Below are 72,089 nucleotides of genomic sequence, written 5' to 3' on the forward strand. Positions count from 1 at the left end.
TGTATTGCTGTGATACCTCATGCCCTCTCTCCTTGCCTCCTCAAAACCCATTGGATGAGAAAGTGAAAAGGGCGGGACCACTGACCTTCTCATCGAAAGGGGTTTTAAGAAGAAGGTAAGGAGAGAGGATGCGAGGAATCAAGGAAATGCAATTGAGATTCTCCCCGTACGATATTATATTATATGTAATATATGTACTATGTACTGGGATAGACAGCAGTGATGAGGGAATGTAGCTCACTGTATCAACTATGCATAAAAACCATGGTACATAAAACTCAGCCTGGCCTAACAAACAATCTTAGGGATTTTAAAAAACATTTTATATTATACCACAGTGGTATTCTTTAGTGTTGTGGAGGCATGGAGCCACCTGTTGGGAGACAATGACAATAGAGTCACTAGCCTGGTCGCTAATCTCTATGTACCATAGCAAATCCTCAGAATGACAATGACAGTGAAACGACTTGGCTAAAGCACACATACAGATCTTTAAACAAGCAATGCTGCTATCCCAGCCTCATAATATAAACAATATGGTTTTATTGTAGTTGAATGGAAGGAAAAATGTAGGTTTCCTTCTCAGTAGCCTGAGTGCTGAAGATGGATGTAGACTATACAGTACATTTTTAACAAATTCCACATGTTTAACAAAAAACTAAATTCTGACTGTAAAATGCTGTATTTATGAAATAACACTTGACTGAAGTGAGAAATAATGTCGTATTATGAATCATGTGAATAACATGAACATCTGATGTGCCCTTAAATATCATTACACAATAATGAAAACTGTAAGACTGTACAGGACATGTACGAATGTTCAGCATATGGTCCCTATGTAGATGAGCGTGATGTAAATCCCTACATTTTTTTACGAGACCTCGATATGAAAATCCACATATGTATTTAATTGGGTCCATGTTCAGGGAAACCAAAGGGTGGATGGGTTTGCTAGCTTCAGCCACCAAGGAGAAATAAAAACCGACCAAAAAAACTATAGAAAGTCAACAGCACAATACAGAGGTTCTTCATTTCCTAAGACATAGATAAAAGTCATCCTGGGTGGCTTTATCTCTCTATCGCCGCATGATAGAGGGAGTGGAATTGGAATGTATTGTACTCTACCACTCCTCTCTCTTTCTCTCCTGCTTTCCCTCTCTCGCTCGTTGGCATTGCACCTCTCTTTAAAAAAAAAATTATACTTGGTCTAAATCTGTAACAGATTGTGTTTAGACTGGCTGGAGGTATGCTGCCACAACACCACATGCAGGGGGACCACATTATCCTCCCATTGAGCATTAAGCCCAGCATGGGCCTTCTTTTAAATACCTCAGAACAACTACCACCAATACTTAATCGCCATGATCATTATTTAACATGTACTGTAACGAGAGGGGGGAGGTGGATGGGGGACTGGAAAAGGCATTTGACATTTTCTGATGAAGGCCTGGCTGGCTGTGAGATCAAATCTGGAAGAGCTGTACTGTAGTCTACCATCTTGAAGACCCACGCTGCACATTCTGGTTGTTGAGGCTGGTAATGATCTTCTGTATACAAGATCTGTGTTAGTACACACTCTAAGCCAATATCATTTGTACGGCCCAGTGTACTAAATAATATCCATATAGCATGAGTTCCAGTCTGTTTGTGCTATCATGTCAACTCCCTGTCAGCAGCAATGGAATAGACAAGAGCACAAACAGATCTGTGACCAGGCTACTGTCTGTGCACATGGCCTATATTTCAAGGTTTGTTGATGACCTGTCCTATACCGCACAGTTAAAGTCATCATTACCATGCTTTGCTGAAATGGAGGCTCTCAGTGATACATATAGACAATGCCTTTTATTAACCAGTATAAATAGTAGCCTAACATCCCACCTACATGGCACTGACTGTCCCACTTTGGTTTGATTGCAATATAAATGCTTTGATTGAATTGCAACCCAATCAGCACAAGTTACATAGTAAAACTATTCTATTTATCTTCCTTTTCACCTTTGGCATGCTGTATCATTCACATTACCTATTGTCCCAAATTATACTTTTTCATCCTGGACTTTAAACTCTAATTATAAAACCATTTTACACAAAAAATAGGCCTCTGGTTAAAACATTTATACTGTTTCTTTCATCCATCAGCAGCATGAATATATTCCTGTCTGGCTGCCTTCATCAAATTGATAAGCTGAATTGAAGTGCGGGGGTGGGGTCAATCAACTAAATGTTTGGTAAGAGGATTTGAGAAGCCATTGTGGGGTCATCTTCATTCACTATAATAAATTAGGGGTGACAGTAATACTAGACAGCCCATATGGCCACATACTGTATCCGGGTGCACTACGGTGATGGGGGGGGGGGGGGGGGGGGGGCCTTAATGGATAATTAAATTACAATTTACACTCCCAAAGCCACATCCATTTGGATTGTCTTTCAATATTTCCGTTTTCCCTATACAGACAAACTCTGCTTTTATTGTTACACAATGAAGATGAACTGGCAGAGTGAATGTGAACAGGCAAGCATAAAGGCTCAGTCATTGGTTTGCTGCTGCAGCTACAGTATATCCTTAACCCAGTTAGGGTAAACTATAGCTAAAGCTATTCCACCACACACTTTGAAATGTGATATTGACAATAAACTCTAGGGTTTCTCCATGCATCGTCGAGATCGGACAGCGGACAAAAACAAAGGGGGAGGGGGGGTATGCCCCTCTTTGTAAACCCTAACCCTAATGCTAACCCTCAGGAGGTTGAAAAGATTTGGCACGGCCCCTCAGATCCTCAAAAAGTTCTACAGCTGCACCATTGAGAGCAACTGCATCGCCTTCAATCGCAAGGCCCTACAGAAGCAACTGCACCGCCTTCAATCGCAAGGCTCTACAGAGGCAACTGCACCGCCTTCAATCGCAAGGCTCTACAGAGGGTGGAGTAGAGGCACAGGCAATCATTTTGGCCGAGCCCCCTGCCATCCAAATTGTCAAAGACCACAGCCACAACAGCCGTAGACTGTTCACTCTGCTACCACATGGCAAACAGTACCGCAGCACCAAGTCTGGGACCGGAACAGCTTTTACCCCCAAGCCATAAGACTGCTGAACAGTTAATCAAATCACTACCAAGACTATTTACATTGACGCTTATTTGCAGTGAATCTTACACTCTCTGCACACTCACTGGACTCTACTCACACATTCACACATACTTACACTCCAACATACACATGCTCACGCTCACAAAACACACAAACATGCATATTGACACCACACACACACTCTTCACATACACTGCTGCTTCTCTGTTTATTATCTATCCTAATTGCGTTGTAATTTTTTACCCCTACCAACTGTACATGTACATACAGTATTCCCTCAACTACTTCCTACCGATGCACATTGACTCAGTACGCTTACTCCTTGTATATAGTCTCCTTATTTTTATTTATTGTGTTACTATTTTTCTACTTGCCAATTTCCTTACTTTTTAACTTTGCATTGTTGTTGAAGGGCTCGTAAGCATTTCACAGTAAAGTCTACACCTTTTGTATTCGGCGCATGTGACAAATACAATTTGATTTGATTTTGATTTTACAATAATGCTGACTTAAACTGTGGCATTAACCTCAAAGGCTTAAATCAAGTGTATAGGAGGAATCCAACACATTTCAAAACCTCTAACCGGTCTACGGTACAAAGATCTCCATCTTTAACTATTCTTCATACTGAATTGCAATCTGGAAAGAAATCTCTTGGTGAACCTCAAGTGCATGTGGTGAAACTGGGTCCCATTCTATAATGTATTTATCAAACTAAACATTAACTTAATGCCTTTGTGGCCCTCTGGTGTAACTTTAAGGCTGGTGCAACTTCAGCTATTTTGGAATAGCATCTGGAAAGTGTAATGATATAGTGTTATTTTGATTGAGCTTTACATCCTGTCACAGATCTATGCGGCAGGGCTTTCCCTCCATGGTCAAATACACTGCACTGACTGGAACCTCAACCAACAGCCCCAGAGCTGTTAAAATTCCAGGTCCCTGAAAAGCGAAAGTCGAGGCAAATCCAAGTGTCAACAGGGGGTTTGTAAACCACACGTTTCCTGGACCGCTCTGTCAGGAGCAGCTGTGCACATCAAAATCCTGACGGTGTATAGCCACCGGGAGACACACAGGACACGCACCCCGAGAGATGGACAGAGTGGGAGAACAGATAGAAAGGATCAGGGGAGAGACAGGCAGTGAGGGAGGGAAAGACAGAAAAGACTGTAGACAGGTATGGAGAAGGTTTGGACAGCCCAGGGAGGAGGGGGTAGTTAAAACAGTTGACCTGTCTCTTTAAAGTCTGGAACTGTTGGCCCTTCTCTGTTACAGTGTCAACACTTAACCCTCTCCAAACGCTCCCCAGGTTCACAGGTCAGAGGTTGGCAGGTGCCTGAGGGGACTGGGGTTGAGGGTCCAGGGGTCAGATTTCTGTGGAGAGTACAATATCCCCAGTGTCCAGACTAAAGCCATTGACAGGCAGGTCGTCAGAGTCTAGCAGTCCAGTCCAATCAGCCCCATAATGATTGATACACGCACACACACACACACACACACACACACACACACACACACACACACACACACACACACACACACACACACACACACACACACACACACACACACACACACACACACACACACACACACACACACACACCTAGAGCAGGTAACTGTACATCACATCAGCCTACAGGATGGCGGGCAGGGAGGCGAATTCTGGGCCTTTCTTCCATCACAGCAGCAGCTGAAACAGGTGCGTTTTGACTTAGGGCAGCGAGGGCACACAAGTGCAGTGCCATCCTCATATGGTTTTCATAGGACACACTGACTGACTACACACATAGCCACACGCTCACCTCACACCCCAGTTGCATATTCTTCCCTTAGCTGGAACACAAATTTTATGCAGAATATCCACACGTACACACAAGCTCGTGCAAGCACGCACATACACACACACACACACACACACACACACACAACGACACACTGTTAGATACCCAGGGTACACAAACACTCATTACAACCATCTCATGGCTACATAACACACAACGGACTAGGTCTCCTACTCAGGAAATAGAGGGTTCCTGTTAGTTCGCCAAGCTCTATTGTTACCCTGGCTGACTCTCTCCTATACTGTATATACCCTCAGCTCAGTGAGTCTCTCTCTCCCCTTCTCCTTGTTGCTCTTTGTGTTACTCAGAATTATATTCTGAGTTATATACTGTACGTCAATATTTATCAGTACAAAATGTTCAATATGTCCTCTGTTCTTTTAGACCACAATCTCTTATCTGAACCTCTCACTCGACTGATATTGACCTAACCACACACACATACAACATAAATCTCTAAAACAAAATGTTCAGCTTTATCTCACTCTCTGGAGTCATGAGTCACTTCTCCTCTTTCCTGACTTAATGATACAGCATCTTCTTTTTCAACTCAATCTTTCTTTCTCTCGGTACCTCTGTTCCTTCTATTCCCTCCAAGCTGTAACTTCACACTGTTGGAAGCAGGGTTTCTGTTTGCACGTGGGAGGTGGTTGGAGGTGTTGGGGGATTGAAGAAAAGTCTGGATGAGCATCTGGATTTAATACACCATTCAGGTCATCAATTGTTCAACCTGCACCTGCAAATTCCCTTCCTTTCAACCGCATCCCTTCTCAACCCCTCTCCTCTCCTCTCCTCTCCTCTCCTCTCCTCTCCTCTCCTCTCCTCTCCTCTCCACATCCCAGACTCAACCCCTCCTATTTTCTCTCCCACTTCATCCCCTCTCTTTCCCTTCCCCCCTCTCTTCCCACTGCCGCTCTCCCTCCCAATCTCTCTCTTTCACCTCTCTCCCCCCTGCCTCTCTCCCTCCCAGTCACTCCCCCATCTCTCCCCACTGCCTCTCCCTGTGCCGCTTCCCTCCCCCAGGCAGGCTGTTGTGCTGTGTCTGCCAGGCCCTCTCTGCTGGAGCACAGGTTTCCTGAGTACAGGAACAGGAGCTGGCAGAGAAACACACTGAGAAACGCCAGCACGGCCGTTCCCACTGAGACTCGCACACGCACACTGACGTAACATTGACAACTACACTACACTACACTACACAGAAACACAACACACATTCGTACACAAAGGCAGATACACGTAGGTAGGTAGATGCAGGCACATACTATTGCAAATGTATATGTAGAGGGATACTCACATTCACTGTATGTAATAAATACTATTTGACAATTGCAGTTATATATACTCAGGCTCAGTACTCAACATACAATCACAGTCAAATACGCACCAAATGTTTGTGTAGGGTAGGCCTATATAAGTAGCGTATGTGTGTGTTAAAAGACATACTATATTTTTGTGTATGTTAGAATATGTGTATCTTAAACTCGTACGCATGTGAAAACCCTGTATAAACAGAAAGAGCAACATGTGCCTCCCAACACACAAACACCAACGTCCCAAGAAGAACTCTCCATTTTCCTCAGTGAATGATGTTTATGTCTCAGTGGCTCTTCGCTGTCTCCCTTGCCCTCCCTAAGTGAATTATGTTGATGTCTCTCTGGCTCCTAAGTAGACACTAAAGAGGGCCGTGAATGAACAGATGTGACCCTTGGCACATCCCACCGTACCTTCTCTGCTATGCAATCTGGAATCAGAGCTGGTCATGGGTGCACCTCAGCCACACTCAAGGTCCTAAACGATATCATAACCGCCATCGGTAAAAGACAATACTGTGCAGCCGGATTCATCGACCTGTACAAGGTTTTCGACTCTGTCAATCACCACATTCTTATCGGCAGACTCAACAGCCTTGGTTTTTCAAATGACTGACTCACCTGGTTCACCAACTACTTCTCAGACAGAGTTCAGTGTGTCAAATTGGAGGGCCTGTTGTCCGGACCTCTGGCAGTCTCTATGGGGGTGCCACAGGGTTCAATTCTCGAGCCGACTCTTTTCTCTGTATACATCAATGATGTCGCTCTTGCTGCTGGTGATTCTCTGATCCACCTCTACGCAGACAACACCATTCTGTATACTTCTGGCCCTTCTTTGGACACTGTGTTAACTAACCTCCAGATGAGCTTCAATGCCATACTACTCTCCTTCCGTGGCCTCCAACTGCTTTTAAATGCAAGTAAAACTAAACGCATGCTCTTCAACCGATCGCTGCCCGCACCTGCCTGCCCGTCCGTCATCACTACTCCGGACGGTTCTGACTTAGAATATGTGGACAATTACAAATACCTAGGTGTCTGGTTAGACTGTAAACTCTCCTTCCAGACTCACATTATTAAGCATCTCCAATCCAAAATTAAATCTAGAATCGGCTTCCTATTTCGCAACAAAAGATTATTCACTCATGCTGCTAAACATACCCATGTAAAACTGACCATCCTACCGATCCTTGACTTTAGCGATGTCATTTACAAAATAGCCTCCAACACTCTACTCAGCAAATTAGATGCAGTCTATCACAGTGCCATCCGTTTTGTCACCAAAGCCCCATATACTGCCCACCACTGCGACCTGTATGCTCTCGTTGGCTGGCCCTCACTTCATATTTGTCGCCTAACCCACTGGCTCCAGGTCAATATATAAGTCGTTGCTAGGTAAAGCCCCCCCTTATCTCAGCTCACTGGTCAACCTTATCAGCACCCACCCATAGCACGCACTCCAGCAGGTATATTTCACTGGTCACCCCCAAAGCCTATCCCTCCTTTGACTGCCTTTCCTTCTAGTTCTTTGCTGCCACTGACTGGAACGAATTGCAAAAATCACTGAAGCTGAAGACTCATATCTCCCTCACTAACTTTAAACATCAGCTGTCAGAGCAGCTCACAGATCATTGCACCTGTACATAGCCCATCTGTAAATAGCCCATCCAACTACCCCATATTGTTATTTTATTTTTTTGCACCCCAGTATCTCTACTTGCACATTCATCTTCTGCACATCTATCACTCCAGTGTTTAATTGCTAAATTGTAATTACTTTGCCACTACGGCCTATTTATTGCCTTACCTCCCTAAACTTACCGCATTTGCATACACTGTATCTATTGTGTTATTGACAGCATGTTTGTTTGTTCCATGTGTAACTCTGTGTTGTTGTTTATGTCGCACTGCTTTGCTTTATCTTGGCCAGGTCACAGTTTTAAATGAGAACTTAACCACCTGGTTAAATAAAGGTGACATAAATAAAAAAAAATAAAAACATAAAGAGACATTGAATTAATGTGCCACTGAGCGCATGTAACCTTCGTTGGTCCGCTTTTAACTTGGTATATCATTACCATCACATGGGATGAGACCAAGGTTGTGAATGACAATATTTTAGAGCAGTGGACATATGAGCAGTGGACATATGTTTAAAGCAGTGGACATATGTTTGCTTAAAGAAACAATTAGAGGTACTTTGAGTAATCTGTTACCAATATGTTTTACATATCCTAGGACCATAAAAAACAGATTGTTTTTCATGTCTGAGTATTTCTAAAGAAATGTGTCACTTGTTGGACACAACTTGTAGTCCCTTCAATCTCTCTGACACAACATATCCCATAAGTCCCTATTTACTTATAACGTCATTTCTCTGCGCCTAGTGGTGAGTTGGCTTTAGGAAGAAGGTAAGAACACGTATTAATTTTTAACGATGTATATTTGTATTTTTAAGTCAATTTTCAAATGTATTTAGCTAGGTCAAGTACTACATGTACCGCAAATTCGACGTTGAATGCCTTTTTTGTCGCTAGTTTGTTGTGTAGCATTGGAACCTAAACTGGCTAACGTTAGCTACAGAGCTTGCTAGCTAAATACTCTGTTCTCTCTAATCTAGTAAAAACTCACATATCGCAAAATAGTCGTCATATAGGCCAACTAACTGAAGCTATTCCTCTTTTCATAGAGCTGCAGCTATATGATGTCGCCAGTATCTACTGTGACCTGTTGAGTTAGGGTAGCTTGTTAGCTACCTCATTTGTAGTCTTAGCAACGAATAGCCTAGCCTAGAACCAGTATCAGGGCAGAAGAACAGACGATGAATATGACGAGTCTTCTCCATTCATTGTCCGACTAGTCAGTCTGCAAGCGTTATAATTAAGCAATTAAGGCTCAAGGGTGTGTGGTACATGCCCAATATACCATGGCTAAGGGCTGTTCTTACACCCGACGTAACGCGGATTGCCTGCATATAGCTGTGGTATATTGGCAACATTGCTATTATAAACTGGTTACCAACGTAATTAGAGCAGTAAAAATAAATGTTTTGTCATTGGCTTTCAGCCAATCAGCATCCCGTTTTCGAACCACCAAGTTTATAATGTCAAAATACGTTCATTACCAAATATGGAGATTCCCCGAGCAACTATTGTCTGTATTTAACTAGGCAAGTCAGTTAAGAGCAAATTATTGTTTACAATGATGCCCTAACCCAGGCAAACCCGGATGACGCTTGGCCAATTGTGCGCCGGAACCAGGTACTGCACTGGGATGCAGTGTCTTAGACCACTGCGTCACTCAGGAGCCCGAATCTACTGATGTCCCGCCCAGTATGTACTTCAATAACAGTTCGAAATTAAACTGTATTGTCTGGAATTAATCTATACGCAACAAAAATATAAACGCAACAATTTCATAGATTTTTACTGAGTTACAGTTCATGAGGAAATCAGTCAATAGAGCTATGCATCTGTTGGTCACATACCTTTAAAAAAATGGGCCTCAAAATAGGCCTCAGTATCTCGTCATAGTATTTTGGTGCATTCAAATTGTCATTGATAAAATGCCATTGTGTTTGTCTAATTTATAGGGCACTCGGTACATCACTGACATCCAGGCCATAGACTGTTCTCTCTGCTACCGCATGGCAAGCGGTACCAGAGAGCCAAGTCTAGGACCAAAAGGCTCCTTAACAGCTTCTACCCCCAAGCCATAAGACCGCTGAACAATTAATCAAATGGCCACATGGACTATTTACGTTAACCCCCCCCTTTATTATTATCTAAGCTTAGTCACTTTACAAATTACCTTGACTAACCTGTACCCCTGCATATTGACTCGGTACCAGTACCCCCTGTATATAGCCTCATTATTGTTACTATTTTTTAAATTTATTTAGTAAATATTTTCTTAACTTTCTTGATCTGTTGGTTAAGGGCTTGGCATGTCACGGTAAGGTTTACACCAGTTGTATTCGGCGCATTTGATTTGAGTTGCCAACATTGACATCAACAAACCGTTCACCCACACAATGCCATACACGTGACCTCAACTTGTGAGGCCGGGCCGGTAGGACATGCTGCCAAATTTTCTAAAACGTCGTTGAAGGCGGGTTATGGTACATTCAATTCACTGGAAACAGCTCTGGTGGACATCCCTGCAGTCAGCATTCCAATTGCACGCTCCCTCAACTTGAGACATCTGTGGCATTGTGTTGTGACAAAACTGCACATTTTAGAGTGGCCTTGAAAACAGGAACAGATTGTCTTCAAATATTGAAATTAAGTCCGTTAGCTTTGTAAATAAATATATAGTTTTGTTTTGTATTCAGCAGATTTAATTTCGAAAACCCCCATTTTCACACACGAACCTGCAGCCACTAGTTAGCTCATCAGTTGACGTTCGAAGTTGGTGACGTTGTGCCGCGAAGCAGCGCCACAGAGTTCTGAGCAGTGACTACTTTTTGATCATGCCAATGACGACATTCTATTCACTCTAAATATGCTAAATTCTCAGAGTAAATCATCTAACTTTTGAACCATATATAGTAGGACATGGGGTTTGGACTGTTTTTATGACGCAATTCTCTATTGATTGGACATATTTGTATAAACTTTGAATGAATGAATCATTTTCTGGGTGAACACCCTACAATTGGTTAAAACATTTTTTTTAAACAATACATAGATGAGACACTTTTTCAGTTGCTTGTAAATCTTTTTTTTTTTTTACGTACCGAGCGGGACGGCAATAAATAACAATAGTTGCTCAGCAAAACTCCATATTCTGTGAGTAACAAATGTATTTTGACATTATAACGCTTGCAGAGCTGTCTAATGAGAAAATGTAATGGTAGCTAACTGGGCTAGAGAGGATATCATATTCATCCTCTCCGCCTTTGCTCAGATGCTTGTTCAGCCTAGCCCAGAGCATACACATCATTTTGGCTACAGTTGTTTTGTAACAGTGTTTTAGCAACACTGCTGAACGTGACTGTAGAAAATATCTAAAGATGTAGATAGCGAGGGAGAATTTGAGATTGATATGATTAAGATGCATGTATTTTTTTCTTGCTGATATATCCATTAAATCATGATAAGGGCAATCACTGGACTGAATTGAATAAATTAGTTAGTAAAAAGTTCAAGATCTGAGTTTTCTTTTCAACCCTAAGTTACTCTTTTCCTATCTCAGGCTTATTGGCATCTGGTCTCCTGGCCCTGAAGTTTCCCATCATCTTGCTCACCATGACCAAGCTACTGGAGTGGGTGTTTGGTGTCTCGGTAATAGGTGCAGCATGGGCTCTCGTGACTTTTGACCTTCTGAACTTGAGGCTCCCAGTGGCCTACAAGGAGGTGGCCTGGCCCATGCCTGTGTATCTGCTGGTGGTGTTCGGCTGCTACTCCCTGGCTACTGTGGGATACAGGGTGGCCACCTTCAACGACTGTGAGGAGGCATCCAAAGAACTACAGGATCAGATAAAGGAGGCCAAGGAGGACCTGAGGAAAAAAGGGTTGAAGATGTGAAAAGTACAGACTATAGAGACTATTGAGAGACTATGCAATAGACACCACAATGACAGACTTGAACTCATATACAACTCAAAGTTCTTATCATGGACCATGTTATTTCATTTTGTTCAATGTCCATAGTGGATAAAGTCTTAGTCAAAGCGGTTCTTGCTTAGTTACATACGCCATTGAATGCTGTTGTCCCTATTCTGTGTTCATGATTCACCAAATACAGATGCCTAGTCACTCGGCTGACTCATCCATCATCCAGTACCAGTTTCGACCAATAGCATCAAGGGAAACAGCACAACAACACGTCAACAACACATCAACTGTTTGTACTGTTACATCACTAATGCTTGTATTATTACGTCAACCCTATAAAGGGCACTTTGTGCACCGTTAAGGTAATAGACCAGACCCTTTAGGGAAGTCTGTAACATGCAGCACAGTCAAATCACTGTTGTGGCCAAATGTAGTTAATTGTGAAATGCCTACTAATAAAACTCGAGGGTCATGCTGATGCAGAACGGGACTAGGATTAGTTTCCGGCCAAGGATTGTCAAACACTTGTATACCCTCTAGCTAATTGAGTAGTGTGTCTGGAGATTCAGCTGTTGATTTCACCAGCTAGTGTTTTTGTGTTCAAGAAGTGCACATTCCATTGAGATGTTTCTGACTTGTGTCCTGAGGCAGTTGTGACTTAATAAAGACTGACACATTTTTCCCAAAGCTGTGTGTGTCTGTGGATCTCTCAACATATGGCCTTGGCTTAGGGGCTTCTTTACTTCAACCACAGAATGAATGCTCTGTACTGTTCTATGGAATGGTCTTATATAATATTTATATATTTGGCAACATAAAATATACATACTGTTGTTTCCCTTTAGACTCGGTTTCAGACAGTGCTTGATTTGGGCAGGACCTTGCCGGAGCTGAGTACCGGAACCTAAATACTTGCTACAAAGTATTGTGGATCTCCTGCACTTAAATACACTATATATACAAAAGTATTTAAGCTTGTAGCATGTAAAAATTGCCTGTCCTCGGCTGCAACATTTACTACCGAGTTCCAAACTGCCTCTGGAGGCAAGGGTCAGCACAAGAACTGTTCGTCAGGAGCTTCATGAAATGGTGGAGCAGCCGCAGACAAGCCTAAGATCACCATGCGCAATGCCAAGTGTCGGCTGGAGTGGTGTAAAGCTTGCCGCCATTGGACTCTGGAGCAGTGGAAATCCGTTCTCAGGAGTGATGAATCACACAGAACGTTACCTGCCCCAATGCGTAGTGCCAACTGTAAGGTTTGGTGGAGGAGGAATAATGTTCTGGGGCTGTTTTTCATGGTTTGGGCCAGGTCCCTTAGTTCCAGTGAAGGTATATCTTAATGCTACAGCATACAATGACATTCTAGACGATTCTGTGCTTCCAACTTTGTGGCAACAGTTTGGGGAAGGCCCTTTCCTGTTTCAGCATGACAATGCCCCCCGTGCACAAAGCGAGGTCCATACAGAAATGGTTGGTTGAGATCAGTGTGGAAGAACTTGGCTGGCCTGCACAATGCCCTGACAACCCCATTGAACACCTTTGTGATGAATTGGAATGCTGACTGCGAGCCAGGCCTAATCGCCCAACATCAGTGTACAACCTCACTGCTGCACTTGTGCTTGAATGGAAGCAAGTCCCCAGCAGCAATGTTCCAACATCTAGTGGAAAGCCTTCCCAGAAGAGTGGAGGCTGTTAAAGCAGCAAGGGGGGGGGACAAACTCCATATCAATGCCCATGATTTTGGAATGTGATGTTCGATGAACAGGTGTCCACATACTTTTGGTCATGTAGTGTATAAACAGTACCAGCACCCAAAATGAGTACCGGAACCTTTTTCAGTCCAAGTCAAGCACTGCTTTCAGCTGCCCAGCGACACAAGCCTACCTTACGGGCCAAACTACTTCTATGCTCGCTTCGAGGCAAATAACACTGAAACATGCATGAGAGCATCAGCAGTACCGGACGACTGTGTGATCACACACTCCACAGCCGATGTAAGACCTTTTAAACAGGTCAACATTCACAGGACCAAACGGATTACCAAGATGTGTACTCCGAGTGTGCGCTGACCAACTGGCAAGGGACTTCACTGACATTTTCAACCTCTCCTGTTCCGAGTCTGTAATACCAACATGTTTCAAGCAGACAACCATAGTCCCTGTGCCCAATAACACTAAGGTAACCTGCCTAAATGACTAGCGACATGTAGCAATCACGTATGTAGCCATGAAGTGCTCACATCAAAATCATTATCCCAGAAACCCTACACCCACCTAATTTGCATACCGCTCCAACAGATCCAATCTCTATTGCACTCAACACTGCCTTTTCCCACTTGGACAAAAGGAACCCTTATGTAAGAATACTATTCATTAACTACAACTCAGCGTTCAACACCATAGTGCCCTCAAAGCTCATCACTAAGCTGAGGACCCTGGGACTAAACACCTCCCTCTGCAACTGGATCCTGGACTTCCTGACGGGCTGCCCCCAGGTGGTAAGGGTAGGTAATAACACATCTGCCACGCTGATCCTTAACACGGGACCCCTCAGGGGTGCGTGCTCAGTCCTCTCCTGTACTCCCTGTTCCCTCATGACTGCACGGCCAGGCACGACTCCAACACCATCATTAAGTTTGCCGATGAAGAAACCGTGATAGGCCTGATCACAGACAGCGACGAGACCACCTACAGGGAGGAGGTCAGAGACCTGGCCGTGTGGTGCCAGGACAACAACCTCTCCCTCAATGTGATCAAGACAAATGAGATGATTGTGGACTACAGGAAAAAGAGGACTGAGCCTGCCCCCCATTTCTCATCGACAGGGCTGTAGTGGAGCAGGTTGAGAACTTCAAGTTCCTTTGCGTCCACATCACCAACAAACTAACATGGTCCAAGCACACCAAGACTGTCGTGAAGAGGGCACGACAAAACCTATTCCCCCCTAGGAGACTGAAAAGATTTGACATGGGTCCTCAGATCCTCAAAAGGTTCTACAGCTGCACCATTGAGCGCATCCTGATGGGTTGCATCACTGCCTAGTATGGCAACTGCTCGGCCTCCGACCGCAAGGCACTACTAAGGGTAATGCGTACGGCCTAGTACATCACTGGGGCCAAGCTTCCTGCCATCCAGGACCTCTATACCAGGCAGTGGCAGAGGAAGCCCCAAAAAATTGTCAAAGACTCCAGTCACCCTAGTCATAGACTGTTCTCTCTGCCACCTCACAGCAAGCGGTACCAGAGCACCAAGTCTAGTTCCAAGAGGCTTCTAAACAGCTTCTACCACCAAGCCATAAGACTCCTGAACATTTCATCAAATGGTTAACCAGACTACTTGCATTGCCACCCCCTTCTCCCCCTCTTTTATGCTGCTGCTACTCTGTTATTATTTATGTATAGCCACTTTGACACCTATATTACCTCAATTACCTTGACTAACCTGTGTCCTCGCACATTGACTGTACCGGTACCCACTGTATATTGCCTGGCTATTGTTATTGTACTGCTGCTCTTTAATTATTTGTTACTTTATTTCTTATTTTTTTAGATATTTTTCTTAAATCTTTATTGTTGGTTAAGAGCTTGTAAGTAAGCACCTGTTGCATTCGGCGCATGTGACATAAGATTTGACTTTAAATAAATAGGCGAAAATATATAGCTCTGAACTAATCGGATGATTTTGGCATCAAGTGTCTCTTTCTCGTCAGGCTAAAATGGCTGCCTATGCTCATTTTCAGTGACCCCTGCTGTGCACAAACAAAGCACAATCTGAGCAAAGGCATCATTAAAGGGTTTAAAGCCCTCTTATAACTTCAGAACGAATGCAAACGAACTGGCAGTTTTTCGGCCAACGTGTTCCATGTGCCTGATTTGGCACGGGATCAAGCTCTGCCTTGCCACCCCCCATGGATCTGTTGCAAGCTGTTGACTGAGCGCTGACTGGCTCAATGATGAAAAGGAACCTGTGATACACCACAGAAAAACAGACCTCTAGTCTGGCAGATTTGCACTTTCCACTCATAACCACATGCATGCGTAACTCTGACTTCATCTGTTTTCATCTGTTTGTCTTTATCTCCAAGATGATCCAATTTTGGTTGTTAGCTTGTATGCTGACACAAATAGTGTTGTAGTTGACCTTGGCCTAATACATAAAAAGATCCTTGTTGATGTCAATGTTTTGCATCAGACAATCAAAAAAGGGCAACAGAACTCTAGACTAAAGCACTAACTTCCATCTTGGCTTTAATACCAAATCTTCAAAAATGACATTGCCTTCAACACAGTTTGAGTATGTTTATGGTTTAGTGATAAATCTGCAATCTAATGTAACCTAGAGCCAGTAATACACAAAGCTCTCCCATTAGAAATGACCTTTCCACTACTAGAGCTCTTTGTTAAATCTCCTTGCATTTTGCTTACCATGCACGTGAGAGGATTACCATTAGTGTTATTGCTGTGTGTTGGGCAAAAGGCTATTCGCAAGAGGGAAGCTTTTGATTTAGTACAGTACTGTAACTTGAAACGCAGAGCCAAATCCATAATAATGATCGCATAATAATGCAAAGTCTCTACCAGCCGGCCCACTGATGAGGCTGACATGCTGTCCAGACCGCTCGCACACATGTTGATGTTGTCCACCCACACCAGACGCGATCAGGACAACGCAGGTTGAAATATCAAAATGAACTCTGAACCAACTAGACTCAGCAAAAAAAAAGAAACGTCCTCTCACTGTCAACTGCGTTTATTTTCAGAAAACTTGACATGTGTAATTATTTGTATGAACATAACAAGATTTAACAACTGAGACATAAACTGAACAAGTTCCACAGATATGTGACTAACAGAAATTGACTAATGTGTCCAAGAACAAAGGGGGGGGGGGGGGGGGGGGTTAAAATCAAAAGTAACAGTCAGGATCTGGTGTTGCCACCAGCTTCTTTAAGTACTGCAGTGCATCTCTTCATGGACTGCACCAGATTTGCCAGTTCTTGCTGTGAGATGTTACCCCATTCGTCCACCAAGGCACCTGCAAGTTCCGGGACATGGGGGGAATGGCCCTAGTCCTCACCCTTCGATCCAACAGGTCCCAAATGTGCTCAATGGGATTAAGATCCGGGCTCTTCGTTGGCCATGGCAGAACACTGACATTCCTGTCTTGCAGGAAATCACGCACAGAACGAGCATTATGGCTGGTGGCATTGTCATGCTGGAGGGTCATGTCAGGATCAGCCTGCAGGAAGGGTACCACATGAGAGAGGAGGATGTCTTCCCTGTAACGCACAGCATTGAGATTGCCTGCAATGACAACAATATCAGTCCGATGATGCTGTGACACACCGCCCCAGATCATGACGGACCCTCCACCTCCAAATCGATTCCGCTCCAGAGTACAGGCCTCGGTGTAACACTCATTCCTTCGACGATAAACGTGAATCCGACCATCACCCCTGGTGAGACAAAACCGCTACTCGTCAGTGAAGAGCACTTTTTGCCAGTCCTGTCTGGTCCAGCAACGGTGAGTTTGTGCCCATAGGGGATGTTGTTGCCGGTGATGTCTGGTGAGGACCTGCCTTACAACAGGCCTACAAGCCCTCAGTCCAGCCTCTCTCAGCCTATTGCGGACAGTCTGAGCACTGATGGAGGGATTGTGCGTTCCTGGTGTAATTCGGGCAGTACCTGTGCAGTACCTGTGTCATCCTGTACCTGTCCTGCAAGTGTGATCTTTGGATGTACCGGTCCTGTGCAGATGGTGTTGCACGTGGTCTGCCATTGTGAGGACGATCAGCTGTCCATCCTGTCTCCTTGTAGTGCTGTCTTAGGCGTCTCACAGTACGGACATTGCAATGTATTTCCCTGGCCACATCTGCAGTCCTCATGCCTCCTTGCAGCATGCCTAAGGCACATTCACGCAGATGAACAGGGACCCTGGGCATCTTTCTTTTGGTGTTTTTCAGAGTCAGTAGAAAGGCCTCTTTAGTGTCCTAATTTTTCATAACTGTGACCATAATTGCCTACCGTCTGTAAGCTGTTAGTGTCTTAACGACCGTTCCACGGGTGCATGTTCATTAATTGTTTATGGTTCATTGAACAAGCATGGGAAACAGTATTTAAACCCTTTACAATGAAGATCTGTGAAGTTATTTGGATTTTTATGAATTATCTTTGAAAGACAGGGTCCTGAAAATGGAACGTTTCTTTTTTTTTGCTGAGTTTATATTAATTTGGGTACAGGTCGAAAAGCATTAAACAGTTATGGCAATTTAGCTAGCTTGCTTGCTGTTGCTAGCTAATTTGTCCTGGCATATGAACATTGGGTAGTTATTTTACCTGAAATGAGGAGGAGATGGGAGAGGCGGGACTTGCAGCACTATGAGCTGTGATTCCAACAGCAAAGGCGGTGTAATGCTACCATTGCATTTCAATGTGCCACTGACAGATTCTGTGATATCAACTTTGAAGACTGTTACAACTCAATGTGGTGTTTGGAAGAGAGGCAGTTATGATAGACCTTGAGACCCAATTTTGTATGCCATATGGGCCCAAGCATTATGTCTTTGTTAGATGTGTTCTGTGATAAGCAATAAGCCAGAGAAGAAGAAGAATGTTAAAAAGTTAAATCGAAAATGTGTAATGTTTTGTTCCCCAAATAGTGTGACATTCAAATAGGTTAATTCATCTCATATTCTGAGAATCAGTCTAAACGTCTTCTCACTGCTGAAGGACGATCCTTTTATTTCACCAGGAAAGTAACATTGAGATTGACATCTCTTTTTCAAGTGAGCCCTGGCCAGGACAGACAAGTCAAACTCACAGCTTACCATCCATACAGTTTCTCAGGTGAAAAGCATGTGTTGACTTGCATTGTAGAGAGTATATTCATTCATGATGTGATACGTAAGATGGCGCCAGAGAAGAAGGCAGACGTTACGTGCCCCCAGCCAATTGTTTTTTTGTTAGTTTATTTGCAACTTTTTTTTAAACCTATTTTTAACTTATTTTGTACATAATGTTGCCGCTACCGTTTCTTATGTCTCTTATGTACAGAAGCACCAAGTCTAGGTCCAAGAGGCTCTAAACAGCTTCTACCCCCAAGCCATAAAACTCCTGAAAATCTCATCAAATGGCTACCCAGACCTCCTCCCCCTTTACACCACTGCTGCTCTCTGTTGTCATTTATGCATAGTCACTTTAATAACTCTACCTACATGTACGTACTACCTCAACTAACCGGTGCCCCTACACATTGACTCTGTATCGGTACCCCCCTGTATATAGTCTCGGTATTGTTATTTTACTGCTGCTCTTTAATTACTTGTTACTTTTATCACTTATTCTTATTTTTATTTTTTTTAACTGCATTGTTGGTTAGGGTTTCGAAAGTAAGCATTTCATTGTAAGGTCCTGTTATACCTGTTGTATTCGGCGCATGTGACTAATAAAATTTGATTTGATGTTGATGTTATGAATTAACCTTTGACCTCCAGGCCAATAGCTCCTGGTCCTATGGTATAGGCCTCAGTTGCCACTAGATTTAGTGTTATAAAGCACTTCATTTTGACAGTGTAGTTGGGAATGTTGGTAATGAAATAGTGTATAATCATAAATGACTGCTTCATTATTGTTATCAGATAATGCCTACCACTTATACTATTCAAGTATAGTCAACAGATTGAATTCTTTGTATAGAATATTCACCCGATTCAATCGACACTGTTACATTTAAAGAACGATTATTTTCATATTTTTGTCTGATTTCATGTGGAATTGTATGAATCTGTGTCATGAGTAGGTTGAGACATTATCTGATACCAAGATAGATCGATCAATTATCTGTTATTCACTTACACGTCCAACTATCAAATATTCCCCTTTCTCGGAACCATGAGCTGTTAGTCTGGAAGCCAAACGTTAACTCGTAACATCAACGTCAAATCGCGAATTACCTTGAACAAATGTTCTGAATAGATGTTTGTATGAGATATGCTCCTTGTGGTCCTCCGTGGCTCAGTTGATAGAGCAAGGCACTTGCAATGCCAGCTCAGTGGATTCGATTCCTGGGACCACCTGTACGTTAAATGTATGCATGTATGACTGTAAATTGCTTTGGATTAAAGCGTCTGCTAAATGGCATAAAATATGTTTGATAGATTTAGAGTTGACACACCATTGTTTCTACATTGCTGGTAAAAGGATGGTTCATTTTGAATGATTCCTTTGTTTTGAAACAGAATGTGATACGTTCGGTACAAGTCAAACTCATCTGAGTTCTCTCACAGAAAGACACGCTCAGTGTTACTTAACAATTATTTTTGTTGCAGACACTCCCTAGTGGTGTTGCGTGTTCTTTCTGTAGACTTTTTTTTGTTTTGAAATTTCGCCTAACAATTTCATGAGAGGACTGGTTTTGGCATGGGAGGATCTGACAGAGAGGCAGCAAGAGAGAGAAAGAGATGACTTATGCACGCAGAATGTTCCCCCTGTTTTTCGGCACTCCCTCTGCTTGCTGAGCTGGTGAGAGGCATAGGCTACAACAGTGTGAGAGGAGTGCCAAAAAACTGGGAACAAACAAACCAGAGATCGAGCAAGAAGGCAAGGATAGAGGGTCACACTTAGGTCCTCGCCAGTCCTACAGGGATCCAGAGACATTGACAGCACTAAGATTAGTGTCATCAACACAGACGAGTTTAAAGTATAGCTAATCCTTCTAGCGTACAGAAAAACCCTTTCCTCTCCTATACATTTCACAGTAAACCTAAGAAACTTCAAAAAGATAGGAATATGGCGAAGTCAGAGAGGTAGGAGGACAAAAAGACAGAAAGAAAGGGATGAACTGGGCTGAAAAGAGAGCAAGAGACAGGGTCAGGCAGAGAGAAAGAGAAAGCCTGGGTAAGTGACAAGGTCCGGAAAGCTGAGCTGGAGCTGGAAAACAAGATAGATGACCCTGGCAGAGGCATGATGGGTGAGAAGAGCGTGTGACAGGACTATTTGCTGGGAAGAGCAGACCACACCCAGGCCACGCTCCGATGGCAGGGTGCCAGGATGCTCTCTGATTGGAGAGAGAGCCTGAGCCGAGCTGCCTGGCTGTGTTGTTGACAGTGACCAGTCTGTGTTCCTTTCCTTCAGCCCTCTGTGACCCTGACCCGTAGACCTACTCTCTATCTGTCATTTCTAGCCAGTGGGCTAGGCAACCACTCAGGGGGCTCTCCTTCCGAACACTTTGGCAAGCTATGTTCTATTTGTGTTCATTTGATATTGATGCAAATGTAATCTGCACCCACCACTGCATAATAAATAACTACAATGAGATTATAAAGTCAGCCACAGGTCAGCCAATTGTGATCACACGGTTCCGTTTCCACGACCACAGTACCGCCCAGCAAGGTTACAGATGCTACAACATGGGTGCGCCACAAATGTCACCCTATTCCCTATATAGTGCACTACATTTGACCAGGGCACATAGGGCTGGTCAATAGTGGTGCACAAAAAAAAAAGATTTGTGTGCAATTTTGGACGCATACAATGACTACCATAACTTTAGATAACACCCCCCTAGGCTCTGGAAACTCCAGATTATTATATCCTCCCAACTCCGTGATTGGGTTAAACGTCCGCTTGCGACGACCCATGCTGTGTCTTGCTGATTGGTTGGTTGACTCGGTCCACAGGGCTAGACCAGCTGGCTGTGCCAAACCCCCTCTGTTGTAATCCTAATGTGGTCCTATCCCTGTGTCTCTGGCATCAGTCCTGCTTTTATGTTGTACATGCAGCTCTTGTTCAGTTCAACTATGCCTATGGATATGGACTGCTGATGTAAAATGCTGTTTGTCCTGACCTATGAGATTGGCTCACAGTTTTTGGAAATGGTTATGTCGTACAGTGCATTCGAAAGTATTCAGCGCCCTCAACTTTGTTACACAATTAGTTACGTTACAGCCTTATTCTAAAATGAATTAAATTGTATTTTTTCCTCATCAATCAACACCCCATAATAATAAAGCAAAAAATAAATAAAAAAATGTATTTGCAAAATTATGAAGAAAAAAAAACTATCACATTTACAAAAGTATTCAGACTTTTTACTCAGTACTTTGTTGAAGCCCCTTTGGCAGTGAGTACAGCCTCGAGTATGACGCTACAAGCTTGGAACACCTGTATTTGCGGAGTTTCTCCCATTCTTCTCCGCAGATCCTCTCAAGCTCTGTCAGGTTGGATGTGGAGCGTTGCTGCACAGCTATTTTCAGGTCTCTCCAGAGATGTTCGATGGGGTTCAAGTCCGGCCTCTGGCTGGCCCACTCAAGGACATTCAGAGACTTGTCCCGAAGCCACTTCTGCGTTGTGTGCTTAGGTTCATTGTCCTGTTGGAAGGTGAGGTTTCCACCAGACGTGCCGCTTGGATTCTCGCTCCTTTCTCGGAGCTCTACAGACAATTTCTTCAACCTCATGGCTTGGTTTTTGCACTGACGAACTGTCAACTGTGGGACCTTATATAGACAGGTGTGTTCCTTTCCAAATCATGTCCAATCAATGTGCAGAAACATCTCAAGGATGATCAATGGAAGCAGGATTCACCGGAGCTCAATTTCGAGTGTCTGAATACTTATGTAAATAAGGTAATTCTAAAAAACAGTTTTTGCTTTATGGGGTATTGTGTGTAGATTGATGAGGAAAACATGTAATTTAATCTTAGAATAAGGATGTAATATAACAAAATGTGGAAAAGGGGAAGGTGTTCTGAATACTTTCCTAATCCATTGTATATGGCTACATTTCTAACTGCACTGACGATTGATGTTTACAGCCGTTTTATTATTTACAGAAATGTGCACTACCGACCATGCCTTGCCCTTTTTTTTTTTAACAGTTGAAGACATTGTTCTCAGCCTGGCTTTTCTTGCCTTTGCTGTGTCTAGACTGCCCTTACGTTCAGTACGGGTGATAACGATTTTACACCTGTTACTCAACACTCTTCACGTTTACTGATGTCAGGGCAGTGGAGGAGCAAGTCAACAGAGGAGCAGTTCTCCTCAACAGGCTCCCATTATGTTCTCTCTCTCTCGCTCTGAAGGGTCAACCGTCTGCTGGACCTAATTTATGACAACCACTTTGAAAACACAGGGGAGTGCTGTGGCACCACACTTTGGTGCTACAGCTGTTTTTACTGTCACCACAGCTGTTTTTACTGTCACAGCCATAAAGCTCCTCTGGGAAGAGAGAAAGGAAGAGAACAATGGATGGAAATACAAACAGAGCAGGAAAGGATGACTAAGATGGGGATATGAAGGAGAGTGGCGTGAACTTCTGTATTTAACTCCATATTAATCGGAGTGATCATTATTATAGCTATCAACTTCTCTGTGATGTTCTTTCCACTGTAATATAACAGAAATCTGTTAGGAGGGGAAAGGGGAAATTATAAAGTCAGGGTAAGGGAAACCACTAATTGTTCTTGTTTTCACAAAAATATATTTTATTTCACATGAGAATTTCACATTTATCATAATTATCAAATGGGTTCTTTATATAATCTTCTATATATATATATATATATATATATACACATATAATACACATATACAAAATAAGGTAACAAAAAGGATTGACTCAATGTTAGTCATATAATGTTGTCTGTTGTTCAAACCACCCTGTGAAGTTGGGCTTGGCAGCTGTGATTGATACGGTGTCTTGTGGTTTCAGTGAGTTCTGTGTGCCTGACTGGGTGTGTAGGCCTATAATCTTACCATAGCAGTATAAGCCTGACTGGCAAATTACATTATAATACAACCAAATTGTAAATTACACTACATGACCAAAAGTATGTGGATACCTGCTCGTCAAACATCTCATTCCAAAATCATGGGCATTAATATGGAGTTGGTCCCCCCTTTGCTGCTATAACAACCTCTACTATTCTTGGAAGGCTTTCCACTAGACGTGTGAACATTGCTGCCCTGGATTTGCTTTCTTTCAGCCACAAGAGCATTAGTGAGGTCGGGCACTGATGTTGGGCGATTAGGCCTGGTTCAGTGTTTGATGGGGTTGAGGTCAGGGCACTATGCATTGGGGCAGGTAGCATTCTCCTGGCATCCGCCAAACCCAGATTCATCTGCCAAACCCAGATGGTGATGCGTGATTCATCAGAGAGAAAGCATTTCCACTGATCCAAATGTGGAGAGCTTTACACCACTCTAGCCAATGTTTGGCTTTGTACATGGTGGTCTTAGGCTTGTGTGCGGCTGCTCAGCCATGGAAACCCATTTCATGAAGCTCCCGACAAACAGTTATTGTGCTGACGTTGCTTCTAGGGCAGTTTGGAACTCGGTAGTGAGTGTTGCAACAGAGGACAGATGATATTTGCACGATACAGCGGTTCTGTTCAGCTGAGCTGTTGTTGCTCCTAGATGTTTCCACTTCACAATAACAGCATTTATGACCGGGGCAGCTCTAGCAGGGCAGAAATTTGACAAAACAGACTTGTTGGGAAGGTCGCATTCTATGATGGTGCCACGTTAAAAGTCACTGAGCTCTTCAGTAAGGCCATTCTACTGCCAATGTTTGTCTATAGAGCATGACTGTGTGCTCGATTGCATGACAGTGTGCTCGATTTTATAAACCTCTCAGCAACTGGTGTGGCTGAAATAGCCAAATCCACAAACACAAAGTATATAGTGTATTACCAACCAAATTTCAACTGTTTTTGAATATAAACATTGACTTTTGACTTTTTAGTGTAAGTAGAAGTAGAGAACAGTGTTGCATAGTGAAACACTGCTCTGGCAAGTACTGTGATGAGCATAGTTCAGTCTGGTTTATTTTGTTTGTCAGTTTAAAACGGTACGGGTGCATGATCTGACATACAGAAAAGGCCTGCCTTACACTGCTTCACACAATGTACTGTATCCGTGTTTGCTTTTGGCAAGTTTTAACATTTTGTTTGACCTCTAGCTCTCTCTCACTGAAACACTCATTCTAACACTCTCCCCCCCCCCCCCCCCCCCCCCCCTCAGAGAGAGCTCACTTACCAACAGTAAGCATAGCATTTGTTAAACATACAGTATTGTATACAGTAAATCTTTCACAGAATGTACACAATACCTTTCCTTTCCATGCAGTGTCTACTATGTCATGGGTCTGTATTGTGATGTCAGTCAGTCTATGCAGTCAGTCAGTCTGTCTGTTGTGCTGTATGGTTAGTGCTGTGAAAGCACATGGTCGAGTCTGCACAGGAACATTGATAGTTCGCCAACATCCCCTGCTTTTGTCGATGCTACATTGAGAAAGAATCACTAGGACATTTAGCGCCACTCAATTACAGTACAATAACACAAACAGAACACAATAGTCACGGTTGGAATAGAATAGTTAAATACTGAAGAGATGATCACTGTATTCTTTGGCTCAAAAGCTTAGAGAAGATGTAACACTAAATGCAATTCATATCAAATCCAAATAGTTGTCCATATAAGAAAGTCATTTAGCTTTTGTCGTCAGTGATTGTTCTTCGTCCATTTATGTTCCTCTTCAAAATTTTCTTCCGCACTTTTCCAAAATGAATTATGTTTTTTTGGGGGGAGGAGAAGAGCAAAACACTAACCCTAAAGAGAACAAAATCTCTCCAGGAAATACTAACATCTTGAGAAAGCTCAGTGCCTTCCCACAAAACTCAAACCAAATTCTCACTCAGCACACTTAGTGCATGTGTCCATCCGTACTTACGAGACTCAAATTTGTCCCTCTCCCAGTGACCAGCACTTGGGCTTTGAGAACTGTCTTTTGTGCCTGTGGTTCCCCACAGACCCAACTTCATTGTATGTCCTCCAAGTCTATGAGATTTGTAGTCTCACTGTAACAGCAGCAATAATAAGACTGGGACAAACAATGACAGGATGGAGAAGGACGCCTTTGACACCGACGAATTTGTTCGCACACTTTTCTGGACCTCTGGCAGGATCACCACTGGGTCATCTGTATGGTGAAAATATAGAATATATATATATTAGTCCATGTAAACTCATCCTTAATCTTAATTTCAAGGGCCGGTTTCCCGGACACAGATTAATCCTAGTCCTGGATTAAAAAAAACATCAATGAAGAATCTCCATTGGAATATACAATGCATTTGGAAAGTATTCAGACCCCTCGACTTTTTCCACATTTTGTTACGTTACAGCCTTATTCAAATATGTATTAAATAGTCCCCCCCTCCCCCCCATCACGTCTTTCAAACCGTCCCTAAACGTTCAGTCCTAGGATCAAGTACAACTGGCCCATAGAGAATACAACTGGCCCAATGGTTTGTTCATTAACATACCTGCAGGCAGCCTGTTGGAGGGGTTGTGTGCTCCACCCTCAGCTCCAGGTACAGCTGCAGCTCCTCCAGTTGCAACCCTGGCCTCTTGAGAACCTGGATGAGAAAAATAACAATCAATTCCTCTGCCATACTGCAGCTAAAATCATCATCATTGTCAGACAAAGGTTACATTCCAAATGGCACCCTATTCCCTATATAGTGCACTACTTTTGACCACCCAACCACTAGGGCAGTGAAACTTACCATCAGTAGCTACGACGTCTACCCTGAGCCTGAGGCACTCCTGTCCGTGGTGGTGCAGAGGTTTGGCTGGAGAGGGGAAGGGAAAAAGACGAGCGTTAATTACAGAAAAGCAAATGCACTTATCCTCCTGTGTCACCTTAATCTACCTCCACAGACAGACAGACGCACGCACACACACGACCTGCAGCCATCTGTGAACAGGGGGAGGGTGTCCCGTCCTATCGCTCATCTAATTACAACACACTCAGGGTCACAGCATCGCCTCTCTGGGTGATTGGGCCACCAGCTATCTGCTAGCTACCATGTGAGCGCTGATGCACAACATAGCATGCCAACAACACAACGTAGCATGCCAACATTCACTGAATGTTAACATAAGCCTTCAAGGTGGCGACTTGTTTGTCTGGGTGCTTTACCAAGGGTCATACACATCTATGTCATCGGCAGTGCTTTTCCCTCACATTTTTTCCTGACTTAAAAAGGAACATTTCACCTCACTCTCATGTTGACTCGACTACTTTTGAGGTCTGAAAACGTCAAACAAACGTTGACTTTCGGGTTCAGTTCTCTTACAAATTCTCAAGAAATAATATATTTACATGGATAAAAAAAAAATAGCTAGACACTTACAGATATAGTAGTAGCTCTCTCCCTGGCGGAACTCCTTGCCCAGGGTGAAAGGGGTGAAGCGCTGGAACTTCTCCGAGAACTTCTCAGCTGCATGGGGGGCGAAGGGGTGGCCACACTCCCAACGCATCTGGTCGTAGGACTGAGGCTTGCAAGCGTCGTAGTCCTCCCGCTCCACCATGTAGAGCACGTAGCGCTCAGCATCCTGCGATGCCACCTCGCCCAGCGGGTAGTGGGGGCACACGATGTCCAGGTAGTCGTTCAGACGCACCTCCACCGCATAGCTGTCCCTTAGGAACCTGAGGACGAAGATCAAAAGGGGGAAGGAGGGGGTTAGGCGAGTCACAAGTGTCATAGGGATTAATAAGTATGGCGATGGCTTCAGGGCGGCAAAAACAAATACAACAATCAAATGTTGAAGTATGTATCGGCCGGTGGCGTGTGCCACGTATTCAACAGGGGAAATCATGGAGGAGATGGAGAGGCATGAGCAGCAGGCAGGGAGAAAACACAATAAGTGGGAAAGTGAGTTTGGTTGGATGTATAGAAATATGGATGATTGTGGACAGCAGTGCAGTCTGTGCTGGGAGCTAGTCCTGAGTGCACATTGATCCCGGCTCCCCCTGGCACCCAGCGATGTTTACAGAGAAACATTAGCAGTCATTCAGGACACCGGGCCAGGAGATGAGTATCGATACTAAACTGCAGACAGAGCTAGACACCAGGCATGCACAGACAAGGGGTGCCTAATCACAAAACACGCACCACCGCCGCCCGAAAGAGTGAGAGGCATGAGTATGAGGAGGCCAGGTCTCTCCTGAGCATTTACCCCTTTCATTAAGGATAAACAGACACACACACACACACGTCTGGTCCCTGTCTGTTTCTGTCTCCAGCCTCACTCCCCCTCTCATTACAGCTACACACACAGGGAGCAGATACAGTCAGACTATCTGCCTGCCTCTCCTCCCTCCAGTCCTCGGGCAGATTTACATTTGTCAAATATGTCTAGTGAGATCAACAGTATGTCTCTTCAACATCAGATTCGCAACTTCTCGGTTTACACTAGCCTTGGGATGTGAATCCTGCTTCATGTGTGAGTGCAGCTTTTAGCATACCATAAATGCCATAGTATGTAGACAAACAAAATAAGGATAGCAATTCAAACTATACAGGAGCTTCATCTAAACCATATTGCACATAAGTTTGCAAACTTGATTAATGCAATGATACACAAATGTGTGGATATTTTTTAAAGCCATACATTTTCTATGTGGCTAACAGAGCAAAAATGTTGTCTACTGGTATTAAGGTAATTATTTAGGGGACATGTGGTGTGAGAGAGGTTGTCTTACACTGTTCCACTCAGATGGGGGTATGTGGTGTAGATGTCTTCCAAACTACTTTCTCTTAAAGAGAGATTTCAATCTACAGTTGAAGTCGGAAATTTACATAAACCGAGTTTAAATGTATTTGGCTAAGGTGTTTCAAAATTCCTGACATTTAATCCTAGTAAAATTCCCTTAGGATCACCAGTTTATTTTAAGAATGTGATATTTCAGAATAATAGTAGAGAGAATTATTTATTTCAGCTTTTATTTCTTTCATCACATTCCCAGTGGGTAAAACGTTTACATACACTCAATTAGTATTTGGTAGCATTTTTCAAATTGGGTCAAACGTTTCAGGTAGCCATCCACAAGCTTCCCACAATAAGTTGGGTGAACTTTGGCCCATTCCTCCTGACAGAGCTGGTGTAACTGAATCAGGTTTAGGCCTTCTTGCTCGCACACACTTTTTCAGTTCTGCCCACACATTTTCTATAGGATTGAGATCAGGGCTTTGTGATGGCCACTCCAATACCTTGACTTTGTTGTCCTTAAGCCATTTTGCCACAACTTTGGAAGTATGCTTGGAGTCACTGTCCTTTTGGAAGACCCATTTGCAACCAAGCTTTAACTTCCTGACTGATGTCTTGAGATGTTGCTTCAATATATCCACATAATTTTCATGCCTCATAATGCCCTCTATTTTGTGAAGTGCACCAGTCCCTCCTGCAGCAAAGCACCCCCACAACATGATGTTGCCACCCCCGTGCTTCATGGTTGGGATGGTGTTCTTCAGCTTGCAAGCCTCCCCCTTTTCCTCCAAACATAACGATGGTCATTATGGCCAAACAGTTCTATTTTTGTTTCATCAGACCAGAGGACATTTCTCCAACAAGTACGATCTTCGTCCCCATGTGCAGTTGCAAACCATAGTCTTTCTTTTTTATGGCAGTGCAATGGCTTCTTCCTTGTTGAGCGGTCTTTCAGGTTATATGTCGATATAGGACTCGTTTTACTGTGGATATAGATACTTTTGTACCCGTTTCCTCCAGTATCTTCACATAGTCCTTTGCTGTTGTTCTGGGATTGATTTGCACATTTCACACCAAAGTACGTTCATCTCTAGGACACAGAACCTGTCTCCTTCCTGAACGGTACGAAGGCTGCGTGGTCCCATGGTATTTATACTTGCAAATTATTGTTTGTACAGATGAACGTGGTACCTTCAGGCGTTTGGAAATTGCTCCCAAGGATGAACCAGACTTGTGGAGGTTTACAATTTTTTTCTGGGGTCTTGGTTGATTTCCCCATGATGTCAAGCAAAGAGGCACTGAATTTGAAGGTAGGCCTTGAAATACATCCACAGGTACACCACCAATTAGCCTATCAGTAGCTTCTAAAGCCATGACATAACTTTCTGGAATTTTCCAAGCTGTTTAAAAGGCACAGTCAACTTAGTGTATGTAAACTTCTGACCCGCTGGAATTGTGATACAGTGAATTAAACGTGAAATAATCGGTCTGTAAACAATCGCTGGAAAAATTACTTGTGTCATGCAAAGTAGATGTCCTAACCAACTTGCCAAAACTATAGTTTGTTAACAGGAAATTTGTGGAGTGGTTGAAAAACGAGTTTTAATGACTCCAACCTAAGTGTATGTAAACTTCCGACTTCAACTGTATATCTGTCTCTCTAAACTACACAAGCACCTCTCCTGGACCTGATTTGTGTCGTCAAAGTAGCGTAGTGTAAAGAGGCCCCTAGTTCCACCCAGTAAAAAAATAAATAATAATCACCTACACTCCCACCCTCCTCCTCTTTTTGCTCTCCTTCTCTACCTTTCCTTCTTCCCCGTCATTCTTTCTCACAGAGATATGCGTTCATCCCCATCCATCACCACACACACACCAAACTGGAGAGGGCAGTAGCTGGCTCTAGCCTCTAGCAAAACAACCACCACCCCCTCACCCAGTGTTCAGTTACTTAAGCTGTGCTTATCCATTACCAACTCCTCCTGCCTGAATCGGTCTGCATCACCAGGGTGCCCAGAGTAACGGAGAAATGGAGTAAACTCACCCAGCTTAAATGTTTTCACAACACGCGCCCCGAATGTGTGTCTTAGATAGAGTTTTATTGCTTTTGCAATGAATACATGTGCAACTCTGCATTTGGGGGACTCTCACAAAGCCAGCTAGTGTGTGGTGTGTTATATCCTCCCCCTATTAAGGCGGCCGCATGCTTCCCAACCGAAACAGTTTGGTACAGTTTGTGCCATTTTGTTCGTTTTGGAGTTCGGTTAGGATTTTGTCGGCTGTTTGGGCACCGAAACTCGTGTGGATTCAACACGGCGAACGACAACGTCGAGCATCATTTGACCGAGTAAGTAAAAAGTACCTTCCCCAGTACGATTCTACCTATGCATTACATAAAGACCAGCATGTAAATGCCAATTCATTCGAAAAAGTGGGGTAGGGTTTGCAACAAGTTTGTCAAAGCAAAGAAAAAACAAACATGGGCCGCAGTGGAGATCCCGGTAGAAATGCTACTCCAGAAATGTTGCTGCTGGTTTGTTCAGCACACGAAGCATGGGAAGCCAGAAAGGAACATGCTGTCTTCACCAAAGGATGGGGTATGTTGTTGTATTTTCTATTGTAGTCAACAAAGAGTAGTCATGTTTGGCTAACAATAGCTAGCGCAAGCTTCTTGGCTGGCTATTGGCTCATGCATGGAAAGAAAGACAACCAACTAAACTAAAGATCGTCATAATTTTTGATCAAACAATTTTGTCAGAGAAAGAAAAACCTAAGCTACCCACATTGGTGTTACCAAAGTCAAAGTTTGGTAGCAAAGTCTGGTAAAGGGAGGAAAAAGAGCTGCAGACTCAGTCCTTGACACAAGTTTTCAATTATTTGCAATGCCTTTATCTCAAGATCTGGAAAACGTCATGCATAGAGCCAGCAGCTTGTCCCAGAAGTAAAAAAAATAAAATTTAAAAAATAATTTCAGACTTTACTTTGATCCCCTTTCCTCTGTTCTGTGGTATTTTTTCCTCCTCTGCTCTCCAGACACTCCTTATTTCCCCCCTCATCCCATCCTCTCCACAGGGTCCTGGCACCTATAGCTGATTTCATGGACAAACTCTCGCCAAAACTCCGGGAGGAATTTGACCACCAGCTGCATGAGTTTGTGCATGACTTCAAGAAAATGACATGGACCAAACGACTGGGACCGCAATGAAATTAACAACTTGTTCTGTTGTTGTTCAGACATCTCAGGAGTCAGACACTAGACACGTTCATTTTATTCTAACAACACTTTTTTTGGTTTACATGTCTGTTCATAGCAGACACTGTTGCACTATTTTTCAGAAAGATTTATATTCAGAAAGATGTGCAACTACACCCCAACACTTATTTTACTCCATAGGCACTTGTTTCAGCGTCTGTTCTCAGCAGACAATTTTGTATTGTGGCTTAATTTCAGAAGCAAGAATAAAGGTTTATTTGTTAGCTGAAAAAGCTCTGATTGTATTTCTTCATGTCAATACAGCAGAGTTACAGTTCATATAAGGAAATCAGTCAATTTAAATTAATTTATTAGGCCCTAATCTATGGATTTTACGACTGGAAATACAGATATTCGTTGGTTGGCTACAGATACTGTACCTTTAAAAAAGGTAGGGGCGTGGATCAGAAAACCAGTCAGTATCTGGTGTGACTAACATTTGCCTTGTGGAATGTTGTCCCACTGCTCTTCAATGGCTGTGCGAAGTTGCTGGATATTGGCGGGAACTGTAACATGTAACACTTCGACCTAGAGCATCCCAAACATGGGTGACACGTCTGGTGAGTATGTAGGCCATGGGAGAAATGGGATATATCCAGCTTCCTGGAATTGTGTACAGATCATTGCGACATGGGGACATGCATTATCATGCTGAAACATGAGGTGATGGCGGCGAATGAATGGCACGACAATGTCTCATCACGGTATCTCTGTGAATTCAAATTGCAATTGTGTTTGTTGTCCGTAGCTTATGCCTGCCCATACCATAACCCCACCATGGGGCATGCTGTTCACAACGTTGACATCAGCAAACCGGTCGCCCACACGACACCATGTGGTCTACGGTTGTGAGGCCGGTTGGACATACTGCCAAATTTTCTAAAAACGACATTGAAGGCGACTTATGGTAGAGAAATTAACATTCAATACTCTGGCAACAGCTCTGGGACAATCCTGGAGTCAGCATGCCAATTGCATGCTCCCTCAAAAAACTTGAGACATCTGTGGTGTTGTGTGACAAAACTGCATATTTTAGAGTGGTCTTTTATTGTCCCCCAGCACAAGGTGCACCTCTAATAGTCATGCTGTTTAATCAGCTCCTTGATATGCCACACCCGTCAGGTGTCCCAGAATCAGGTTTCATTTTATTAAAAAGATTAGAACTCTACTGGTTCACAGTGCACACAAAGAACAGTGTGTGCGCGTCCAACGAGAATCCTCCTTCTTGCAGCCATGATGCAGAATGCAATTTCTGACTCTCCGACAACAAGAGTGGTGCTAGTTCCAGGTACACCCAGGTTTATTGAGATACCTCTCACGGGAGTCTAACAAGATAAATGTCAGATATATGCATTTGGTAAACAAAAACAACATTTCCAGGAACCATATTCCAAAAGCCTTGATAAAATGGCACTTTCATATAGAGGTGCAGTAACAAGGGAAATTAGAAACAGAAAAAGTGAAATGGATTCCAACATTCTATTATCAACATACCTGAATAAGGGTGCATGAGGTCATCATGTAGGGGGAAAGGCGCATCTCCCATGAAAACACGAGGACGTTGTGGTACCTGGCAGGACAGCTGGCGGTGGTAAATCGAGGGTCTTCTGCAGCAGTTTGGACCCAAAAGAACTCCTGAAACACTTCACCCTAGCTCTTTCGGCCATATGCCCTTGCATCCACCATTGTGAACCTGTAGCGGGCATCTTCTGTCTCCTTATCTCGCCTATTATGTGTGTTACTAGGCACATCAAATCTAGTAGATCCCGGGCAGTTCGAAAAATGCATCTCTCGCCAGTCAAGTGTCTCTATATACACAATTTTATTCACCTGCGTGTGTATTCCTTGTTTAGGTGTGTCGTTTCTTCCTTGTTTGGCTGTAGATGGCCCATTACCAGCTCATCCGCCTCTAATGTCCTAGGGTAATATTGCCGCTTTCCTCTTCATTTTTTCAAGTGAATATCTTTTCAGGGAGCATGGGATCATACTCGTTCAGTTTGGCTAGTCAAAGTCGAACTGAAGCATGCTGACGCCTTTGCACCACACAGCTCTGTGAGAGATGGGTTGCTCCATAGTCCTGGGTTGGGTATTTGCACATCTGCCAATGAAAACTCCACATTGGAGCCATTTTGGCTCTTGGGTATCTGTTTTTTGTTGTTGAGAATTCCAGCTTCACCCCATGAAAGCAGTGAACACAAGAAGTGACATTTGGGATGTGTTCCGGGGGGGGGGGGGGGGGGGGGGGGGTGACGTGACAAGGTCCATATGTGTGAGTAACGATCAAAATGCACAAGCAGAGAGAGGCCCTTGTCGCTCATTAGCTGGTGTTGTTTGTTACCGGTGGACCCCCCTGGTTAAAGGGCAGACGCTGTGGCTCCAAACTCCTAGTGCCCACTACCCTTCCCCCACCCCTCCAGCACAACCCCCTCTGCCTCCCCGCTTCATTGCTTTCCCTCAATGCAGATGACCAGATTAACAGCACAGTGGCAAGAGTAGTGTTGGGGCTGGTAAAAAGAGCAACCGTTTCTCTCTGTATACTAATTAAGCGAGTCAACATCCATCTAGCTGCATAATAGTGGCATATTAAGCAAACACAGGGGCCAGTAATTATTATTCCACTGACTGTGTGCTAGGACAGCTTAGTGCTTATCTACAGTTTGCCTAGCTGCCACACACTGTTTACAAGTTCCACTGTAGAGTGGTCATTTTGCCTGACACTCACAATCCCAGCTAAATCGATAATACTATTGAGCAAACATGTTCGTATGCTGCGTTTGACCTAGTATCCTCCTCAAACAGTAACCACACGACCGAGCACGCACACACACTCGCTCGCTCTCCCCCTGATTTAAAAGTTGTTTGTCGGGGTCGAAGGGCAGTGCAATTAAAACACAAAAAAAAAGGTAATAAAGTCACCCTCAGGCTGGGAGTGAGGGAGCCATGTGAATGAGAGGGTCAGGGGCCTCTCGCTGCGAATGGCTTTTCCTCTGTGGTAAACTTTGTGTGTGTGAGTATTGCAGTTGCTTCATCAATGCCAGTTTCATACAGTGGTACTATTTGCACCCTCCTCTGATGGAATATCTTACTAACCCAAATGAACAGGGGGCTGAATACACACCCAAGAGGGGCCCCTTTATTAATTGTAAATAGTTTATTTATCCCGGGGGCTTTTGCAGCACGACTGATTAAAGGCACTTCAAAGAATGCCTGATTGAAAAGTTTTTAACAATGTCAAACGTTGTCACCATCACTCTGGCAGACTCTAAACAGCTTCTCTCTCTTGATTTCAGACTCCATATTGAAAATGGCACCGGAATTGCTTCGCACTATGGTTAGTGCTCATTTATGCCCTCTGTTGTTCCTCGGATGCTTAGTTTTAATGACAGCAACATTTACAGACGGGAGGGGTGACTGCATTCTCTGCTTATGGAGGATTTATGGAACGATGACAGATATGCAACTACGATTGTGTGTGTGCGCGTGCGTGTGTATTAGGTTTACTGAGGTGTGTGTGTGTGTGTGAGATTAAGGGGGATAATGAATGACGACGATAGACAGCCAGCGAACGTCAAGTGGTTTTGTGTCTGTGTGTGTTTGTGTGTATTGTGTCTAGTGCAAAATAGACTCCAGACTGTTTCAACCTCTCCTCGTCTCAAGTGAATTCTTGATTTATTAGAGCCTCTTCAGGGGCAGGAGCCTGATCTATCTACTTTAATCTCTCTGGCCAGCGTTTTGCTTTTTTCTTCACCTCTACCCCCTCCCTCCATCTCCTTCTCTCATCTCTGCACTCTATCGCCCTGTGGAATGTTGGACATCTGAGGGGAGGAGGGCTCACTCGGGATCAAAGGTCGGACAATCGCAAAGTCGGCACCAGAGGGTCCTTGGACACACACATACAATCACACACACGGTCAGCAAGTAATGTGCTGCTCCCGTGCATTTAAAAGCCATGAGATGGATGCTGTGTGGAGAATCACCTGCTTTGAGGTTCAGTTGTCTATTTAAAAGCACATGAGGTTACACCAGCTGTCAAGCTCGCAACACCTGACCACTGTGAAACTCCACAGCAATTACCATCAGTGCCATAGTCTAGAGCCATCACCCATCACTCAAACCTAGAGCAATTACACTAACCTCAGAATCTTTTTTTCCACATCGGGTCATAATGCCACACTAATACAGCCTAAGAGGTGACTGGTCGGAGTTACGGCTGAGTGGATCGGAATGCCGCGGGGGCGTCTAATCGGCTCGTCCGAGCACGGATTATCAGGTGGAGCAGCGGCTGAGTTTAGGTCCATTCAGCGGCACCAGACTCTGCCTAATACAAGGGCTTAGAGCCGACACTGAGGCCCAGAGAGGGAGGACGGTAGTCGGGGAGAGTGGGGCAGGGTGGGGCCCTGGGTCCATTGTTCCCAAACAGAGAGGGGGTATTACTCTGGACTTTGGGACTTCAAAAAGGACTGAACACAGTGTGTGTCCTGTGTGTGTGTGTCCTGTGTGTGTGTCCATAGGACCATGGAGGGAAAATGGGAAAGTGAGGGGTGTTAAAGAAGAGAGATGAAAGACATGGGTTACAGGGCTGGCATTTCTTTCTGAATTTATCCCCTGGAAAAAGAAAAACAGTTAAGAAGTTTTTTAAATTATTATTTTTTTTTTAATTGAGGAGCATGAGAGAAGAGAGCCACTGAAATATAAGTCTGGCTGTGCTTGTGGGGCTGGTTCACATTTTTCTACACAGCTAAATTTCTCTTTCGTTTCATCTATCCATCTCTGTCAGGTCTCCCCACCCTCTCCCAGTCCATCTTGCATCACTCAATAAGCCCAATAGATCCATTTAATTCCGACCTCTCCCCTAGCACTTGACGAACCAATCGGATCCGGCCTTGTTGGAATGCCAAATATGTGAGTTTGTGACCCACTGTTTGTATTGGCTAACACAGTTAATAGAAACAAGAATGGGCCAACTATTAGCCCCTCCCACTTAACATAATATTCAGAGGCAGGTTCATACTTGGGTTGTGTAGACTTCTGTCATCAATCTCTCTCCTTTCTATATCTGTTACTTTACCTTTGTCCATTGTTCATTCTGACAGCGCCCTTGGCCAAAGACTTCAACGGCTTCCCTCCCACAAAGTAACCCCAGAATCCACCAGCAACATAATTGCCTTATTTTGGACAACCACAGGGATATGGATAGGTGTGCTCTTTCTAACGGTCTAACACGGTCCCAGAATCATTTGTACTTGTGTGAGAGCCTGACCAAAAATGTCATCACTGAAATTACATTACTCAAGACGCATTTTTTTTGTTGCAGAATTGATTTCCATAAGATAAACCTTGTTTTTTCATCATTATTTCTCCAATCCTCAGAGTATAATAGTCTGTGAGCATTCACCATTGTTTGCCTGCCCGTGGCTTTGAAACTGTACAAGGAGGTTTGGCTGAGATAATCTATTCAATGCAAAGAGGTAATCGTTACACATCTTGACCTCCAGGGGGCACCAGTAACTGGAGCTGTGTGTGTGTGAGAGACCCATACCGTGGATCAGTGTTACTCACTATTTTTTGTAAGAGGGCCACTTTGGGTTGAGACAATCATTCAGAGGGCCGCACAGATCTTTACATTTGTTGTACTTTTTCTTCCAATATTATCAATTATCAATTGAACAAATTCAGAGCAAGAGAGCACATGCAATTGATTTGATGTACAGCACATCACAAATATATACATACACACATCAAATAGGCTACATCACATGAATAAAGACCCATATTAAGGGTTACCTCAGTAGTTGGATGAGTGAAAATGTCCCCTCTGGTCCTTGACTGAATTCATTCTAAATGTATAGTGTTGTTGCTATCCTTGTGAAGCAATCCAGGTGTGCATTGGTCAGTCTGTTTCTCTGTTGTTTCACAATGTTCATTGTTGAAAATGTTGCTTCACATGATTAAGTGCCAATATACAATGGTCACCTCTTTGCACACATTGCTTCAGAAGTGGATACTCTGTGTCTGACACAAGGCTCCAGAAATGGGTAACACCTAATCTTAGTTCACATTGCAATGAACTGATATCCTTGAATCTTGACTCAAACTCCCTTGGAGCTGGAGATTCACCGTGTTCAGGTGGCAGGTGATGTCATTTTAAAAAGCCAGCTTTAATATCCTCCTTCACAGATTTGAGGGAGGAGAGAGAAATCTTTCCAAAACTCTGTCACGAGACAGCCATTGTGAAATATCAAGTCGCCGTATTCTGTCTGGTATTCCTCCAGCAACTCGCGGAATTTCCGGTGATTCAGTGCCCTCGCAATAATAATTATTTTTATTTAACTAGGCAAGTCAGTTAAGAACAAATTCTTGTTTGTTCTTGGCAGAACGACAGATTTTTACCTTGTCTGTTCTGGGATTCGATCTATCAACCTTTCGGTTACTAGTCCAACGCTCTAACCACTGGGCTACCTGCCGCTCATAAAAAATGTTCACCACACACAGACACACACACACGACTTGCTGCATCACATTCTGTAAGTCTTCTGATTTTCCCATGATGTCAAGCAAAGCGGCACTGAGTTTGAAGGTAGGCCTTGAAATACATCCACAGGTACACCTCCAATTGACTCAAATCATGTCAATTAGCCTATCAGAAGCTTCTAAAGCCATGACATCATTTTCTGGAATTTTCCAAGCTGTTTGAAGGCACAGTCAACTTAGTGTATGTAAACTTTCTGACCCACTGGAATTGTGATACAGTGAATTATAAGTTAAATAATCTGTCTGTAAACAATTGTTGGAAAAAAATACTTGTGTCATGCACAAAGTAGATGTCCTAACCGACTTGCCAGAACTATAGTTTGTTAACAGGAAATTTGTGGAGTGGTTGAAAAACGAGTTTTAATGACTCCAACCTAAGTGTATGTAAACTTCCGACTTCAAGTGTGTGTGTGCGTGTGTTTGTGATATATATATAAAACAATCAAGTGTTTCGGGCCTGCGTTAGACACATTGAATTGAAATTGTATCATTGTTATGTACAATGAATGGAAAATATGAAAAATCACTGCAAGCCGCAAATTAAAGGGCTTTGGCCTGCGGGCCGCGCAATGAGTACCACTGCTGTAGATTAACGACAATACGCATGCAATCGCTGAGGGAACAAGTTACCACCAGAGTCCAGCCATTTCAACAACAGGACAAACACATCAAAACGACCCTTATTTACAGAACACACATAATGGCTCATTTTCAGAGACAATAATCGACCCCATACACACACACACACACTTCATTACAAATGCATTGATACGTGCAAAGACAAAGACTATGTAGTTGGACAAGTCTGGACACACACAATTCCATGTTTATCCTATTCCTACGCCTGTTTACCAGGAAAGTCTTTCATACACAGTATTTGGGGTTGAGAGGTTGTAAAACATTGAGGAGGAGGTGGAGGAAGAGGAAGTCTGGCGTGTAGATAAGGAAGAGGCAGAGACAGGGGCAGAAAAACACCCATGGGGTTGATTGAGGTGAAAATGATCAGAAGGAAAATCTTGAGGAGAGACAGTGGAACACACACACAATCAAACAACCAATCACTATTCATCCAATTACTCTCACTGGCAGGAAACGGGTTGTGTTAATTTTGATAAAAATGTTCTTAGGATCATTTCATCAACCCCCTTAAGAAATAAGTTGGTGATTGCGTGTGCCAGTGTGTGAGAACGGTATTGTTTATTGTGTCGGCAGGATATGCCGTTTCCCGGGAAAAGACTAGGCCAGGAAGCTCACATTCGTAAGGAAACACGCACATACACGCTCTTGTAACACTGCCTCTGAAAACCTTTGGCCTGAATCACTATCTTACTTTACTCAAAACTTAGCAGCCTTCCTTCTCCCACCCAGACATACAGGAAATTGGCTTTGTCATTATGGTCGTCAAGGTAGTTAGTCTGCTTAACCGATGATTGTCAACTACTGTCGCTTAGGTGATACTGTTTATACAGTAGTATTTCAAAATACTAATGGTATGATTTTCAAAACAGCAATTTTTTGTGTGTATACAGTACCAGTCAAAAGTTTGGACACACCGACTCATTCAAGGGTTCTTTATATTGTAGAATAATAGTGAAGACATCAACCCTATGAAATAACACATATGGAATCATATAGTAACCAAAAAAGTGTTAAACAAATCTAAATATATTTTAGATTCTTCAAAGTAGCCACCCTTTGCCTTGATGACAGCTTTGCATACTCTTGGCGTTCTCTCAACCAGCATCAGCTGGAATGCTTTACCAACAGTCTTGAAAGTGTTCCCACATATGCTGAGCACTTGTTGGCTGATTTTCCTTCACTCTGCGGTCCAACTCATCCCAAACCGTCTCAATTGGGTTGAGGTCGGGTGATTGTGGAGGCCAGGTCATCTGATGCAGCACTCCATCACTCTCTCCTTCTTGGTCAAATAGCCCTGTTCTCGGTCATTGTTCTGTTGAAAAACAAATGATAGTGGGACTAAGCCCAAACCAGATGGGATGGTGTATTGCTGCAGAATGCTGTGGTACCCATGCTGGTTAAGTGTGCCTTGAATTCTAAATAAATCACTGACAGTGTCACCAGCAAAGCACCCCCACACCTCCTCCATGCTTCACGGAGGGAACCACACATGCAGAGATCATCCGTTCACCTACTCTGCTCCTCACAAAGACAAAGCAGTTGGAACCAAAAATCTCAAATTTGGACTCATCAGACCAAAAGGACAGATTTCCTCCAGTCTAATGTCCAATGGCCCAAGCAAGTCTCTTCTTCTAATTGGTGTCCTTTAGTATTGGTTTCTTTGCAGTAATTCAACCATGAAGGCCTGATTCACACGGTCTCCTCTGAACAGTTGATGTTGAGATGTGTCTGTTACTTGAACTCTATGAAGCATTTATTTGGGCTGCAATCTGAGGTGCAGTTAACTCTTAATGAACTTATCCTCTGCGGCAGAGGTAACTCTGAGTTTCCTTTCCTGTGGCGGTCCTCATGAGAGCCAGTTTCATAATAGCGCTCATTGTTTTTGCGACTGCACTTGAAATTTTCAGTATTGACTGACCTTCATGTCTTAAAGTAATGATGGACTGTCATTTCTCTTTGCTTATTTGAGCTATTCTTGCCATAATATGGACTTGGTCTTTTACCAAATTGGGCTATCTTCTGTATACTACCCCTACCTTGTCACAACACAACTGATTAGCTCAAATGCATTGAGGAAAGAAATTCCACAAATGAACTTAACAAGGTACACCCGTTAATTGAAATGTATTCAAGGTGACTACCTCATGAAGCTGGTTGAACTAATGCTAAAGAGTGTGCAAAGCTGTCATCAAGGCAAAGGGTGGCTACTTTGAAGAATCTCAAATCTATTTTGATTTGTTTAACCGTTTTTGGTTACTACATGATTACATATGCGTCATTTCATAGTTGATGTCTTCACTATTATTCTACAATGTAGAAAATAGTAAAAATAAAGAAAAACCCTGTAATGAGTAGGTGTCCAAACATTTGACTGGTCCTGTGTGTGTGTGTGTATATATGGAAACCCCATCAAATTAGTGGATTCGGTTATTTCAGCCTCAACCGTTGCTGACAGGTGTATAAAGATCGAGCACACACCCATGCAATCTCCATTGCTAAACATTGGCAGTAGAATGGCCTTACTGAGGTGAGGAGCTCACTGACTTTCAACGTGGCACTGTCATAGGATGCCACGTTTCCAACAAGTCTATTCGTCAAATTTCTGCCCTGCTAGAGCTGCCACAGTCAACTGTAAGTGCTGTTATTGGGAAGTGGAAACGTCTAGGAGCACAAGCTTACAGAATGAGACTGTCGATTGCTGAAGCGTATAAAAATCATCTGTCCTCGGTTGCATTACTCACTACAGAGTTCCAAACTGCCTCCAGAAGCAACACCAACACAAGAACTGTTTGTCGGGAGCTTCATAAAATGAGTTTGTGGCCGCACACTAGCCTAAGATCACCATGCACCATCTGGCAGTCGGACAGGGTTTGGCAGGTGCCAGAAGAACGCTACCTGCCCGAAAGCATAGTGCCAACTGTAAGGTTTGGTGGAGGAGGCATAATGGTCCGGGGATTATTATTATTTTTTTTCATGGTTCAAACATGGCCCCTTAGTTTCAGTGAAGGGAAATCTTAACGCTACAGCATACAATGACATTGTAGACGATCCTGTGCTTCCAACTTTGTGGCAACCGTTTGGTGAAGGTCCTTTCCTGTTTCAGCATGACTATGCACGGGGGCACAAAGCGAGCTCCATACAGAAATGGTTGGTCAAGATCGGTGAGGAAGAACTTGACTGGCCTGCACAGAGCCCTGACCTCAACCCCATCAAACACCTTTGGCATGAATTGGAACACTGATTGTGAGCCAGGCCTAATCGCCCAACATCAGTAATGGACCCCACTAATGCTCGTGGCTGAATGGAATAAAGTTCCTGCAGGAATGTCTAGTGGAAAGCCTTCCCAGAAGAGTGGAGGACCACCTACACATTAATGCCCATGATTTTGGAATGGGATGTTCGACGAGCAGGTGTCCACATACTTTTGGTCATATCGTGTATGTCTTTGTGGGGGCTGTGGTAAGCCACTGCTTATAACTAACTATAAGTAATCTAAGATGTATCAAATAAATTATATTCAGCTCGGGGCTCCACTCCAGCTATGCATTTGGTTTGCTAACTTACTAGCTAAGTGGATAGATGTCAAGATCAAGCTACTTGGTTCCAGCAGAGACATTACATCCCCTCCTGGATCAAGAGCCTTTGTTGCCTAAATTGCGTTGAGTTTATTTTTTATATTAACATAATTTTTTTTAAAAATAGCGCCCCACTCAATAATACCATATACCCCTGTATTGTACAGAAACATTATGACGGTATCAACATCTGGATACCGCCCAACCCTAAAACACACCCCGTCATCCCTTCTCACACGCCAATGATCATTGACCTACAGTTGAAGTCAGAGGTTTACATTCAACTTAGCCAAATACATTTAAAACAGTTTCACAATTCCTGACATTTAATCCTAGTAAAAATTGCCTGTCTTAGGATCACTACTTTATTTTAAGAATGTGAAATGTCTTTATTTCAGCTTTTGTTTCTTTCATCACATTCCCAGTGGGTCAGAAGATTACATACACTCAATTAGTATTTGGTAGAATTGCCTTTAAATTGTTAAACTGGGTTCAAACGTTTCAGGTAGCCATCCACAAGCTTCCCATAATAAGATGGGTGAATTTTGGCCCATTCCTCCTGACAGAGCTGGTGTAACCGAGTCAGGTTTCTAGGCCTCCTTGCTCAGGCATGCTTTTTCAGTTCTGCCCACAAATGTTCTATAGGATTGAAGTCAGGGCTTTGTGATGGCCACTCCAATACTTTGAATTTGTAGTCCTTAAGCCAATTTGCCACAACTTTGGAAGTATGGGATATTGCTTCAATATATTCCCATAATTTTCCTTCCTCAAGATGCCATCTATTTTGTGAAGTGCACCAGTCTCTCCTGCAGCAAAGCACCCCCACAACATGATGCTGCCACCCCCGTGCTTCACGGTTGGGATGGGTGTTCTTCGGCTTGCAAGCCTGCCCCTTTTTCCTCCAAACATAACGGTGGTCATTATGGCCAAACAGTTCCATTTTTGTTTCGTCAGACCAGAGGACATTTCTCCAAAAAGTATGATCTTTGTCCCCATGTGCAGTTGCAAATGGTAGTCTGGCTTTTTTATGGCGGTTTTGGAGGAGTGGCTTCTTCCTTGCTGAGCAGCCTTTCAGATTATGTCGATATAGACTTGTTTTACTGTGGATATAGATACTTTTGTTCCGGTTTCATCCAGCATCTTCACAAGGTCCTTTGCTGTTGTTCTGGGATTGTTTTGCACATTTCGCACCAAAGTACGGTCATCTCTAGGAGACAAAACGTGTCTCCTTCCTGAGTGGTATGATGCCTACGTGGTCCCATGGTGTTTATACTTGTGTACTATTGTTTGTTCAGAAGAACGTGGTACCTTCAGGCGTTTGGAAATTACTCCCAAGGATGAACCAGACTTGTAGAGGTCAAGCAAAGCGGCACTGAGTTTGAAGGTAGGCCTTGAAATACATCCACAGGCACACCTCCAATTGACTCAAATTATGTCAATTAGCCTATCAGAAGCTTCTAAAGCCATGACATCATTTTCTGGAATTTTCCAAGCAGTTTAAAGGCACAGTCAACTTAGTGTATGTAAACTTCTGACCCATTGGAATTGTGATACAGTGAATTATAAGTGAAATAATCTGTCTTAACAATTGCTGGAAGAATTACTTGTGTCATGCACAAAGTAGAGGTCCTAACCGACATGCCAAAACCATAGATTGTTAACAAGAAATTAGTGGAGTGGTTGAAAAACGAGTTTTAATGACTGCAACCTAAGTGTATGTCAACTTCTGACTTCAACGGTTTATAGTTTGTGTGTATTGATATGCAGGCTACGTGTGCCTTTTGTAAAAAAATAAATAAATACAAAAGTTTTTTAAGTATGTCGTTCTGCCCTTGAGTGGTTTGTCTATTAATGTTCTGTATTATGTCATGTTTTGTGTGGACCCCAGGAAGAGTAACTGCTGCTTTTGCAACAGATAATGGGGATCCTAATAAATAAAATAAAAAAAATCTAATTGAGGCTATTTCTCTGATTCCAATTCACTATACAGAGATTAGGGAGCAGTTTATGGGATTTGGGGGAGGTAGAGAAACAGAGAATGAGTGGGGCGTGGAAGAATCATTCACAGAAATGACTAGAAAGGGGGTGAAAAAGGGAATAATATGAGATTAGCGAGAAGAGGAAAAACTGCCACTTTTTGCAGAAAATAGGAGATGAGGTAGATACAATTTAGATTGTCTAAGCAATGAAGAAATCCCTTCTCACACCACCTACTTATACCAGAAGACGTGGCTATCCAACCCTCTCTACACACACACACCTTTGTTATTCTCAATTTTACTCCTTTCAGTGGCAGAGCAGAGTTCTCAGACTGGTTCGACCACTTCCACTGCCTCGTGAAAAAAACAAGAAGAGAAAAGCATACAGAGTGAGCCAACAACTGAAAGAGGGGTCAAAATTGCTTGAGTTCATTGAATAACCCATGGCGGCTGGAAGGAGAAGTGGGTAGGGGTTTGCTTGAGGGAAAGGTAAAGCCGGGAGAAAGAGAAAAAGATGGCAAAGTGCCTAGTGACGAATGGCTAAGGGTGCCAAAAACTTTTTTTTTTTTTTAAATCCACACCTCTTACCATTCTTTTCTCCTTCCTTCCTTTAGAGAGGGAGACTAGGAGGTGAGGAAATAATGGACTGGGGGCAGCATGTAAAGATGAGATAAAAGGTGGAGAGGGAGCAGAGAGAGAACCAGAGACATGAGGAAGAATGAATCTCTCCGAGGCAGTTCCAAACCCGTGTGAAGAGGGGAGGCCTGAGTGGCAGACAGCATTCAAAGGCCACCTCAGTGACAGAATGACTGACAGACTGATCGAGGCAATGGCACTTCATCACCGTGTGCACTCTGACCCCCAATCAGTCACACCAGTTACTATTCTCTTCTGTGGCACTCCGTGAAGAGAATACCCCCAATTTGTATAGGAAGCACTACAAAAACCTCCAAATTGGCTGGATAAAACTTGCAAAAATCACTTAAATGGGTGAAACTGACCATAAAAATCACTAATTCGAGGCAAATGCACCGTAAAGGTCACTTATTTTGATGAAATACACTATAGAGCGATAAGCCTGTTGAGTGAAAATATTGCAAAGCTTATTGAGGTAAAAAAAAAAATGCTATACATTAGTGAAGAAGATTAAACCCCCAAAAAGATAAAATGTGCAGCGAGAAAAAGGGGTGGTTGGAATTATGTGATAAGAAAAAAAGCCATTAAGATGGAAAAGAGGCAAATAAAATAGAAAAAAAATCAAAGTAAGTAAGGAGTAGGGAAAGCGTTAACATTGAACATGTTGAACTTTCTGCCACAACCAGCTTGAAACAAGGAACAGAGCCAAAATGAGCGAGGGGGCGGTGGAGAGGAAGAAACAGGTACGGGGAGGAGGAGGGAGGTTTATTCATGCTCTGTCAGGAAAAAAATAATGGGTAAAAGAGAGAGAAAGAGCAAGCTGAATGAGTAGGCTACAGTATTACTTTACTTTTGGGTTATGAATGTTAACATCAAATCACAGCAATGCAGTGCAGTGTGCCCGTTGCCCAGCAGTGTGTGAGGGTGAACGTCTGGGTTCATGTGTGTGTGAGCGAGCAAGTCAGTGATTTAGGAGCTGGTGCTTTAACACACTGCTTCCCCCATTGGACACACCTTTCACACAGACACGTACGTACGGACACACACCGAGCAAAGCATACTGATAGATCAACTTCTGGGAACCAGTGTGAATGATAAATCCCTTCTTAACCTATGATGCAAGCTTTCAGATTGACACATGTAGGCACACGGCTCTAAATTAGAGAATGTTAAAGAATGTTAGGAGAACAACAAAAAAATTATTCATTGATTGAAATACAGCCTATATTGAGCCTACGTTGCACCCTAGAAACGAATATGTAACACTGTAAATACATTAGTTTATTATAAAAGCTAAAATGTTGATACGAAAGTTGTGAAACATTAGGACCCTACATTGTATAAAAGCACACATTTCTTATTTAGATGCATTACATTTAAAAGTGTACACGGTCTCTTTAAAAAAAAAGTCAGGTTTGTGATGACTGTCATTCATGCATCACCATGCTCATTGATTTTCTGAAGAAGCTATCACTTTTCCTTTCTTTCTGTGGCCCCAAATGTTTAGATATAGTGGTAAAGTTACCAGGTTGTTAGCTAGCCAGCCAATGAGGTAACATGGCTGAAAAAGTGTAAACTAATGTTTAACGACGCACAATCTGTTTTAGAACTACCCACGACGTTCCGGTATAGGAAGATAAAAATGTTGCGCTGGTAATATGAGTCAGATCTTTTGACTTGGTTGGTCTGAAAGCAAAGCCTTTTCGTTGTAGTTATGGTACAACCATGACCCTAACAAATCTGAACTCGCTTGTTTCTCTAGGGCACTCGGAAGCAACGGTACAGGGAAGCCTTATCATTACAACAATTGATATCTGGTAGATTTTGTTTTTATAGTCACACGGTGCTCCTAAAATAAAACTCCTGGTCGCACAGCAAAATAATTTTGTCGCATCCAACAAAATTGGTCCCACTTCAGGGCCCCAGGCGTACACACATAACAACCCAGCCAGAAACAGATCTCTGTTGGACTGAAACACAGCGGCAGCTCGCTCACAGGCAGCGTCAACATGCCCCAAGGCACAAACATAGTACACACCAATGCATAGTAGGGCATCTGTAACTGACACACACACACTGTTTATTCCGTAGGGAAGCAGACACAGTAAATCGTTACCACCTAACTGACCAAAATGATTAGTCTGTTGTCAAGTAGATTAGCTATAGCTTTCTAATCAAGACCATTGATTGATCTGCCACACAGAGAGGGGGAGGGCGTCGACCCAAAAAGGCCTGAGAGAGAGCCATGAACAAATCAACAACAGTAGGTTTATCAAGCATTGGGTTTGAGGGGGAAAAACAGATTTAGAGAAAACCAAGAAAAGGAGAATAAATGAAGAAAAAAAAACATCTCTCCCGAACTCTCCTTTATTTCTGTGAGTGTGGGATTAAGTGCAGCCAGAGGGAGAGATTTAGTGCAGATATCCAGTAAAAATAGCAAGCGTGGGGATTATGCATTTATTTTCAGAAATGATGATCATTGTTGTCACTGCATTGACGTAGCATGCTCACATCTGGGACTCGTAACTTAATTCTCTAAGATTATGACATGGATGTGTTTCTGAGAACAATGACTGCAGTGGCAAGGCTTTATGGGAAATCTCTAGGGATCACAGCAAGATAAACTGAACTGAGTTTAGTACTGTGTGAATTTGAATATATATGTATGTATGTGTGTGTGTCTACAAGACAGGACATGTTAAATAAAGGTTTTTAAAAATGTGCTTGCATTCAAGTGAGTGTATGCCTTGCTGTGATTGAATGGCCGTTTGTCTTGTTTGTTTAGTGTATGAGTGAGTGTGTGTGTGTTTCAGTCTCACCCTCCCAACTTTTCACCCCAACCCAACCACCATAACTCTAATTGATCTCCACTTATTCAGAGTGGGCTCCAAACCCCCAAAATTTGGGCTCCAATTCCCAAGCTATCCATCGCACTCCCGCAATATGACCTACTAGGCAGGCTTCAAGTTACACCCTCTGTCTCTGTCATTGACCATTATTCCTCATATTTCCATCTGAAATATGAACCCTCATATGTCTCCCTGTCCTGTCCCGTCAGCCCATCATATATATCCAGTGATTTAGTGGACAGACAGACACGCATAATGAAAATGTAAGATGGAGATATCAACGCCATCAGTGGGGATGGGTTTGCAACCGATATTTACTACCACGGTCACGTCTCTGGGTGACTGTTACAAAGCCTTGGGTAAAGATAGGCAAACCCATTTAAAAAAAAACGGATATCTGTTGATACAAATGGAATGTGGAATTACATTTACTGTTAGTGTGGTTGGGTCTTTTAAAATAGGACATTTTATTATTATTAAATAGATATTACACAAGCTTAAACTCAGTTGCTAACAGTGGTGCTAATAATAATGCAACTCCCAATCCATACCATATGTCCTTGAAAGTGGGGTAATTTAGATGGTAGCCTATCAATAAATCAGATTTATGGTATAACTATGTGTAACTACCAATTCACCGAAAGGGTAGACAGAGATTGTGACACATAAATTGACCAGGTTATACAAGGAATTACAGATTCAAAAAAAAAAAAAGTTTCCCCTCAGGCAGTAGTGAAGCCAGTGAACAAGAAGATACTGTAACTGCCTTGCATTATCATGACAAGTGGCCAGCTGCATATTCAGTAGACTCAGAATGTAAACCAATTAAAGTAGTAGGCTACAACATAATCTATTTAAAATACCCTAACAATCACATTCATGTGGTAATTAAAAGGTATAGGCTATTGCATAGTCATTGATATGCACAGATAAAGAGGTACTGTAGCATTATTGAGCAGTGACTAGTTTGCCGACAATCCTAGTCAGCAAATCATGCAAGTCACAATCACAGCTTCTGATACATTGCATTACTTTGTTGCACTTGCGAATCTGAATTGCAAATCTTTACAAATGAACAGTAATGAAATAGAATGACAAAAAAAAACACGTAAGCGATCACAAATAGTTTAACTTACTTGCTGTTTGTGTTATTCCAATATATGCTGTGCCTTTCTGCAGAAGCAAACCAAGCGCCGAGACTCCCAACGAAGCACAGGCTCCAGACCAAATCCATTATTTGAGTGGAGAGGTTGCGTTCAGAGGAAAACCGGCGAGTCTTGCAGTCAAAACAAATGTAGGAAAAATATCTATGCGTTCGAGTAGGTTATTTACTCAACAAATGTACTTATGCACGCAACAGCCTCTAAACAGAAAGCAAAAATACGAAGCACTCGGCAAAATAAGACGAGCCTGTTTCAGTCAAGCACAGTCCGTAATGAATGAACAACAATTTGCTTGGTTTCTAGTTTTGTGGAACGCCTACTATCGTTAAACACGCCTCATAATGAATGAGAACCAATGGGAGGACATAGCGCCTCGCCGCTCCCCCTTCTCCCCATTTTGTTTGTCAGATGCGGGATGCACGCCCTCTGTGGTACAGGACGAGGAGGGGCATTTCTAAGAAGTATTAGGACCTATTATATTGACGATTTCTTTTTCCAGGCTTATTCGCAGAAGGATATATATCAATTAAGAAATAACACGATTTTCACAGAATCAAACGACCCAGTCTGAGGGAAGTAAGTTGTATAATAGCTTTCCACCTCAACCACTTTATAGTGGTCAGTTAATTAACAGACCTTTAGGCTATTTTACTTCCCAAATGGCACCCGATTCCTTACAAAGTGCGCTGGTCAAAAGTAATGCACTATATAGGGAATAGAGTGCCATTTGGGATGCAAAAAACATTATATTCTTGATTCCCGAGTGCCGCAGCGGTCTAAGGCACTGCATCTCAGTGGTGGTTTGAATCCAGGTTGTATCACATCCGGCTGTGATTTGGGGTCCCATAGAGCGGCGCACAATTGGCCCAGCGTCGGCCGGGTCATTGTAAATAAGAATTAGCTCTTAACAGACTTGCCTGGTTAAATAAAATAAAATCTCATTCCTCAATTTCAGGGATTGGTTTTGTGTTGGTCTGGTGACATTGCCAACATGACATAGGCCCATAGACATAACATTTAACTAGGGAGCATTTACTGTTGCAGTATTTGACATGGAACCGGAAGAAATGTCAGCAGTTTTACAGGCGCCCAACCAATTGTGCAACCAATTGTGCTATTATGTGGGTTTTGTTCACGTTATTTGTAACTTGTTTTGTACATAATGTTTCTGCAACCGTATCTTCGGGCAAAAAAAAGCTGCTGGATATCAGGACAGTGATCACAAAGATTTTTTCTTCAACAAGCAGGACGCACAAGACATTCTCCAAACACCCCACAGGGCCGACATCCCCGTTATTTGCAAGAGGAAGAGATACAGATACAGAGGACACAGAGCCGGATGCCTCGTGAGGGCCCGCAGAAGGCGAGTGGGAAAGCTGCCGTTACCGTCAATATTACTCGGCAACGTGCAATCATTGGACAATAAATTAGACGAGGTACGATCACAAATATCCTAACAACGGGACACCAAAAACTGTAATATCCTATGTTTCACGAAATCGTGGCTGAATGACGACATGGATATTCAGCTAGCGGGATATATGCTGCACCGGCAAGATAGAACAGCACACTCCGGTAAGACGAGGGGGGGTGGTCTGTGCATATTTGTAAACAACAGCTGGTGCACGAAATCTAAGGAAGTCTCTAGATTTTGTACACCTAAAGTAGAGTATATTGTGATAAATTGCAGGCCACACTACTTGCCTAGAGTTTTCAGCTATACTTTTCGTGGCTGTTTATTTACCACCACAGGCAGATGCTGGCACTAAGACTGCATTCAGCCAGCTGTATAAGGAAATAAGCAAACAGGAAACCACTCACCCAGAGGCGTCGCTCCTAGTGGTTGGAGACTTTAATGCAGGGAAACTTAAATCAGTTTTACCAAATTTCTATCAACATGTTAAATGTGCAACCAGAGGGAAAAAAATTCTAGATCACCTGTACTCCACACACAGAGATACGTACAAAGCTCTCCCTCACCCTTCATTTGGTAAATCCGACCACAACTCAATCCTCCTGATTCTTGCTTAAAAGCAAAAATTAAAGCAGGAAGCACCAGGGACTCAGTCTATAAAAAAGTGGTCAGACTGGAACATGTTTCGGGATTCTTCCGATGGCATTGAGGAGTACACCACATCAGCCACTGGCTTTACCAATAAGTGCATTCAGGACGTCGTCCCCACAGTGACTGTACGTACATACCCCAACCAGAAGCCATGGATTACAGACAACATTCGCACTGAGCTAAAGGGTAGAGCTGCCGCTTTCAAGATGCGGGACTCTAACCCGGAAGCTTACAAGAAATCCTGCTATGCCCTGCAATGAACCATCAAACAGGCAAAGCGCCAATACAGGGCTAAGATTAAATCATACTACACCGGCTCCGACACTCGTCTTATGTGGCAGGGCTTGCAAACTATTACAGACTACAAAGGGAAGGACAGCCACAAGCTGCCCAGTGACACGAGCCTACCAGACGAGCTAAATCACTTCTATGCACGCTTCGAGGCAAGCAACACTGAGGCATGCATGAGAGCATCAGCTGTTCCGGACGACTGTGTGATCACGCTCTCCGTACCGGACGTGAATAAGACCTTTAAACAAGTCAACATACACAAGGCTACGGGGCCAGACGGATTACCAGGATGTGTGCTCCAGGCATGTGCTGACCAACTGGCAGGTGTCTTCACTGACATTTTCAACATGTCCCTGATTGAGTCTGTAATACCAACATGTTTCAAGCAGACCACCATAGTCCCTGTGCCCTAGAACACAAAGGCCTAAATGATGACAGACCCGTAGCACTCATGTCCGTAGCCATGAAGTGCTTTGAAAGGCTGGTAATGGTTCACATCAACACCATTATCCCAGAAGCCATAGACCCACTCTAATTTGAATACCTCCCAAACAGATCCACAGATGATGCAATCTCTATTGCACTCCGCACTGCCCTTTCCCACCTGTACAAAAGGAACACTTACAGTGGGGAGAACAAGTATTTGATACACTGCCGATTTTGCAGGTTTTCCTACTTCCAAACATGTAGAGGTCTGTAAATCACATTGTATGATTTTTAAGTAATTCGTTTGCATTTTATTGCATGACATAAGTATTTGATACATCAGAAAAGCAGAACTTAATATTTGGTACAGAAACCTTTATTTGCAATTACAGAGATCATCCGTTTCCTGTAGTTCTTGACCAGGGTTGCACACACTGCAGCAGGGATTTTGGCCCACTCATCCATACAGACCTTCAGGTTTCGGGGCAGTCGCTGGGCAATACGGACTTTCAGCTCCCTCAAAATATTTTCTATTGGGTTCAGGTCTGGAGACTGGCTAGGCCACTCCAGGACTTTGAGATGCTTCTTACGGAGCCACTCCTTAGTTGCCCTGGCTGTGTGTTTCGGGTTGTTGTCATGCTGGAAGACCCAGCCACGACCCATCTTCAATGCTCTTACTGAGGGAAGGAGGTTGTTGGCCAAGATCTCGCGATACATGGCCCCATCCATTCTCCCTTCAATACGGTGCAGTTGTACTGTCCCCTTTGCAGAAAAGCATCCCCAAGAATGATGTTTCCACCTCCATTCTTCACGGTTGGGATGGTGTTCTTGGGGTTGTACTCATCCTTCTTACTCCAAGCACGGCTAGTGGAGTTTAGACCAAAAACCTCTATTTTTGTCTCATCAGACCACATGACCTTCTCCCATTCCTCCTCTGGATCATCAAGATGGTCATTGGCAAACTTCAGACGAGCCTGGACATGCGCTGGTTTGAGCAGGGGGACCTTGCGTGCGCTGCAGGATTTTAATCCATGACGGCGTAGTGTGTTACTAATGGTTTTCTTTGAGACTGTGGTCCCAGCTCTCTTCAGGTCATTGACCAGGTCCTGCCATGTAGTTCTGGGCTGATCCCTCACCTTCCTCACGATCATTGATGCCCCATGAGGTGAGATCTTGCATGGAGCCCCAGACCGAGGGTGATTGACCGTCATCTTGAACTTCTTCCATTTTCTAATAATTGCGCCAACAGTTGTTGCCTTCTCACCAAGCTGCTTGCCTATTGTCCTGTAGCCCATCCCAGCCTTGTGCAGGTCTACAATTTTATCCCTGATGTCCTTACGCAGCTCTCAGGTCTTGGCCATTGTGGAGAGGTTGGAGTCTGTTTGATTGAGTGTGTGGACAGGTGTATTTTATACAGATAACGAGTTCAAACAGGTGCAGTTAATACAGGTAATGAGTGGAGAACAGGAGGGCTTCTTAAAGAAAAACGAACAGGTCTGTGAGAGACGGAATTCTTACTGGTTGGTAGGTGATCAAATACTTATGTCATGCAATACAATTCAAATTAATTACTTAAAAATCATACAATGTGATTTTCTGGATTTTTGTTTTAGATTCCGTCTCTCACAGGTGAAGTGTACCTATGATAAAAATTACAGACCTCTACCTGCTTTGTAAGTAGGAAAACCTGCAAAATCTGCAGTGTATCAAATACTTGTTCTCCCCACTGTATGTGAGAATGCTATTCATTGAATACAGCTCAGCGTTCAACACCATAGTACCCTCAAAGCTCATCACTAAGCTGAGGCCCCCAGGTGGTGAGGGTAGGTAGCAACACATCTGCCACGCTGATCCTCAACACTGGAGCCCCCCAGGGGTGCGTGTTCAGTCCCCTTCTGTACTCCCTGTTCACCCACAACTGCATGGCCTGGCACGACTCCAACACCATCATTAAGTTTGCAGACGACACAACACCTGATCACTGACAACGATGAGATAGCCTATAGGGAGGAAGTCAGAGACCTGGCCGGGTGGTGCCAGAATAACAACCTATCCCTCAACGTAACCAAGACTAAGGAGATTATTGTGGACTACAGGAAAAGGAGGACTGAGCACGCCCCCATTCTCATCGACGGGGCTGTAGTGGAGCAGGTTAAGAGCTTCAAGTTCCTTGGTGTCCACATCACCATCAAACTAGAATGGTCCAGACACACCAAGACAGTCGTGAATAGGGCACGACAAAGCCTATTCTCCCTCAGGAAACTAAAAAGATTTGGCATGGGTCCTGAGATCGGTACCGGAGTGCCAAGCCTAGGACAAAAATGCTTCTCAACAGTTTTTACCCCCAAGCCATAAGCCTACTGAACAGGTAATAAAATGGCTATCCGGACTATTTGCATTGTGTGCCCCCCCCCAACCCCTCCCAACCCCTCTTTTACGCTGCTGCTACTCTCGGTTTATCATATATGCATAGTCACTTTAACTATACATTCATGCACATTGGCTAACCGGGCTATCTGCATTGTGTCCCACCACCCACCACCCGCCAACCCCTCTTCTACGCTACTGCTACTCTCTGGTCATCAAATATGCATAGTCACTTTAACCATGTCTACATGTACATACTACCTCAATCAGCCTGACTAACCGATGTCTGTATGTAGCCTCGCTACTGTTGTAACCTTGCTACTGTAATTTTTCAGTCTTTATACTGTTTTTTTTTCTTTACTTACAGTGCCTTGCGAAAGTATTCGGCCCCCTTGAACTTTGCGACCTTTTGCCACATTTCAGGCTTCAAACATAAAGATATAAAACTGTATTTTTTTGTGAAGAATCATCAACAAGTGGGACACAATCATGAAGTGGAACGACATTTATTGGATATTTCAAACTTTTTTAACAAGTTTGTTCCTGCTATGTTTGCCCTTGTTGTATCATCAAGGCTAATACCCTCGCTACACCGCTCGCGTTGTGAAATAAATTTAGGAATATATGTAATTCAATTATTGCACCCAAACTGCTCGCACGTGCCAACGAGCGTCTGCGTTGCCAAGGGCTAAAATAGAAGTAATTCCTATTTCTGATGCAGATCGTGCTGCAAGTCCTGCCTCTCCCATCTCCTCATTGGTTTATGGAAGCAGGTACCCACGTGCCATCTCATTGGTTATACCCACGTGGGTGATTGAAAGACGAACTGTTTTGCCGCTTGTCGTGGTAATACTATGAAAGTGTAGATGCCAATCACCATACAAGTTCAAAGATGAGAAAGTCTGGAAGGAGGAGAGATGACTAGAAACGATTCGGTGGACCATTTTATGTGTGGATTAATTGTCGGAGTAGAAGACCTTGTGCATTTCAGGTAAAATAACAACTGAATGTTCATATCCCAGGACAAATTAGCTAGCAACAGCAAGCTAGCTAAATAGGACAAATTAGCTAGCAAGTGCAAGCTAACTAGCTAAATTGCCATACATGTTTAATGCTTTTCGACCTGTCCACAAATGAATGTCATTTGTTCAGAGTTTGTTTTGATATTTTAACCTGCGTGTCGTGATCACGTTTGGTGTAGGGGGACAAAATACATTTATGCATGATAGCGCACGATGGAGCACGGGTGCAGCCGGTTTGGGTTCCGTGTAAGTCAGCAGAAAGTAAAAAAGTGGCAAATGATTAGTGGCAGCAAGTCATGCAATATAGCCTCAGTAATTAATCAGTGACTGAGCACCTATATACTATTGCCACAGTTAAGTTGTAAATAACCTGGTCAATTGTGAGTGGGTGGGATGAGCGTGGTGGTTTATTATTGTGATTGGAAGTAAATGATCAGTTTGCTGCCAGCGGAGTGTTGTGTTCAGGTAAACCTACTGTATTAAGACAACACATCTCAGTCAGAGGTCTCACGGTGAGCTCAGCACTCGGTGTGCTCTCAGGCTTAAGAGCACAGAATCAAACCGGGGAGAGGAACAAAAGAGAATGGAGGAGAGGAAGAGGAGAGGAGGAGGAATGAGGCGAAATGCAATCACAGTGTTAGATAACCAGACGGTTCTCTGACAGAGAACACAGACAGAGATTTAGAGAGAAAGTGGGTGAGGAAGAGTCAGGGTCAAGAGATGGAGCAGGTTGAGAAGCCGAAAGAAATATGTAAAGAAATGTAAACAAAAAAGATGCAAAAAGGAGTGACGAAGAGAGACGGATTGAGGGAGGGATACCAAGAGACAGAAAGGTACGGAGTGAGAGAGAGAGTTTGTTATACAAATAGACTAAACAGATTAAGGAAGGGAAAGGACTGTCGAAAAGAGGGAGACACACAAACACAAGTAAACAAAGCAAGAAAGTAAGAAGGAAGAAAGAGAGAATAAATTGCCCAGAGCACACTGCCGGTAGTCCTCAATAGCTACTTCAACATGTATGAGAAGGTTTTCTGTGCAAGAAAAGACGATACTATAGCGAGCGATAAAAGAGAGAGAAAAAAGAGAGGGAGAAGGAGGAATTAAAATGTTCATGTAAAAGGACTCTTACTCCATTGCAGTGACAAGACGTGTCTGCATGTCCAAGAGATACAAGCAGGAAAAAGAGACCACCCAGAAGCCTTGTTAACAATCCCCCTGCATTTCCCTGACACAACAAAACAACAAGCTCTGAGTGCAGAAGCCCAACTCAAACAACCTGCCCACCAAATTACAACACTACACTGTTGCCAACAACACAATTACACCATTACATCCCAACCAGAGTGTAAGGAAAACCAAATGATAACACATGACACATTACCGCATTACACATTTACAAAAGTACATAGTCAACGAAACCACCACAAGGCCTGAAAATGGCCCATGGCCCTAGGGAATAGGGTGCCATTTGGGACCAGTCCCAGCCCTGCAATCGCACATTACCTACTAAAATTGTTGAAACATAAGCCACAGCAGCTCTCTTCCCAGTAGAGAAGTGATCTGTCCAAAGCACCCAGACCTCCGTGACATTGACATCCTCTCAGAACCCTATGGGGGAGAAGAGACTATGGTGTCTGTCACTTCCAGAACAGAGCGATCCAGCCTGTCATATTGATGGGGACAGTGACTGACACCGGTGCTAACAAGAGAGAATATTTACATTCCAGTTCCATGACATTCTTATTCACTTCCTCTGACAGATGTGATGTGAAGTAATGCCCCAACTACGAAAAGTTGCAACTTGCAGCTTATTGTGCTGCATAACAGGGAATTCAGAGTAAACAGCCATCAATTAGGAATGATATGATATAAGCCTACTGATTAATGCCTTCAAGTTGAAATTTAAATATGAATGGAAATAGATACTCTGTGTAATTGTGGCATCGAAAAGTTTGGAATATATACTCTTAGCAAAAAGGTGCTATCTAGAACCTAAAAGGGTTCTTCGGCTGTCCCCATAGGAGAATCCTTTGAAGAACCCTTTCTGGTTCCAGGTAGAAATCTTTTGGTTCCAAGTAGAACCATTTTGGGTTCCATGTAGAACCCTTTCCACAGAGGATTCTACATGGAACCCAAAATGGTTCTCCTATGGGGACAGCCGAAGAACCGTTTTCGAAACATTTTTTCTTAGAGTGTACAACCGGTAAATAAAAGTGTAAAGAATGATAGCATGTGTTTATCTTTGCGCTTTCTCTGTGCATACTCACAGGGCCTTACACCAGTGGTGTAAAGTACTTTAGTAAAAATATTTTATAAGTTGTTTTTGGGGGGTATCTGTACTTTACTGTTTATATTTATGGCTACTTTTACTTCGCTTCCTTCCTAAAGAAAATAATGTACTTTTTACTCCATACATTTTCCCTGACACCCAAAAGTGCTCATTACATTTTGACAGGAAAATGGTCCAATTCCCTGGTCATCCCTACTACCTCACTAAAAACAAATGTTTTGTTTGTAAATTATGTCTACGTGTTTGCTTAATATAAGGAATTTGAAATTATTTATACTTTTACTTTTGATACTTAAGTACATTCTAGAAATTCTATTTACTTTTGATACTTAAGTACATTTAAAACCAAATACTTTTAGGCTTTAACTCAAGTAGTATTTTACTGGGTGACTCACTTTTACTTGAGTAATTTTCTATTAAGGTATCTTTACTTTTACTGAAGTATGACAATTGAGTACTTTTTCCACCACTGCCCCACACACACACACACTCACTCACTCACTCACTCACTCACTCACTCACTCACTCACTCACTCACTCACTCACTCACTCACTCACTCACTCACTCACGCACACCCACTCACATACAAGCTGCTGCTACTCTGTTTATCTTATATCCTGATGCCCAGTCACCTTACCCATATACAGTCGTGTCCAAAAGTGTTGAGAATGACACAAATATGAATTTCCACAAAGTATGTTGCCTCAGTTTGTATGATGGCAATTTGCATATACTCCAGAATGTTATGAAGAGTGATCAGATGAATTGCGATTAGTCCCTCTTTGCCATGCATATGAACTGAATCCCCCCAAAAACATTTCCACTGCATTTCAGCCCTGCCATTGAAGGACCAGCTGACATCATGTCAGTGATTCTTTCGTTAACACAGTGTTGACGAGGACAAGGCTGGAGATCACTATGTCCTGCTGATTGAGTTCGAATAACAGACTGGAAGCTTTAAAAGGAGGGTGGTGCTTGGAGTCATTGTTCTTCCTCTGTAAACCCTGGTTACCTGCAAGGAAACACATACCGTCATCATTGCTTTGCACAAAAAGGGCTTCACAGGCAAGGATATTGCTGCCAGTAAGATTGCACCTAAATCAACCATTTGTCGGATCATCAAGAACTTCAAAGAGAGTGGTTCAATTGTTGTGAAGAAGGCTTCAGGGCGCCCAAGAAAGTCCAGCAAGCGCCAGGAGTGTCTCCTAAAGTTGATTCAGCTGCGGGATCGGGGCATCACCAGTACAGAACTTGCTCAGGAATGGCAGCAGGCAGGTGTGAGTGCATCTGCACACACAGTGAGGGAAGACTTTTAGAGGATGGCCTGGTGTCAAGAAGGGCAGCAAAGAAGCCAATTCTCTCCAGGAAAAACATTAGGGACAGACTGATATTCTGCAAAAGGTACAGGGTTTGGACTGCTGAGGACTGGGGTAAAGTCATTTTCTCTGATGAATCCCCTTTCTGATTGTTTGGGGCATCCGGAAAAAATCTTGTTCGGAGAAGACAAGGTGAGCACTACCATCCGTTCTGTGTCATGCCAACAGTAAAGCATCCCGAGACCATTCATGTGTGGGGTTGCTTCTCAGCCAAGGGAGTGGGCTCACTCACAATTTTGCCTAAGAACACAGCCATGAATAAAGAATGGTACCAACGCATCCTCCAAGAGCAACTTCTCCCAACCATCCAGGAACAGTTTGGTGACGAACAATACCTTTTCCAGCATGATGGAGCACCTTGCCATAAGGCAAAAGTGATAACTAAGTGGCTCGGGGAACAAAACATCGATATTGTGGCTCCATGGCCAGACCTTAATCCCATTGAGAACTTGTGATCAATCCTCAAGAGGCGGGTGGACAGACAAAACCCCACAAATTCTGACAAACTCCAAGCATTGATTATGCAAGAATGGGCTGCCATCAGTCAGGATGTGGCCCAGAAGTTAATTGACAGCGTGCCAGGGTGGATTGCAGAGGTCTTGAAAAAGAAGGGTCAACACTGCAAATATTGACTCTTTGCATCAACTTCATGTTAATTGTCAATAAAAGCCTTTGACACTTATGAAATGCTTGTAATTATACTTCAGTATTCCATAGTAACATCTGACAATATCTAAAGACACTGAAGCAGCAAACTTTGTGGAAATTAATATTTGTGTCATTATCAAAACTTTTGGCCACAACTGTACATACAGTTGCGAAAGTATTCAGCCCCCTTGAACTTTGCGACCTTTTGCCACATTTCAGGCTTCAAACATAAAGATATAAAACTGTATTTTTTTTTGTGAAGAATCAACAACAAGTGGGACACAGTCATGAAGTGGAACGACATTTATTGGATATTTCAAACTTTTTTAACAAATCAAAACTGAAAAATTGGGCGTGCAAAATTATTCAGCCCCTTTACTTTCAGTGCAGCAAACTCTCTCCAGAAGTTCAGTGAGGATCTCTGAATGATCCAATGTTGATCTAAATGACTAATGATGATAAATACAATCCACCTGTGTGTAATCAAGTCTCCGTATAAATGCACCTGCACTGTGATAGTCTCAGAGGTCCGTTAAAAGCGCAGAGAGCATCATGAAGAACAAGGAACACACCAGGCAGGTCCGAGATACTGTTGTGAAGAAGTTTAAAGCCGGATTTGGATACAAAAAGATTTCCCAAGCTTTAAACATCCCAAGGAGCACTGTGCAAGCGATAATATTGAAATGGAAGGAGTATCAGACCACTGCAAATCTACCAAGACCTGGCCGTCCCTCTAAACTTTCAGCTCATACAAGGAGAAGACTGATCAGAGATGCAGCCAAGAGGCCCATGATCACTCTGGATGAACTGCAGAGATCTACAGCTGAGGTGGGAGACTCTGTCCATAGGACAACAATCAGTCGTATATTGCACAAGTCTGGCCTTTATGGAAGAGTGGCAAGAAGAAAGCCATTTCTTAAATATATCCATAAAAAGTGTCGGTTAAAGTTTGCCACAAGCCACCTGGGAGACAGACCAAACATGTGGAAGAAGGTGCTCTGGTCAGATGAAACCAAAATTGAACTTTTTGGCAACAATGCAAAACGTTATGTTTGGCGTAAAAGCAACACAGCTCATCACCCTGAACACACCATCCTCATTGTCAAACATGGTGGTGGCAGCATCATGGTTTGGGCCTGCTTTTCTTCAACAGGGACAGGGAAGATGGTTCAAATTGATGGGAAGATGGATGGAGCCAAATACAGGACCATTCTGGAAGAAAACCTGATGGAGTCTGCAAAAGACCTGAGACTGGGACGGAGATTTGTCTTCCAACAAGACAATGATCCAAAACATAAAGCAAAATCTACAATGGAATGGTTCAAAAATAAACATATCCAGGTGTTAGAATGGCCAAGTCAAAGTCCAGACCTGAATCCAATCGAGAATCTGTGGAAAGAACTGAAAACTGCTGTTCACAAATGCTCTCCATACTGAGCTCGAGCTGTTTTGCAAGGAGGAATGGGAAAAAATGTCAGTCTCTCGATGTGCAAAACTGATAGAGACATACCCCAAGCGACTTACAGCTGTAATCGCAGCAAAAGGTGGCGCTACAAAGTATTAACTTAAGGGGGCTGAATAATTTTGCAAGCCCAATTTTTCAGTTTTTGATTTGTTAAAAAAGTTTGAAATATCCAATAAATGTTGTTCCACTTCATGATTGTGTCCCACTTGTTGTTGATTCTTCACAAAAAAATACAGTTTTATATCTTTATGTTTGAAGCCTGAAATGTGGCAAAAGGTCGCAAAGTTCAAGGGGGCCCGAATACTTTCACAAGGCACTGTATCTACCTCCATCACCCCCTCTGCCACTGCACACTCCACTACTCCCTCTCTCCTCCTCTTAAGAAAATAAGGAAAAGGAATGAGCGAGGAAATTAATTGTATTGCCCCTCTCCCTTCGTATCCCTATTATTGACAAGGGCTCGTATGCAAAGCGACACACTCCACCGTTCTCCTTCTTCCTCATTACTTAAACGAATGGAAGAGAAAATTAATTGTACAGCTCCGGGCGCCTATCAGTCACTTCACCCCCCAGCCACTCAGCCCCCCTCCCTCTTATTTGACATGGCACACTCCACCAGTCCCCCCCCTTCTCATTACTTAACCGAAAAATTGGAAATGAATTTTACTGCCTTTTCTTCCTCTGCTCTGCTCTCCACCATTTCTCCACCAATTCCACACTGGCTCCATTGTTTCTTTCCCTCACAATCCTAAGGAGGGAGAAAATGGATTTCATAGCACCCCTTCCATCCCTCGTAAAGAAGTGGCACACGTCGCATTTCTTGTTTCTGGCGCATTTTACTTTAAAAAGAGGGGAAAATCCATTTATTGCTCTATCACCCAGTTTATGGCCCCTTCACACTCCTAAAGAGTGGCACACTTCTTCTTCATCCCTGCACTGCTGCTTCCTCCCTCTCTCGGAGGGGCCCTTATTTTCATTAGCATACAGGTGGCAACCTTTGTCCCCCCCACCCAGGCACACTTCTGCTCTGCGATGCCCATGTGTCCACTTTGAGCGCATGCAGTGACTGATAGAGGGTATTAAAAGGTCACTGAAAAGGTCACTGGCTCTTCTGTTGCCGCACTCCCTCCGACACCTCCTCCTCAGATAAGGTACTGTCATTCCCTCTGCTGCCTGGTATTGGACACATCTTTTTTTCCTGTAATCTCACTCAGTAGGCCACAGGGTTATGGGGTCAGCATTGATCTATTCCTCCTCGGCCTGTATTCATAAAGTGTCTCAGAGTAGGAGTACTGGTTAATCATCAGTTTAGCATTGTAGATAATAATAATAATAATTAATATAATCATATGGACAGGGAGGATCTGATCCTAAATCTATTCTAAGATGCTTTGTGAATATGGGCCCTGGTCTTCCAACATGTAAAAGTAATGTTACATGGATATAATCAACCTTTAAAAGCTCGCATATTCAACCTTACACAGAAAGTGTTCTTTCAAAGAATACAACAGAATGCAGCCTCCATGTGAGCTGACATTACACAACAAAGACAGTCTGTGCTCAAATGGGTCATAGAGCACTAGTTATGACACAGTTATTTTGAATCTTCTCCTCCCCCAGAAGTACACTGTTACCACAACCTCTCGTACATTGCTACACATACAGTGTATCTGCATCCCAGATGCTACTCACCCCCCCCCCCCCCCCCCCCCCGCCTTCTTCTCCCCCTCCTCCCTCCTCCTCTCTTCCTCCTCCTTCGCTCCACTTGTGGTGGCTGTTCAGCACCCTATTCATTAACAGATTCTTAATGCTCCCAGATGGGTTGACTGTAATTTATGGTGGCAGTGCCTCAGTGTGTGTGTTTGTGTGTGCGCATGTGTGTTATTTTCGTAAAGTGCATGCATACCAGGATAGATTTGTATGTATGAATAATTGATTAGGCATGTGTGTATATTGATTTAATTCATTCATGTGTGTTTGATGGTGGTACTGTGTATGTAAATGTTCATGTCCCTGCTTCTCTCTTCTATCTGAATCTCACTGGAGAATGTCACGTCTTCCTAGAGGGCAATGTAAGGACAGTGATTAAGGCACATATTTTGGCTTTTTCTCCAGGGCAGACCTCAGCCAAAGTTCTGCAGTTTTCCAGTCTGTCTGTTTTTCCCTCCCCAGGGTACTGCCTCGCCTCGTCGGGGCCTGCTGAATTAAGATGTCATGTGTTTGTGTGGGAAGTCCCCATGTCCATAGCCACACAGATTTGAGTATGCTTGTACGGGGTGTGTGTGTGTGTGTGTGTGTGTGTGTGTGTGTGTGTGTGTGTGTGTGTGTGTGAATGATAGTCTTTCTTGTGTGTACAGTACCGGTCAAAAGTTTGGACACACCTACCCATTCAAGGGTTTTTCTATTTTTTACTGTTTTCTACATTGCAGAATAATAGTGAAGACATCAACGCTATGAAATAACACATATGGAATCATGTAGTAACCAAAAAAAGTGTTAAACTAATCAAAATATGTTTTATATTTGAAATTCTTCAAAGTAGCCACCCTTTGCCTTGATGACAGCTTTGCACACTCTTGGCATTCTCTCAACCAGCTTCATGAGGTAATCACCTGAAATGCATTTCAATTAACAGGTATGCCTTGAAAGTTAATTTGTGGAATTTCTTTCCTTCTTAATGCGTTTGAGCCAATCAGTTGTGTTGTGACAAGGTAGGGGTGGTATACAGAAGATAGCCCAATTTGGTAAAAGACCAAGTCCATATTATGGCAAGAACAGCTCAAATAAGCAAAGAGAAACAACAGTCCATCATTACTTTAAGACATGAAGGTCAGTCAATCTGGATATCAAGAACTTTGAAAGTTTCTTCAAGTGCAGTCACAAAATTCATCAAGCACTATGATGAAACTGACTTTCATAAGGACCGCCACAGGAAAGGAACACCCATAAATGCTTCACAGAGTTCAAGTAACAGACACATCCCAACATCAACTGTTCAGAGGAGGCTGCGTGAATCAGGCCTTCATAGTTGAATTTCTGCAAAGAAACCACTACTAAAGGACACCAATAATAATAAGAGACTTGATTGATTGATTCTTATCGGCAGACTCAATAGCCTTGGTTTTTCTAATGACTGCCTCGCCTGGTTCACCAACTACTTTGCAGACTGAGTTCAGTGTGTCAAATCGGAGGGCATGTTGTCCGGACCTCTGACAGTCTCTATGGGGGTACCACAGGGTTCAATTCTCGGGCCTACTCTTTACTCTGTATATATCAATGATGTTGCTCTTGCTGCGGGCGATTCCCTGATCCACCTCTACGCAGACGACACCATTCGGTATACTTCTGGCCCTTCCTTGGACACTGTGCTAACTAACCTCCAAACGAGCTTCAATGCCATACAACACTACTTCCGTGGCCTCCAACGGCTCTTAAACGCTAGTTAAACCAAATGCATGCTTTTCAACCACTTGCTGCCTGCACCCGCCCGCCCGACTAGCATCACCACCCTGGACGGTTCCGACCTAGAATATGTGGACAACTATAAATACCTAGGTGTCTGCCTAGACTGTAAACTCTCCTTCCAGACTGATATTAAACATCTCCAATCAAACATTAAATCTAGAATCAGCTTTCTATATCGCAACAAAACCTCCTTCACTCATGCCGCCAAACATACCCTAGTAAAACTGACTATCCTACCGATCCTCGACTTCGGAGATGTCATCTACAAAATAGCTTCCAACACTCTACTCAGCAAACTGGATGCAGTCTATCACAGTGCCATCCGTTTTGTTACCAAATCACCTTATACCACCCACCACTGCGACCTGTATGCTCTAGTCGGCTGGCCCTCGCTACATATTCATCGCCAGACCCACTGGCTCCAGCTCATCTATAAGTCTATGCTAGGTATTGCTCTGCCTTATCTCAGTTTTCTGGTCACGATAACACCCACCCATAGCACACGTTCCAGCAGGTATACTGATCATCCCCAAATCATCCTCCCAGATCATCCTCACTGATCATCCCCAAAGCCAACACCTCATTCGGCCGCCTTTCCTTCCAGTTCTCTGCTGCCAGTGACTGGAACAAATTGCAAAAATTGCTGAAGTTGGAGACTTTTTTTCCCTCACCAACTTTAAACATTGACTATCTGAGCAGCTAACCGATCGCTGCAGCTGTGCATAGTCCATCTGTAAATAGCCCACCCAATCTACCTACCTCATCCCCATACTGTTTTTATTTACTTTTCTGCTCTTTTGCACACCAATATCTCTACTTGCACATCATCATCTGCTCATTTATCACTCCAGTGTCGATCTGCTAAATTGTAACTATTCGCTCCTATGGCCTATTTATTGCCTACCTCCTCATGCATTTTGCACACACTGTATATAGACTTTATTTTTTCTACTGCGTCATTGATTTGTTTATTGTGTTATTGGCTTGTTTATTGTTTACTTCATGTGTAACTAACTCTGTGTTGTTGTCTGTGTCACACTGCTTTGCTTTATCTTGGCCAGGTCGCAGTTGCAAATGAGAACTTGTTCTCAACTAGCCTACCTGGTTAAATAAAGGTGAAATATTTTTTTATAAAAATAAAAAAATAAAATTGGGCCAAGAAACACAAGCAATGGACATTAGACCGGTGGAAATCTGTCCTTTGGTCTCCACAATTACCCGATCTCAAGCCAATTGAGATGGTTTGGGATGAGTGTGACCGCAGAGTGAAGGAAAAGCAGAAAACAAGTGCTCAGCATATGTGGGAACTCCTTCAAGACTGTTGGAAAAGCATTCCAGGTGAAGCTGGTTGAAAGAATGTGTGTGCAAAGCTGTCATTAAGGCAAAGGTTGGCTACTTTGAAGAATCTCAAACATAAAATGTATTTACATTTGTTTAACACTTTTTTGTTTACTACATGATTCCATGTGTTATTTCATAGTTTTGATGTCTTCACTATTATTCTACAATGTCAAACATTGAAAAAAGTAAAGAAAAACCCTTGAATGAGTGGGTGTGTCCAAACTTTTGACTGGTACTATACATGTGTGAGAGACAGAGACAGAGACAGATACAGAAAGAGAGAGAGAGAGAGGAGAGAAACAGGTTCTGTGCCCAAACCTAATCTCACGGATGTTGGCATGCTCGCTCCCCCAGATTGTGGAGTATTGAATCCCAGTGTTGCGCCTCTCTTTCAGGATGGAGGTGGTGCTGGTGGTGGGTGGAGGTTGTGGAGGTTATACAGATTGCGGGCTGCTTTGTGTGCCAAGGAAAGTCTGTTTCCTAGAAATGGAGAGACAAACACACAGTCAAACATATAATAGATAGACAGTTGCCTTTGCATAAAAAGAGGCACTGTTGTGCACATGTAAATGCCCACCCACACTTATACACAGTCGTACACACACACACACACACACACACACACACACACACACACACACACACACACACACACACACACACACACACACACACACACACACACACACACACACACACACACACACCATCCTACACACACACTAATGTACAGTACATTTCCTTGACTCCTTGACCATTTGTGTTTCCTGCAGCTCGCTCCCTTGCCAGTTGAACGGAACTCCACACACAGTAAAAATAACCCCTGGAAAGCAGTAGCAAAGCTCCACTCTGAAAACACAGGGTGCCCACACTGCCTGTTAGCAGCAAGGTTTCTATGTCATTTACAAAATAGCCTCCAACACGCTACTCAACAAATTGGATGCAGTCTGTCACAGTGCCATCTGTTTTGTCACCAAAGCCTCATATACTACCCACCACTGCGACCTGTACTCTGACCCTACCTGTGTTGGCTGACCCTCGCTTCATACTCATCGGCAAACCCACTGGCTCCAGGTCATCTACAAGTTTCTGCTTGTAGGTAAAGCCCCGCCTTATCTCAGCTCACTGGTCACCATAGCAACACCCACTCGTTGCACGCGCTCCAGCAGGTGTAACTCACTGGTCACCCCCAAAGCCAATTCCTCCTTTGGCCGCCTTTCCTTCCAGTTCTCTGCTGCCAATGACTGGAACTAACTGCAAAAATCAATGAAGCTGGAGACTTATATCTCCCTCACTAGCTTTAAGCACCAGCTGTCTGAGCAGCTCACAGATCACTGCACCTGTACATAGCCCATCTGTAAACAGTCCATCCAACTACCTCATCCCCATACTGTATTGATTTATTTATTTATCTTGCTCCTTTGCACCCCAGTATCTCTACTTGCACATTCATCTTCTGCACATCTACTATTCCAGTGTTTAATTGCTATATTGTAATTACTTCGCCACCATGGCATTACTTCGCACTAATTGCTCACAGACATGTCACACGTGGAGAAGGAGCACCAGGGATGATGGAGTGCCGTGTGGGGACATTCTACACACTGGCCATGTCCAAATATCCATACTAGCGTAATACATACTTAAACTGCATACTAATTTTAGCATTTGATCTAGTAGAATTTACTTGTCTTTTCCGACTCAACTGATAATCAGGTGAATTGACGAGCTGTATCAAAACGAACGAATGACGGGAGTCAACACAATCATGCATTAGATTACGAATGCGGAGTACTATTTAAAAATTTCACTTACTATAAAACATTATTTTTACTCATACTATTTAATACGTTAACATGGGTGTTCGGAAACGGCCATTGATATCGTGTCCCACTCAGACAGCACAGCAAGTTTAAAACATTGAAATGAGCTCACATGAGCAGTAGATGTTTAAATGCAACTACACACGGACATACATGTTTGTGTATGTCTGTGTAAAATTCACAGTCATAGACAAACACACGCTGTGATGAAAACAAATACACAACGCTTACTTATTTGTTCTCATTAGCAACCTGTTTTACGCTTGCGCATATGCGGATATGGTCACACACACACACACACACACGCACACACACACACAGGCCAAGTATGTCCTCATCTGCAACATGCATAGATAAGTATATGTGTGTGTGAGTGTGTCCTCTCAGACCTAACCACAGTGCACAGCTGGCAAGGAGAGAGAGACCAGAGTGTGTCAGTGTGGTCAGGTCAGGGGCCCTGTCTCGCTCTCCTTCCCTTCCCTTTCTCTCTACACCACTCATTTTCTCTATCTTTCCTTTTCTTTTCCACCCTCGTTTTCTCGGCCTCCCGCTCCCTTTCCCTCGGTCTGGTCTTGGCATGTCTGTGAGTCTATCGGTCGTCTGTCTGTCTGTCCAGACTTCTCGGGCCAGTCCCAGGTCTCTCCCAATACAAATACACACACACACACACACACACACACACACACACACACACACACACACACACACACACACACACACACACACGCGCGCAAATGCCGGAGTTAAGATTGCTTCCTAGAAATGGATAGACACATACATTCACACAGACACAAACAGACCAACAATAGACATTTTCATTCATTCTCAGTCTATTCACTTCCCCCAAAAAACGTTTATGTTCAGATTTTCGGAGTGACTTCTCGTTCTTTGTCCAACATGCTTCTCGTGTGAGTGCTGACCACATGACAAAATGCTAAAACTAAACAGCTCGCTGAGATACCAACAGAAAAGACACCAGGAAAACCAACTTATCTAAATAACAGCATCACTGTAGACATAATTGTGGTGTTTATTCTGTATCTGTACAACATGGACACAGAGGTCACAGTGAAGCTCGAACCGCAAACCACCCACCTCTCTGTTGTCATATCAATACATTCAAATGGGGTTGACATTTCATATGGTGCTTTCTTAGAAAAGAGATCAATATGTTTCAGATGATCAACCTTACGGAAAACATGCATTTACATGGATGACATATCAATTCAAATATTTCCCAGAATGCATTTACTATCTTTTTTTGTTTTGTTTTCCACTCAGTTGCCCTGTGACCCCCGGAACATAAGTGGGTATCAGACCGCTTAAAACTTTATTGACATTACGAAGAATATACAAAAAAATGCAACAGCCCGTATGGAAAGAGCTAGCACTAGTGAAATCAATGGAAAAACACTCTCCCGGAGATTACACACTGTACTTATCTGTCAATGGGGTTTTTCCAAGAGCTTGGACAGTGACTCTGTCCATCAGTGACTTGCACCCGCTCATTGCCATTGTCATTTTTATTTGTATTCTTTTTTTGTATTTATATTTATCAGGGGCCGCAGGCCAGCCAGAAAACCCTCAGTCCAGTGGACACACTCATAAACCTAACCTCTAACCTGACCTTTGCAAAGAAACCACTACTATCAATCTGAAGTTGGTGCCCTGATTTTGGACCAAAAGGGCAAATCCTACTGCAAGGCGTTTGCAAACTACAAGCTGCATTGTTGCTATTATTTTGGACACGGAACAGAAGAACAAATCTTATAATGAATCTTTTGCAAACTCAGTTGCACTGTTGCTATTATTTTGGTGAGGGTTTGTTTTCGCCTACAGGTGGCTGTTACTGTGTGGGTGATAAAAGGTGATATCCAGAGTAAAGGAATTCAATCAATTGATATCATGGGTGTTTGGTTTTTAAACACTCCTGAAAGAGCTTGATTTCATGTCACGTGTAAAAGTGTTCCCACAAAGGGAAAGGTGAGATGTAGGCGTGTGTTTGACAGTGTCCTGTTCCTTGGTCCTCTGAACAGACACACCTGAGAAACAATCTTTCATCAAGCCCTTTGAGTTCCGCCATAGGGTTGAGTTCCCTGGATCAAAACACGATGACACTGAATATTTAACCCAAGACACACATTGTACATGAGTTCAAAATGAACAGTTTAAGCTGCTGTTGATGTCTAAATATACATGATTTATTGCCCTCTTTCTCTAGGTCAAAGACAAAGACATTTGGCAGATGAACGAGTCAAAGAACCCTGAGAATTGGGATAATCCTTTTGCATTTGCTGAGACAGAACTTGATTGGCACTACATACACAGGCGTACTGTCCAGTCTACTGTATGCTGTGTGCTGTTGCAACAGAGATAATATTTCAATTAGATTAAATGAAATGTGAACAAAAAAAATACAAATACAATGACGATAGGATGTTGCAAAAACAATGAGAAAACCCATGATATCTCACTGTATTGAATCTATGAAACAGACAAATGACTACCATATAATACATATGATCCATCCATTCTCTATGCCTCTCATTTTGGTACAATGGAAAGAGCAATCAACAGAATAGGGACAGTTCCTTCCTGGGATATTTTCTGCTGATGTCTCACTCATGTTGGAAAACAATAATAATCAACTCTTCTCCGCCTGACTCGTTACGACAAGGAGGCTTGTTACTCATAATATTTAATGAAATCAAATCAAAGATGGAGTGGGAGAGAGCGAGCGAGCGCACACTGGGCTTGTTGCAGTTAGTCAGGCAATCAGTTGGGCAGGCCCGCCCCGGTGTTCTACCTTGGGTTATTTGTGTAACTTAATGAAAGATACAGCACACAGATGTCTTGGACATGGTCCAGATACTGTCTGAGGTTATGAGCCATGCAGACAGATAAAGAGAAGCGAGACGAGAGAGACACAGACCCCACAGAGATACACTGTAACCACCAGTTCATGGAATCCCAGACGTGATGACACAGGGAGGGATCAAGGTGAGAATAATGGTTTCTCCTGAATCACAGCTGAATCATCAACATGAAAATGTAATGTAATAACAGTCTTGATATTAAACTGTTCAATAAAGACGGTCTAGGCCGGGGGGTGGGGGGGGGGGGGGGGGGGGTGACACACACAAGCTTCCAGTACATAATGGTAATCTAATAAGACATTGTTGCTCCATATTCTAAATGGTTAATTCATTAAAAAGGCTTCAGGCTGTTTGCTTAAATAGCACAATTGAAATAGATATCAATAGCCGTCCCATTGGTAAATCAGAAAATGCTGGGATTGAGCAACTGGATGACTCTGTCTGAACGTAGTCAGAGCAACAAGCTTCCTCGGACTTGGAAAATAATTGGACAGTCTTTTGTCTATCATATCAATCAAAACGATGAGAGCACTTAATAACACACACTTGGAGAAGCCCAAGGCCTGACCCACTTCATATCAGAACTAGTGACCTAGATGTTTCGCATGACCTACTGCAATGTGAATGCCTTGCGGGTGGTTGACAATGTTTGCATCCCAAATGGCACAATATTCCCTATTTAGTTTGCTACTTATGACCAGAAGTAGTGAAATAAATAGGGAATAGGGTACCATTTGGGATGCAGAGAGCTGACGACGGCCATACGCAGGAAGCCTCTGGGACTAAAACTGTCCCTGTTTGAATCTTTGTCCAGTCCCATGGCCGACAACAATGAAAAAATTACTTGAACAAGTACAGATGTAAGACATTTATTTTATCACCCTGTTGCAGAACTTTCCTTCAATGCAGGAACCTTTAAACTTGCAGTATATTTAAGTTTTAAAAAGGCTTCTGAAGTTTTTAATGTGCACTTAGATTTTTCCCTTATGAAAAATGTATCAACCCTAAAAAATGTCCATACATTATCGTCCACATAATAATTCACATTTCCTGTTGCTGCAAAATAATTTTCCTGCTGTAGCAAACTGGCTCAAATTAAAAGGAATTTCACCCTGGATCTGCCACGGTGTCAGGCTGTGGGTAACTGGTGCATGGAATCAGGCGCAGGAGAGCAGAGATGAGTGTACAAGGTAATTTATTCCACGAACAGCACCAGTATAAAACAAATACTAAAAGGTGAGTGAAATACCGGTCACTCGTAAAATAACGGGCGTAATAACGAACCCGGCAAACAATACCAGCCAACAAGTAACGACCTGAACATTATATACAAACACACACACAAACATGGGGGAAACAGAGGGTTAAATAATAAACATGTCATTGGGGAATAGAAACCAGGTGTGTAGAAAACAAAGACAAAACAAATGGAAAATTAAAAGTGGATCGGCTATGGCTAGAAAGCCGGTGACGACGACCACCGAACGCCGCCCGAACAAGGAGAGGGACCGACTTCGGTGGAAGTCGTGACACACGGCATATAGTTATTGCTATATTAACAACATTACGTTTTTATCATAAACATCACAATTATCCAAACCACAAGCTAGAACTCGCACATTTTCCTTTCACCTTTAGAATCAGGAAGTTTC

At 43.1% G+C, this 72,089-nt stretch overlaps 2 protein-coding genes across 2 annotated transcripts; one reads left to right on the forward strand and one right to left on the reverse strand.

The window, feature by feature from the left end:
- The first annotated feature begins 8,616 nt into the window (after positions 1-8,616).
- dpm3 (dolichyl-phosphate mannosyltransferase polypeptide 3) lies at positions 8,617-12,488 on the forward strand. Its single transcript, NM_001165125.2, is given in 2 exon segments — positions 8,617-8,661; positions 11,447-12,488. A coding segment is annotated over 1 exon segment (279 nt). The 5' UTR covers positions 8,617-8,661; positions 11,447-11,499; the 3' UTR covers positions 11,779-12,488.
- A 10,776-nt stretch (positions 12,489-23,264) lies between these two features.
- LOC110488480 (ephrin-A1) lies at positions 23,265-49,262 on the reverse strand. Its single transcript, XM_036971385.1, has 5 exons — positions 48,955-49,262; positions 27,000-27,295; positions 26,370-26,435; positions 26,127-26,219; positions 23,265-25,780 (listed from the first exon to the last, which is right to left on the reverse strand). Exons 1-5 carry the CDS (start codon positions 49,050-49,052, stop codon positions 25,656-25,658), a joined length of 678 nt encoding a protein of 225 aa, XP_036827280.1. The 5' UTR covers positions 49,053-49,262; the 3' UTR covers positions 23,265-25,655.
- Between the last annotated feature and the right edge of the window lie 22,827 nt (positions 49,263-72,089).

The sequence above is a fragment of the Oncorhynchus mykiss genome, chromosome 32 (assembly GCF_013265735.2).
Source record: "Oncorhynchus mykiss isolate Arlee chromosome 32, USDA_OmykA_1.1, whole genome shotgun sequence".
Taxonomy (NCBI): domain Eukaryota; kingdom Metazoa; phylum Chordata; class Actinopteri; order Salmoniformes; family Salmonidae; genus Oncorhynchus; species Oncorhynchus mykiss.

Bases quoted from the DNA above. Each gene is read 5' to 3' on its own strand.
- LOC110488480 (XM_036971385.1), bottom strand. From the start codon at position 49,052: ATGGATTTGGTCTGGAGCCTGTGCTTCGTTGGGAGTCTCGGCGCTTGG. The intron at 27,296-48,954 runs GTAAGTTAAACT...CTTCGTCCTCAG, and splicing joins TGGAATAACACAAACAGCAA to GTTCCTAAGGGACAGCTATG. The intron at 26,220-26,369 runs GTAAGTTTCACT...TTTCTCATCCAG, and splicing joins AGACGTCGTAGCTACTGATG to GTTCTCAAGAGGCCAGGGTT.